General features: G+C 45.5%; 1 protein-coding gene across 2 annotated transcripts; it reads left to right on the top strand.

Annotated features, from left to right (window-relative positions):
* The first annotated feature begins 407 nt into the window (after positions 1-407).
* RALB (RAS like proto-oncogene B) lies at positions 408-43,664 on the top strand. Of its 2 annotated transcripts, none has more exons than XM_027056001.2 (5): positions 408-548; positions 24,566-24,731; positions 31,847-32,055; positions 35,810-35,987; positions 42,061-43,664. In XM_027056001.2, exons 2-5 carry the CDS (start codon positions 24,618-24,620, stop codon positions 42,178-42,180), a joined length of 621 nt encoding a protein of 206 aa, XP_026911802.1. In that variant the 5' UTR covers positions 408-548; positions 24,566-24,617; the 3' UTR covers positions 42,181-43,664. The 2 variants fall into 2 exon arrangements, with proteins under 2 accessions (XP_026911802.1, XP_053070879.1); XM_053214904.1 differs by lacking the exon at positions 408-548 and adding an exon at positions 6,920-7,010.
* The last annotated feature ends 17,284 nt before the right edge of the window (positions 43,665-60,948 follow it).

The raw sequence follows: 60,948 nt of genomic DNA, 5'->3' as shown, positions 1-60,948 counted from the left end.
GTTTTTCTCTATCGGTCCTCCCTACCCTTTTGCTTTCCACTAGTTTGGCCTCACTCTGACCTAAATCCACGACTGGAGCGCCCTCCACCCGCCCACGCCCAGAGTCCCCAGACCAGCTCTACTCCACTGCAGCAGCGGTCACGCGCAGCAAGTCCGGCCGGCCGCCCGCCCGCGGAAAGCAGGAGGAAGTAGAGGTGGGCGGGGCAGGCGTGCCGAGCCCGCCCCTCCCGACTGAGGCGGCCTCTTATTGGCAAACCCTCCTCCCCAGCCTCTGGGCCTCGCTTCGGATTGGCTAATATGCTCTTAGTGGGCGTGGCCTCCATGGGGAGGGCAAGAGCGGAAGGAAAGCGCGCTCTCCCGGGAGGCGGGGTTGCCTAGGCGACGCCGGGGGCGCGCTCGGGGGTGGGGAAGCAAGCCAGAGGCTCAATGACAAATCGGCAGGGGACTGCTGGGGTCCGGCCCCGGGTGGAGGCGAAGGAGAGGGCGGGGCAGGCTTAAGAGCTGCGGGATCCGTGCGGACGGCCGAGGCGGCGCGGGACGGGTCCCAGGTAAGGGTGCCGGTGCCTCGACAGGCCCGCTCCGGGCGGGGTGGGGCGCGGGCTGGGGAAGTGGGGTGCACCGCCCTGCGCTCGGTGACCGCCTGCCCCCGCGCCCTGCGCGTAGTCTGTGGAGGGAGGCGGAGGGCGACACGGGGTTGTCGGCCCCGTTCGGCCACGGCAGGTCCCCTGGAGAGAGCCTCCCGGCTTCCCAGCCGGCCCGGGGCTGAGGAAATGGGGGCGGCGCCCCAGCCTCTCCCTTTTCGCCGCTCCTTCCCTTTTCCCACAAATGGCCTCTGCTTCCACTTCCTGCCCTTTAGGGCCTCCAGCCCGAGTATGGTCCACTTCCTCAGTACCTTAGTTGCCGCTGTGGGCAGGGTAAGAGCTGTAGTAAGTGTTGCAAAAACTTCCTAGTACCTTAGGAACTTGGACTGAATTGGGGCGGTGCTCCAGAAGTTGTTTGGTCTGTTTGTTTTTGGTCCTGTCTTGCAAGTGAGCGTAGAGTTGTTTCTTTGCCCCCCCTCCCCCCATCCCGCTCCAGTTCCTTTCTGATAGTAGGACTGCCACCATCTGTGGCTTTCTAATAGGAAGTACCACGGACTTGAACTGTGTGGCTGGACCAGGCTTCCACTCCTCGTTTCTTGCCCTCTTGCGGGTATATAAGGTTATCCGTGTCGGGGTGGGTTCAGAACTGCTAAGGGCAGAGATAGCTGTGCCCAGGCTGCTTGTTTGAGCAGTGTCCTTTCTGTGCTAATTTACAGATGAATCTTGGAAACATTGGAACTTTGGTATTGTTATCAGGTGAGCCTTCAGGGGAGAAGTTTTTGTACCTGGTGGACTGCTTTAGAATTGCCCATGGGCTCCTGGGTGGCTCAGAGGGTTAAGCATCAGACTTCAGCTCAGGTTATGAACTCATGGTCTCTGAGTTCGAGCCCCACGTGGGGCTCTGTGTTGACAGCTCAGCAGCCTGGAGCCTGCTTCAGATTCTGTGTCTACCTCTCTTTCTGCCCATCCCCCACTCTCTCTCTCTCAAAAATGAATATTAAAAAAAAAAATTTAGAATTGCCCATGGAAGAGTCTTGGCTGATTGTTCATTTGCGTCCCCTGTGACGTCCCTTTGTAGAACAGAGAACTTTCTGCTTTGGCCTAGCTTTCTAACTTTCTTTCTTTTTAAGTTTTGGAGATGGATAGTGGGCACTGATTGTCAGAGAGTATAGCGTATCTTTTAGATGTGCACATGACCTGTGTTCAGCAGAGCAACGAAGATTCTTGGAGGTCAAAGCTCAAAACAGGTGAAGGCAATATTCCCTAAACCTGGAGCAGTGGAATTAGAACGTGGAAGTTCTCAGAAAGGGAGTGACTGGGGAGGTGGTGTCGAATATTGGGAAGAAAAGGAGGGCAAGATGTGAAGACCTAGGTGTGATGCTGGTTTTGAAACTTTATTGGTGGTGGGTCTTGAGCATGACTTTTCACCTCTGTGTGCTGGAGACCCCACGGCAGTAAAAAGGTGGTAAATAGTTATGCCACCTGTTAGGAGTACACGAAATTGGGCATGTTTAAGGTGTTCTTTGTGGTAGTGGGGGTGGAATGGAGGTAGGGGTGGGAATAAAGCCAGAGATACACATTCCTTACGTGTGGTTTTTTAATTTTTTTTTTTAACGTTTACTTATTTTTGAGACAGAGACAGAGCATGAACAGGGGAGGGGCAGAGAGAGAGGAAGACACAGAATCTGAAACAGGCTCCAGGCTCTGAGCTGTCAGCACAGAGCCCGACGCGGGGCTCGAACTCACGGAGTGTGAGATCATGACCTGAGCTGAAGTCAGACGCTTAACCGACCGAGCCACCCAGGCGTCCCTCCTTATGTGTGGTTTTAGTCCTGTCCCATAGACTGCTTTCTTCTGATCGCATCTGGGTCTTAACTTCCTTTTCTATTCATGGGATTTCCCACTGAAAACAGTGGGTATCTGAGATCTTGGCAAGATTTCCCTAGTGGTAGACGCTTTCCCAGGACTTTGTGAATATGGGACCCAGACACATAGGTAGGGAGACAAGAATTAGAATGTCAGATAGGATCTAAATGGGTGTTGGTGAAAGGTGGAAGAAGTAGAAAAGTTCTGAATTCTTAATTCTGCCTTAATTCTTTAAGGTTCTTGCCTTGGCTGGAGATGGCTCGGGACTCTGGAAATTTGTAAACCAGAGTTGAGGTAATCCTTTGTGCCACATCGCCCAATCCCACAATGCCTCTTTGCATTCAGTTACTAAATCCCTCTCCACTCATGAAATTTATGGAAGTTGGAAACCTTTTCTGAAAGCTAGATTTGGAGACAGGATAACACCGAAGAGCTGCAGTTTTTGGAAGAGATCTTGGAGAGCTCTTCTGAGGTTCCCAGTGTAACTTGTCTCAAGATGATAAGGCAAGAGTCCCACTTTTCACTGGATCCAGTTGCTTCTGAGCAAATAACTAACCCCTGCTGTTAGATATGCAAGGCACTTGAAGAAAATTTTTTTTTCAAGAGAATGCATGTTGTTGAGAAGTCCGAATCAAAGAAAACAGAGTACCAGAGAAAATGCAATCTTTCCTAATCGTGGGGGAGGTGGGGAAGGAAAAGGAAGGAAATGAACATTTATAGAGTATCTGCTGTCCACTTGGCACTGACCCACTGATCTAAGCAATACCAGATACGTATCTGACCTTGGAGATTTGACCATGAGCTGGTTCCTTTAACTTCTCAGTTCTCTCGGTTACTTAAGAATACAAATATGGGCGTATATATGTACATATTCTTAGAGGTTTCAAAACGGAGAACCCAGTAGGCAAGAGGGTGTATGAGCTTTTGGACAGGTGAGAGTGGGGAGAAACATGACAAGAATGTGGACGCAGAAAGTCAAAGAGGGAAGGTATTTCAAGTTTATGTTACTCTAAAAAAAAAGGGGGGGGGAATGCTTATAATTTTTGTGAGTGTTCCCTATGGTGGTTGTAGATGACTCTTTGGGGAGTTTGTGCTTTTTGAAAACAATTGAAATCTGAATGCAGAGAGTGGTGCCATTAATTGATAATTGATAATTGATTAATTGACATTGTTGTCATTGTTGCTTTTGCCAGTGCTTTGTGGGCATCTTATATATAGTGTGTCCGTGTATTTTCTTCACGTAATGGCATGACTTGAAGGAAATATAGTGGTTTGGTCCTGTGTGGCTGGCTACCTCTAAAGTTCATCTGTCTTGAATGAATTTTCTACTGCTGTATAATAAATTAGCCCAAATGTAACAGCTTAAATGGACAGACGTTTATTGTCTCAAACAGTTTCTGAAATTCAGGAATCCGGGAGCAGCTTGGTTGGGTGATTCTGGCTCAGGGTCTCTTCGGAGGTTGGAGTCATCTGATGGCTTGACTGGGGATGGAGAATCTGCTTCCAGGGTGGCTCACTCTCCTGGCTGCTGGCTGGAAGCTTGAGTGCCCCACCATGAGGGCCTCTTTGTAGGACTCTTCACAACGTGGTGACTAAGTTTCTCCCCAGAGCAAGTGATCTGAGAGAGGGAGACAGAGAGAAAGAGGGCAGTCAAGATGGAAGGTGTGATACCTTTGTATCTAATCTTGGAGGTGACAGACGTACCCTCACTTCTACTGACACATGGACCAAACCTGGTACAATGTGGGAGGGAATTATACAAGGAGAGCTTGAGGACCCTGGACATTCTTGGAGGCTACCAGATTTCCTTTTGAAGGTTTAGACCAGACATTATTGAGCAAATCTTTGTCTCATATGCTTACCAAAGTATGTATGATGGGAGAATAAAATGCAGCCAGGGTTTTTACCATTTTAGAAACTTTTAATATTTTACTTTTAACTTTATGTTCTTCTGTTTTTTCATTGTCAGATGCTAGAATTAATTAGCCAAATATGCAGTAGCTTTGGAAATTAGAAATTTAAATCTAGCTGATCCTTAAACCAAGTGGAACAGCTGAGTTTTTTTTTTAACCCTAAAACAAATTGGTAAAAAAAAAAAAAATTATTGCCAAAATGATCTCCTTGATGAACAGCTTAAAATTAGTCATTAATCATCTGTGTATTTTTAAAAATAAAATTCACTGGCAAAGGAACTAAAAAAATCTTTAAAAACCTAATCTGTGCCCCTCTCTTCCAATTATTATAAATCTTTGGGCAATATGTATTTGGCCAGCAATTTTTCATTTCTCTTTTTTAAAACCTAATACCTTTAAATTTTTTTTAATGTTTATTTATTATTGAGAGACGGAACATGAGCATGGGAGGGGCAGAGAGAGGGGGAGACAAGGAATGTGAAGCAGGCTCCAGGCTCTGAGCTGTCAGCACAGAGCCCAACGGGGGGCTTGAACTCACAAGCCACGAGATCATGACCTGAGCTGAAGTCGGGTGCTTAACTGACTATACCAGCCAGGTGCCCCAAAACGTAATACCTTTTAATTATCTACCTGGATGGGAGGACTTTATTCTTTTAGCTTCTAGATGAAATCTCCCAAAGTATCTATCGGTGGAGAGAAGAGGCATCCTGAGCCTGAAGCCTGATTCAGTGATTTCTAAGTTCCCTTCCAGCTCGAAAACTTCTCTTCTGTGATTCTAGTATTTTCATATAACAAATATCCTTTGCACAAAGCATATTTGGAATGAGGGGTTTCACAAGTCATGTTAAATTGTAACTTCAGAAAACTAAGTGTGGTGAGAATGGCTTTTGTTCAGTCCGGCCCAGTTGAAGGTTGCTCGAGTGGTCATGAGGCCGCCTGGAAACTCAGCAAAGCTGGCATTTCCTTTCTTCCCGTTTTGGCCCTTTTCCCATCCACTGCCCTAATTTGTGAGCTAGTATCTTTCTTTTCTTTCATCCTACCTCTCCTGGCATCCCCCCCTCCTTCCTTCCACCCCAGTCTGCCAGTAACAACAGGAAAGGACTGGTGGACTGTCTTCCAGTGTGGATTAGCTGATCCTGTTATCAGTAGTGGACGTAGTCATTGTGGGACCTCTACTCATACTTGTGTGTTAAGCCTTTTTAAAAATCTAAAATTACATGTGCTCATTCATTAAGTGCTGCCATTTTTAACTTCTAGAGGGGTTCTGGACCCAATTCCAAGGCTGTACGTGTGTGTGGTTCCCCCCCCCCCCCCCCCCACTGTGCAGTTTTCTGACACCAGCTGGAGACGGCATCAGATTCCACAGATTAAGGGTCTGGCCCCCCAGGACCACGCTCTACTTCAGATGCCAGTCGCAAGCCCAGATCGTTCCCTGTGCTTCTGACCGACTCACCACAAACCAGAGGTGCCCGTGACCCCCTGCCTGGGTTGTTTAATGTGCTAGCGCGGCTCACAGAACTCAGCAAACCCATTTATTCACGAGATCAGGGATTTATTACAGGGGTGTTAAAGGAGACAAATCAAGAGCCAGATGAAGAGCTACGTAGGGTGAGGCATTGAACGAAGGAGCTTCTGGCCTCATGGGGTTGGGGGCCCGCACGTGGCACGTGGTTCCCTGACCTGGAAGCTCTCCATACCTCCTTTTGGGGTTTTGTGGAGGCTTCATTAGAGAGACATGATTGATGAAATCACTGCCCTGCAGCCCCTTCCCTTCCCAGGAGGTCGGGGGGTGGGACTGGAACTTCCAACCCCCTGTTCAAGGTGGGTTCCTCTGGCAACCAGTGCCCATACTTAGGTGGTCTAAAGGTCACCTCATTAGCACAAACCTAGTTGTGGTGGGAAGGTCATGTTATGAATAACACGACACCCATTCCACCTTTTTGGCTCTGAGGCTTTTCAGGAACTGAGGACAAGAGCCTTAAATATTATAACAAAAGATGTCCCTGTTGCTCTTTGCTTTCAGGAAATTCCAAGGGTTTGGGGAGCTGCGAGACAGAAACTGGATGAAGACTAAGTATACATGAGAAATACATTTTGGCCATCTGAAGGAGCAAGTGTGTATTTCTTATAAATCACAGCGTCACAGCCTCCTAAATGGTTCTAAAGTCTAGCCACTTTCCCCGTCTCCACTGTCCTCCTCTTAGGCCCCCATTGTCTCTGGTCTGGCCTGCTGTACCTCCCACATCTGCTCTTGGCCCCTCTGGTTTCCCGTACTTTAACTGGAGTGATCTCTCCAACATGCAGGACTAATTATGTCACCCCTTTGCTGGAAGCACTTCAGTGGCCTTCCATTGCCCTCATTGGAAAGTCTGCAGTCTCTACAGTGCTGGGCCTGCGGGGTCTCAAATGATCTGGCCCTTTCCTTCCCAGTGTAGTATCGGCTCATACCAGACCCTACCTCTTTCTTTCCGCTCCGGGCAGCCACGGGGGTCTTCTTCGGTCACTTGACTGTGTCTTGCTTGCTTCCTGTTGCTTCAGGTCTTCCTAAAAGCAATACAAGAAGGGAGCAGAGCACGTGAAAGGAATCCTAGATAGGAAAGCACTTGGCCTGCTCGTGGAACTGAAAGAAGGCAAAGCTGGCCAGGGAGAGGTTGGTGAATAGTGGCTTTGGATTTTATTCATGGGGCGCCATAAAGGGCTTTATGCCCACTTTTATTTGTGGTTTTGGAAAACTCACAGTAGGGGCTGTGTGAAAAATAGACTGAAGAGGGGCTAAAGTGGCCACGATAAGCCACTTTGAAAGGGGTTTTGGAGAGGGAACCAGTAGAATTGGTCACGAACTGAGTTGGGGGAGAGGCAAAGGGAATCCAAGATGATGACTCTCAGGTTTTGGCTTTAGTAATAGCTTGGGCACAACTACTCACTTGAGTAACTACTACTAATAGTGGAGATGGAAAAGATTTGAAGCAGGGAAAGAAGAATCGAGAGTTCTATTTTGGGAATGTTAAGCTTGAGATTCTCGCAGGACAGCCACGTGGGGAGAGGTGGCAGTTTGGCACAGGGATAGGAGTCTGGAGGTCAGGAGAATTGTCTAGGCTGCATTTTAGAAGTTTGGGAGTGGCGTGGAGGGCTGCAGGAATGGATGAGGTCACTGAAGGGGAGCGTAGGGGCGGGAAGACGGAGCTCTGAGGCGGACTGGCATTTAGGAGCCAGGTAGAGGAGGAAGACCTGGCCTAAGATGCCTGACAGAGAGCTGCCAGAGACACAGCAAGCCCCGGAGGTGGGGGGTGAGGGGGAGTGTGGTGCTCTAGAGGCCAGAAGGGACAGGATCCGGAGGGAGACCCCAAGAGGGGTCTTTGAATTGGCCTGCTACGGGCCTTCCCTTCTCCAGGCAGGGTTGGCTCGCAGTTGCCACATGCTCTTTGGTGAAAGCGGAGGGCATGGGAAAGGAGAAAGAGAACAGTTTTGTTTTTTTAAAGTTTATTTATCTTTGAGAGAGAGAGACAGAATGCAAGCAGGGGAGGGGCAGAGAGAGAGGGAGACCCAGAATCCGAAGCAGGCTCCGAGCTGTCAGCACAGAGCCTGATGCTGAGCTCTAACCCTTGAACCGTGAGATCACGACCTGAGCCGAAGTCGGACGCTCAATGGACCGAGCCACCCAGGCGCCCCAGGAAGAGAACAGTTTTTATTGGAGTTTGCAACGTGGGGTTTAGGGGTGACCCTGACCAGCCCAGTGTCCGGAAGTTATGCTGGGGGAGGGAGCCGCGCTGGAAGGGAATTTGTAAGTGAAGTAGGGAGGAAAGGAAACACAGGGCCTTGTCGTGCAGAGTGGGACCCTTGGGCCAGGACCGATCTGGCAGTTGGTAGGCAGTGCAGACTCTTGGGCTCCCCTCTAGACCTACGGAATCAGAATATAAATTTTAACAAGATTCCCAGGTAATTACAAGTTTGAGAAGCATTGGTATAGATAACCAGGGCTACAGGGAAATTGTGTCACTAGCTGGGGGGGACAGATGGCGATCACAGGGGTGTGTGTGTTTAAGATGAAGATTCAGTCGACCGCGTCTGTATGCTGTTGGGGATGATCCCCTACGGAGGTAAAGACTGATTAATGAGGCAGGAAAAAGGGGACAGCGACAGGAATGCTGTTCTTGGGTAGGTGGGTAGGGACGCATGGAGCAAAGCCTATGTGGAGTGCTTGGCTTTGCTACGAGCAGGAGTGTGCTCTTCGTGCAGCGGGAGACAGGGAGGAGGTGGGTAAGGATGCTGGTAGGTTTGTAGATTTGGCGCAGGGGCAATGAGGGAGTTTGTGCCTGATGGCTTGTGTTTGGGAAAAGTGAGGTAAGGTCATCTGTAGAGCGTGAGCTTAGGGAGGGCATAGGGGAGAATCAGTAAAATTTCTAGGCAGCGAATGCCCCCGTTCCTGGTTTGGGGTCGTAAGTGCATTTAACATGAAGTTTCGTAAGGCTGGCTGCAAGGGTCTCTTTCCCTCTCCAGCAGCGTTGACGTTGATGCGTGCCGGGTGCTGGGGCTGGAAAGGAGTGAAAAGGCCAGGGCTGGAAGGTACCAGCGAGAGGGCTTTCATAATGTGAGATCTAAGCTCCTGAAGGAGGGAGGTGGGGCCCGGGGAGGTAAGGCACAGAAAGAAAGTGCTAGGCCAGTGCTTGCAAGTAACCATCAGGCGGGGAACCGCGGTGGTAGTAGCAGCAGCTACTGGGGTAGTGGGTATTTACGCGAGCCCGAGCCCCAGCCAGAAGGAAGGAGGCCGAGGCTGGAGACATGTTGGAGGCAGCCGCCTCTGAGGCTGACGTGCCGGGCATGAGCACAGCAGTGTTAGGTAGGAGGAAGGAAAGGGTTTTTGGAGAAGAGGAGGACACAGACTTGGGAGAGGCCGAGCTCTGTGGCAAGTTGTCCAAATGGGCACAGGAGTCACTAAGGGGGATAACAGGAGAAAGGGGTCGAAGGGAAGTCTATGAACCAGAAGCAGATACCACCAATAGATGAGGGCAGTGAGGACGTCCATAGATGACCTGAGGGCAGCAGGGTTGGGGGGAAGCTGATGGCCAGAGCCTCGAAGATAAGGGGCTTTTGCAAGAGGAAGGAGGGGAGTATTGGAGGAAGGATGTCCTCTACTGGAAGTGACAAGTGGGAGGGAGGAAGGACACTTATTTCTTCCTGGCCCTGAGGCACATGGCAGGAGAGGAAGATAGTGTCTACTTAAGATATGGTGTCCCCAGGGCACAGCAAAGTCTCAGGGAAAGCTAAAAGCTAGCGGAAACTTCTTGGATGAGGTGGGGGGGTCTTGAAGAGTTGGTTGGTGTTCTCCTGGTTGTGGAGGGTGGGGGAAAGGAGTCCTTTCAGAGGAAGGCGGAAGTCCCGTTTTTCCTCTCTAGTTACCCCAAGATAGGCGGGGCAGGTGTTCAGGCCGGGTGGTAGAGAGAATCACCCAGTCATATTGTGCTCTGGTCCTCTTCCCTCCCAGTGTGGTGTCCTGGCAGGTGTCACCTCCGCTGGCAGAGGACTGAGTCTCTGCAAAGAAGGCTCCCCTATTCTCGTCCTTCTTTAAGGACCAACAGCTTATCCCGCCTTCGAATAGGTTTGGCTGGTAGGCCAGTGTCTTTCTCAGGACTTTCTAGACTGTCAGAATGATGTTCAAAAGTCAGTTAAGTGCCTACTCAGAGCCGGATATTTTCTCACATAATCTTAACAACCCCACGGATACAGACCCCTTGTGTGTTTTACGGATGAGGATGAGGCCGAGGAAAGCAACTTAACTAAGGGCATTAGCTTCCCACAGACAGACTCCAAACTTCAAGTTGACTGTTTTTTCTCACACTGTAGTTGGTATATAACTACTTTAAAAAATTGTGGTAGGGGCGCTTGGGTGGCTCAGTTGGTTAAGCATCTGACTTTGGCTCAGGTCACGATCTCGCCCTCTGTGTGTTTGAGCCCCGCGTCGGGCTCTGTGCTGACAGCTTGGAGCCTGGAGCCTGCTTTGGATTCTGTGTCTCCCTCTCTCTCTGCTCCTCCCCTGCTTGTGCTCTATCTCTCTCTTAAAGATAAATGAACATTTAAAAAATTAAGGAATTGTGGTAAAATATACATAAGATCTGTCATTTTAGCAATTATTTTAAAAGGAAGCTCTATACCCAAGGTGGGGCTCAAACTCACAACCATAAGATCAAGAGCCACATGCCCTACTGACTGAGCCAGCCAGGCACCTCTCCATCATTTTAGTGATTAAAAAAAAATTTTTTTTTAATGTTTATTTATTTTTGAGAGAGACAGAGACAGAGGTCACATCATGACCTGAGCCAAAGTCAGATGCTTAACCAACAGAGCCACCCAGGTGCCCTTCCAAAACATTTTTAATTATCCCATTCTGCAACTCTGTGCTCATAAAATACTAACTCCCATCTTCTCCTTCCCTGGCTCCTGGCAACCACTATTCCTCTTTCCATCTCTATGAATTGACTCTTCTAGGTACCTCACGTAAGTGGAATCATATAGTATTTGCCCTTTCGTGTCTGGCATATTCGACTTAGCCTGATGTCTTCAAGGTTTATCTGCATTGTAGCTTCTGCCAGGATTAAATTCCCTTTTAAGACTGAATAGTATTCTGTTGTACGGATGTACCACATTTTGTTTTCCATTCATTCATCAGTGGACACTTGGACTGCTTTCACTTTTGGCTGTTGTGAATAGTGCTGCGGTGACCATGGGCGTACAAATCTGTGCAAGTCCCTGCTTTCAGTTTCTGGGGGTATGTTCGGGGGGGTATGTAGTAAGTGCTTTCTGTCGTGTATTTCCTCCTCGAACTTGTGCTGTAGTTAGTTGCCTGTGCCTCTCTCTCCTTAATGAGCTTTCTGATCCATAGTTCTGTGTCAGTGATAAAAATTCCAGTATTTCACACCGTGTTTGAAGGTCTTCCCCACCCTACCCTAGTCTGCTGATGGAGCAGCCTAGTGTCACGGCTCCAAGAGTAGGCTCTACACCCAGACTGCTGGGCTTACCGTTCCAGCCCCGCCACAGACTAGTGACATGACCCAGCAAATTCTACACCCTCTGAGTGCGTGCGATACACTAGTAGATGCCATACAAGTGGAAATAGTAGTAGAACGTCTCTAAGCAGGATTGGTTTGGGGAGAGTAGTTCAGAACAGGGACATGTATGCTAGTTCCAAATTTGACCTTCTGCGACTGAGACATGCAGTGGTTCTAATGTCTCCGAGGCTGCCTTTGCGGGTGGAAGGAGCTGGAGTCTGGATAAATTGGTAGACCTCTCCAAGGCCAGAGCAATCCCCAGGTTCCATTGGGGATGAGTGTATAGTGGGAGAAGACTTTGTTTCAGAAATAACTGTATACTTTAAGAAAAAAAAAATCAGAGCTTGCAAATTACCTGTCACTGTTCCATTGCTTTGTAGTTCAGGAAAGTCATCATATAAATGAATTAACCTTTCAAAGTTCACCAGTTACCACTTATCCTCTTGAGACCAGACCTCTCAGCCCCAATGGAGAACTTGTTTTTCTTTTATCTGCCGACTCCTGAGCGTCTCCTAAGTGCCAGGCACACTGGGCACACAAAGGTGAATGGGCAGCTCTCAATGTGGTGGGAGAGACAAACATCATCTAAGAATAAATTACTGGTTTATTTCAGTGCAACAGTAGGTGTATTGACAGGCAGGGGAACCTACTCAGGGAGGGTCAGCTCTGCTGGGGGAGACCAAAGAAGGTGGTAGAGGAAATATTGAGGCTGAGTGTTAAATTATAGGCGATCCTCCATCAGGAAGAAGGGCAATCCTGGCAGAAAGAATAACATGTACATAAGGGTACAGCCTGGAAACAGAATATTTATGATGAGTGACTTCAGAGCTTTCTGGTTTTTGTTTAAGTGACTTTCGCTTGTTTTGTTAATTTAGTTATGGGGTTTGTTTTGTCTTGTTTTGTTTTGTTGGCGGGAGAACGCATAAAGAGATATTCATCAGGGAGCAGACATACCTAAAACAAATTTCCTTAGGCACTCAGGAGCAGTACCTTAAGTTGTTTTGCAGATTTAGTTTCAGGGAAAAAAAAAACAAACCAGCAAAGACTGGAAAGGAACTTAGATCATTTAATTCAACTTCCTTGCTTTTTTGGACCTGGAAACTGAGTCATACATGAATGACAGCACAAAAATATTCTCTCCCCCAGTGCTAATGACAATAGCAGTTGTTCAAGGGAAGGGAAAAAGGAGTTTCCTTCTTTAAGTTAGTATGTGCAGGTGAGGCTGAGGGCGCAGAAAGACTGTCCTCTGAGAACCGTGGGGACTTCAGTTGTTTCTTGCCAGGACTGTCGCTCCTGGAATGCCGTGTTCAGTGAAGAGCAATAAGAAAATCCAAACTTGCCAAACAGAGAAGTTAAGACTGAGTATGTTCCTTTCATAGAAAGATGTAGCAGAAGTTGAACAGCAGCTCAAGTGACTTGGTGTCTGGAGAGATTGTTAGCTGACCCATACAGATCCTTCGCTAGGTGGCCTGCCGTACCTGGAGCTGAGGTGCTCCGAGCCACGTCCAGGTTATTCGGGTCGCTTAGCCATTCACGTTCCGCCCGGCCCGGCAAGGGCCTGTGGCTCTTTCTGACAGTGCAAAGTCATAGGAGAGATGGTCCGTCCGAAAAATCACTGCCAATTGAATAACAATCAAATGATCATAAATCCTCTCAGGATTCCTTATTTAAATCAGCGGGTGAAATGATGAGACTCTTAGGAGTACTAGGTTGTTCTAATTTGGAAAGGGTGTCTCTGGTGTAAGTGTAGGGAGTTTGGCTTTTGTATTGAAACACCAGACCCTAAAGCTACAGGTTTTTATTTACTCTGAAACATGTTTGCTTAATGACCTGGCAATCTCTGTTTTAAGGGCCTGGGCCATAACCAATAATGACAACCCCATAGTAAGTTCAAATAAACACTTAAATGCCAACCTTAAGAGAGTCAAAGTCTTTAGTGACAAATTCGCAAAGCCTAAAAAGTAGAAATTAATGTTACCTATTTGCCAAATTTTGCTTTTGACGTTAGGAAATAATGGCTTAAATTTTTTAGGCTTTTGACAGTAAGTAATAGAAGTAAGATATAGATGAATCCAACTGTTTCAACATTTTTTTTATTAGTTTTCTTTATATCTGAGAGGCAGAGAGAGACAGAGTGCATGTGGGGGAGGAGCAGAGAGAGAGGGAGACACAGAATCCAAAGCAGGCTCCAGGCTCTGAGCTGTCAGCACGGAGCCTGACGTGGGGCTCGAACTCACAAGCTGTGAGATCATGACCTGAGCTGAAGTCAGACACTCAACCGACTGAGCCACCCAGGTGCCCCAGATGAATCCAACTGTTAAGTTTACCCTGTATTCTAGATTTTATGATGACCATAGTTTGGGTAAACGTTATGTTCTTCAGGTTGATGAGAACGGAAATATTCCTGTCATACAAGGGTATAAGAGGGAAAAGGGCAGGCCTGGCTCCTGGCCTCATGGAGCCTTAAGAGTAGCGGAAGAAATAAGCAAAAAGCATGGAAGGAGAAAAAGAAAGGAATTACAAGTTGTGATCAGTGCAGTGAAGGGAGCCAAGAGGCTGACATGGAGACTGAGAGAGGGTCTACTTGAAGTGTGGAGGTCCTTCACTCTCTGAAGAAGTGACCTTTAAATGGAAAGTTCTAGAAGGAATTGGGTTTGTGAATGATGAGTGTGGAAAGGCTCAGGGTTGGGAGGGTACAGAGGCGGTAGTAGTAGGCCGTGAGGTTGGAGAGGTGGAGCCTAGGGATGGCGGGGGGCTGTGGGGAGAAAGTGGGTTCTGGAGACATCATCTGAGCCCCTGAAGCAAGCTTTGTTCCTGGACACGCCATTAGGTGAGCCGATAAATAATTGTTTTGCTTAAACTATTTTCAGTTGGAGTTTCCTTCACTGTGGGCAAGAGTCCTAATCATATAAGGGACAGAATATTTGAATTCCCTGGAAACACCTTCAGCTGGAGTTGCTATATGTAGTGCTCATGCCTTATTCATTCAGAATGAAGTATTTTTGTGTCATTATATTTTCCCCCTGGCCCTGCCTGGATCTGATTCCTTGGACTTGAATTGTATGTGTACTTTCAAAGCCATTATGTACAGTCAGTTGGGACTCACTTGGTTGGAAGTGATAGAAATGTAAGGTACACGAGCTCATACCACGAAGGGGGATTTATTGGGTGGACACCAGTGTGTGTCACTGACTCAGCGGACAAATGGAAAACCAAGCCAAGGAAGGGGCCGAGGATGCGGCTGGGACTCAGGAGCAGCGGGAACCAACCCCCTGAATGCTGGTAGGACTGTCCCAGTGTTTCCTCTCCGTGTTCAGGCTCTGTCTCTCTTGGTGCTTTCACTACTTGGCAAAAAACATAGCTGCCAATTTGCAAAAGTGAGTGGCCTGCAGACATGCTTTGTCTGCTCACAGTGCTTTTCAAAAGTGATTTAATTGTTAACATTGAAAAAGGGAGTTTCACATAAAATTCCAAATGTCCGACATCTCTTAAAGAAGCAGAAGTCTGACATCCCTAAATTCCAGCAACCGGCAGGCACTTCTCTTTGAAGGGCAACACACTGTCTAAAGGACCACAGGGCTGCTACTCTTCTTACTTCTGCCCCGGGTGCTCCCTGCCCCAGCTATAGCCATCCTGGACCCAGCTGCTTGGTTTTGTACCCAGACCCTGGCCTGGGTCAGGTGCCCTCCTTGGGATCAGTCAGTTTCTCCCAGGGGGTAGGGCCACATACTGAGCTGACATGCCTTATCTCCCTCACCCCTTGTCCTGTAATAACCATGCAGATGGCAGAGGGGAGCAGTTTCTAGAAAAAGGGTGCTAGTCTGACAGTAACTGAAGTGAGATATTTGGAAAAAGTTGTATGTTATTTAGTGAATTTTTTTTAAAGTCCTTTTTACCAATGTCCTTTTGTCCAAAGGGCCTGTTATTCTTAACACACTTAACACTTTAAGTGGTCCTCTGCTTTTTTATTTTGGAGGAGTGCTGGAGGACTTCATAGAGGCTCTCGTGATAATTCAGTCCTGTGAATGTGCCCGTCAAAGCTAAGCATCTCACTTGGAATTTATGATGTAACATGGCTAATCTGTTTGTTTTCAATGGATGATTCAAGCTAGGATTGCAAAGGGTTGCTGCAAACGTACTCCCAATCTTACAAACCTGATTTAGTAAAAATTAAAATTTAGGTATTGATAGAATCTGGTAAAGTATATACAAAAAAACTTATCCTGGTTTCTAAAGTTTCTGTTCTATTATGAACCGTGAAAATCCAAGAATGCATTTTCAAATCAAAATCGCTTTTTTTGTTTCTTTCCATGTGTTTCGTTATTTGAAGTTAGCACGTCATTTTAAATCTTTATTATTTTGTCCTGTCTGGTAAAATTCTATGAATTCCCAAGACAGACAGTCTTTTAAGAACTTTGTTTCTCATTTACTTAGGGCACCCCTATTTCTGAAGACTTTATTTATTTATTTATTTATTTATTTATTTAATGTTTGTTTATTTTTGAGACAGAGAGAGACAGAGCATGAACAGGGGAGGGGCAGAGAGAGAGGGAGACACCAAGCCACCCAGGCGCCCCCTGAAGACTTTAAAAGTGCAGGGTGGGGGCGCCTGGGTGGCGCAGTCGGTTAAGCGTCCGACTTCAGCCAGGTCACGATCTCACGGTCCGTGGGTTCGAGCCCCGCGTCGGGCTCTGGGCTGACGGCTCAGAGCCTGGAGCCTGTTTCCGATTCTGTGTCTCCCTCTCTCTCTGCCCCTCCCCCGTTCATGCTCCGTCTCTCTCTGTCCCCCCAAAAATAAATAAAAAACGTTGAAAAAAAAATTAAAAAAAAAAAGTGCAGGGTGAATATATGGAAATTATTGTGCTTGAATTTGAAGAATGACAGATCAGTAGAAGACACTAGTATGATCTGGGGACTCAGGGCAGGAAGGGAGGTGCTGTCAACACACACTGGCATACTCGTGTGTACAGCCCCTCATTTTATTGGGTACAGCTATTTACTAATTTGGCGTTAGATGCTAAGAAATAAGAAGATTCCATGTCGATTTCAGCACCAATGGAAATGGCATCTACTGGGTAGACCGTGTCATGGCGTTTTCCTTTTTCATGATTCAGCATTCACAATCCCTGCGGTCCATCTGTTTCCTGTGTTACTTCATATTTGAAAGCACTGTCTTTTGGGGGAGAGTTCTTCATGACCCTAATTTAGATCAGATTGTTTCTAATCTGGATTGTAACAGGAAGTGGTATGGATTTGCCTTGACACGTAATAGGGCTCTGCTTGTTAACATGCAGATTCTGATTCATAAGTAATGTACGGAGGCACTGTAAGACCATGCAAATACCGTGTTCCTCATCCAGATCTCCCCTGTAGATTTAGCATCTATTAATGATTCTTGCCTGAACCAATCTTTACTATGATAGTTGATTTTCCATATGAATTGTTTGAATGTATATGAACTTTCATATGAAGTTGTTTCCATATAAATGTTGATTTTCCAACTCAGGTGCACCCTCTATAATGTGTCAGTCTGCCTTTGGCGTTCTCCTGGAAGCAAGAGTCCTCCCTCTTCCGTTGTTTATTTAACATTTATTATAGGTATGGATTCACGAATTCCTAATTTTTCAGTGGTCTGTTTTCATTAGTGCCCTTAATTATTTTGGTGCTTAAATTGTCCCAGATTTAGGATTGTCCTCCTTTTTTGATTGTTATAGAGAGGATTAAAAACATGGATAATATTTTGGGAGACTCAGGTATTATGATTATGCCCTATTAGTAGTATCTAGGTTACCTTAAAGTTATACTAAAAAAGTGCTAAGTGCAATTCTTTGCATGTGGATAGTATTTGAGAGTTTCCCATGTGCTTTTGTGGACGTGTGCTACCTAGGACACTTGAATTTTATGAGGAGGACTGAGTAAGTGTTGCTCTGCATTTTCAAATTGTCATTTGATTTTTTTTGACATTCCCGTGATACAGACAAGGTGGCATTTTACTCTGTCTACCAACTTATTTTCTCCTAGCCTCAGTTCAATAAAAGACTAATGATTATATTAGCCCAGAATATTAGTCTAGAAACTGCTCTTTACCTCCTAACACACATTTGCGTGATTTATATATTGTGATCTGCTTTAAAAACTTCACTTCTCAAGTGAATGTGCTCTGGTCTTGAATTAATGCTGAGTGGTAGAGGGCCCTATCTCAAATTAATGTATCATAGAATATGACATAGAAAAAGCACTCCCTAACCCTTGCCTGCCTGCCAAACCATATGAATGATGCTTTTTTTAGTTTGGCATGTCTTGTTTTTCTGTATGGGAATGGGTGTGTGTGTGTTTAATTTTTTTTTTTATGTTTATTTGTTTTTGAGAGGGAGAGAGAGAGCACAAGTTGGGGAGGGGCAAAGAGAAAGGGAGACACAGAATCCGAAGCAGGTTCCAGGCTCTCAGCAGTCAGCACAGAGCCCAATGTGGGGCTCGAACTTACGAACCCGTGAGATCGTGACCTGAGCCAAAGTCGGATGCTTAACCGACTGAGCCACCCAAGGCGCCCCAGGGAATGTGTGTTTATTCTTACAGATTCAGTGCCTTACATGCTAACTTGGGCTGGAGGCCACACCCCACAATAGTTTCCCATTTTCTCCAGGGTATGTTTCTTAAGATAGCATCTTAGGTCCATTTGTAGGTGAACATGGGTGTCTTTGGAGACTCCTCACCCTGTCACTTCCCCACTGCATACCTTATGCTTCAATATTATGTGGTACCTGGTACTAACTGTGATGTGTGATGCCTTTGTTCCTTTGCTTGTGCTCTGAGTTATGCTTGGAAAGCGCCCCTCAATCACCCCATCTGTTGAGTGAACTCTTACTCAGTTTTGAAGCCTTTCCTGATTCTTTTTTTTTCCAGAGTTCATTGTGCTTTCCATTATACTTTGCACCATCTTCATCACCGCATGTGGGAAATTATATTAACATACTTTAGTTGTATGTCTTTCCTTAGAGATTAAGTTTCCTAAGGGCAGAGGCCCACAGCTTGGCACAAAGTAGCACTTAAAAGTTTTTTTTGCACAAAAATGGATCTACTAACCGCAGAACTTTTCTGTTACTAGGTAGAGACGTAGTGAAGGGTGTTCATTGCTGTGTTTCTCAAGTGCCCTGTAAGAGACTTCTGGCCCAAAGGGAGAGACATGCCAGGACGTGGTGTTATGGACCCAAATTCCCCTCTTGGAAGATCAATGTTGTAGCTTCATGTGTTGGCTATGAACCCATGAGTTCATTGAAGTGATTTAGGAGGATTGCAAACCGCTTGGAGAGAGTTCTGAAATTATCAGTGAAGGCAGCAGTGGGGCGAGCGGTGGGGGTGGATATGATTGCTTTGTAAAAAAATGGGTGTCTACACTGAAGTCAGGGATGAAGTGTCCTGATGTCTACAGCTTACATGGAAATGCAAGGAATAAGACGGATTGACGGGTAGGGAGAGAGACGCCAGTTGACGGGGTTTGTGGTAAAGCACGTGGGGCAAAACGCAAACTGGAGAATCTGGGTGGTGGGTACGTGGACGCACCCTGCAGTTCCTTTAACTTTCCTGAAAGTTTGAAACTTTTCACAACAAACTGTTGGGAAAAAGGATACTTGTATTATTTTTTAGAACACATTTATTGGCTGCGCGTATCAATCACAAACATTAAATCTTCAACACACGCTTTCTAAGCCGTGCTGATTTGTTTTCTTCCTGGCATCTCTCTTCCTCTCTTTGTCTAGTTGGTGTCTTTAAATCCCAGGTCTTGGGGCGCCTGGGTGGCGCAGTCGGTTGAGCGTCCGACTTCAGCCAGGTCACGATCTCGCGGTCCATGAGTTCGAGCCCCGCGTCAGGCTCTGGGCTGATGGCTCAGAGCCTGGAGCCTGTTTCCGATTCTGTGTCTCCCTCTCTCTCTGCCCCTCCCCCGTTCATGCTCTGTCTCTCTCTGTCCCAAATAAATAAATAAACGTTGAAAAAAAAATTAAAAAAATCAATCAATCAATCAATCAATCAATCCCAGGTCTTGTGTTGCTCCCTTTGGGAGAATTTCCCCGACTTTCCAGGGTGATTTAGATGTCTCTCCTCAGTGTTCCCAGAGCACCCCTCGCATCTCACGTCTGCCGTGGGATTTGTTTTACCTGCGCTGTGATCTGTCTGAGCCACTAGACTTGGAGTTTCTTGAGTCAATGACTCTGTTTCTGGAACACTTTTGGTAGAAGTGAAAACAAAAACAACAACAATTAGTAGACTAACAGTGGCTTAAACAAATATTATTTATTCCCAATGTCGAGAGCCCCGAGGTCAGGAGTTTGCAGTTTCCAGGATCAGTTTGCTGCTGGGCACTTGGTTGGCCCTTCTGCCTGTATCCTGTCTTTCCCTTCATCGGGTGAAGTTGACCAACGCAGTCGTGTGGATTGGAAATAGCCACCATGGTTATTTCAGTTTTTGAGCTTTGAGCACAGATCCTCTGGCAAATATCTTTGGACCTATTGAATAGTTTTCAGCTCACTTATTATGGTTTCTTCTAGAGAGATTGACTTTGTGTTTTGAAAATAGCAGCTCAGAATTAGATAGATGTCTACGTGGGTTTGAAAGCCTCCCCTACTCCAACCTGGAAAACTCTTTCTCCATTTTCTTACAACTGTAATAATTCACAGAAGCAACGTTGCTTCGGAGCGATTGTGAGACACATGGATGGTCCGGAGGTCCCAGCCTCATGCTCCAGGATTTGCTTTCTGTGGAACACTGGTGGACCAGAAATTAGGCCAAAAGCGGTTTCACTTTGCTAAACTGAAGCCTTTAGGGGAGGCCCACGCCTTACCCCATTTATTCTATTTTAGTCACAATTCAAATGTGCTTAATTATCCAGTTAATTGCTTAGAACACTTATTAAAAGGCACATAATTAGAAAAGGAGTGGTGGAAAGAAGGCCTGGCATAGGCAATAAACTAACGGTCCGGGGGGGAAGGGGGCAGCAGAGGCAGACATGCGATCCTACTCGCAGCAGCCTTGATGGTCCTTAAATCATCAAGGAAGGATTTCATTATGTTCAGTCTGCTCTAAGAAGACAGATGGAGATAATACGTGAGCGGTAACATGCCAAACTACATGACTATGATCTTAAATAGGTTTTAAATATAGGATTATATAGATTAGAATACTGGCAGGAAATCTACTGCTAATAAGCAAATATCTCTGGGTGGTGGAATCATAAGTGATTTTTTTTTTTCTCTTTGAAAGATGGTTTAGATATTTCCTAAGTTTTCTACTGAGCATTGAAGGGGTTTGGAGTGTGCCACCCCCAAATATGCCACTTTGACACAGGATTATTTCGAGCTGAAGACAGTTGAAAACAGACCAAAATAAAATTCTCTGCCTCTCCGCCGCACCCCTACCAGGAAGGGCAGGGCTATTCTGAATCACCTGAGACAGCTCTAGGCTCCTACCAGCCCCGAGAGGGCACCAGAGGAACCTGCTTAGCACACCTTACTCACTAGCCCTCATCTCATCTATCAACTTCCCTTAGATAGTGTTTGTCTTCCCACGCTTTGTTGCCCCTAGAAGTGCAAAGTCTTGTTTTTTGTTTGTTTCTTTATTTGTTTTCTTTTGTTTTGTTCGTCTTGTCACTTCTCCGAAATTTATTATTATTTTGTTAAGATGCGATGTAAGCTGAAGTTCTGACCACCCCCTTGAGTTACTCATCACTGAATTGTGTGTGTTAGTGAGATGTACACAGTGATACGCTTCCATTTGTTTTTCTCTTGTTACTCTGTTTTTTGTCAGATCTGCAGGGCTCCAACCAATAAGCCAAAAATAGGTGGAGAAAAAATCAATAGTTTTCTTTCCTCCTTCCCTATGGTTTTATTATTCTTTGTTTTAAATACTTAAAATATGTTAGCCATGCAAAGGGTTCTTGTTCAACTCCTGGTCTTTTGATAATGTTGTTTTTCTAGCATTTTGATTTTGCCTTTGTTAAAAATGCTCAAATTATACTTTTTATAATAGCTGTCTGAAAAGCCCTACTTGTTATGGATGTGAACTACCACGTATGGTGGTTTTCTTAGGTGTTTTGTAGGTTGGAGCTGTGGGCTCCTATCTGTGGATTTTAGCTGTGAGTACCCTGATCTGTCTTACTGCATGTTGTGTCCCCAGAGAGGTTTTGTTTGTCACTCTGCCTTGTGTTCCAGCACTGCGACCAGACTCGGACTGCTTTTTATGTTAACTTCTTGGCTTTGGAGAAGTGCCATGGTCACAGATTTTCTGGGTACACTTCCATGCAGCTGGGGCTCAGTCAGATGAGCTTCTCTGTCATTGTCCCCTGTTGGTCAACAAATGTTTTTCTAGCACATTCTTTACCTGAAGGTGTGTTCCTCCAAGCGTCTTGGCTTCTCTGTTCTCAGTTGAGAAAAGGTGTCAGTTCTGACTCCCACCTGGCCTGGGCAGTTGGTCCCTCAGCCCTGTGTGTTTGCTAAATCCTAAGTTACTGCGAACAGCAGCTATTGAAGACTGCAGGAACAGCAGCTCTCAGAGCCCTGACGTTTTTCACCCTACCTTGGGGATTTCTTCCTTTCTTTTGAGCTTAGCTGTACATGTAAGAGAAGTTCTCAACGTTGGGTGTCCACTATAATCACCTGGGAAGCTTTTAGAAGTCCCCATGCCAGGCTACATGCCAGGCCAATTCCATCAGACTCTCTGGGGTGGGACCCATGCATCAGGATGTTTTGTTTTGTTTTTTTAATTTTTTTGATGTTTATTTATTTTTGAGAAAGAAAGAAAACAAGTGGGGGAGGGACAGAAAGACGGGGAGGGACAGAGAGAGAGGGAGACGCAGAATCCGAAGCAGGCTCCAGGCTCCGAGCTGTCAGCACAGAGCCCGACACGGGGCTCGAACCCACAAACTGCAAGATCATGACCCCGAGCCAAAGTCGGACGCTCAACCGACTGAGCCCCCAGGCGCCGCATCAGAATGGTTTCAAGGCTCCCCAGGGGATTCTGTTGTGCAGCCAAGGATGGAAGCCACTGATTTAAACCAATGTTTTATTTATAAATCAACCAATGGATGATTTATGTGTGTACTGTGTGTGTTAATTTATTGTTCTAGTGGGGATGTTGTCAAGTTCCTTTGTCAGCAGTAATGGAAATAGGAGCCTGCCATATTGGAATTGGAAAAAAAAAGTTTTTTTAACGTTTATTTATTTTTGAGACAGAGAGAGACAGAGCATGAACAGGGAAGGGGCAGAGAGAGAGGGAGACACAGAATCGGAAGCAGGCTCCAGGCTCTGAGCCATCAGCCCAGAGCCCGAGGTGGGGCTCGAACTCACGGACCGCGAGATCGTGACTTGAGCTGAAGTCAGACGCTTAACCGACTGAGCCACCCAGGCGCCCCTGGAAAAAATTTTTAAATGTTAGGATGTTAATGGGGCGCCCGGGTGGCTCAGTCGGTTGGGCGTCCGACTTCGGCTCAGGTTGGGATCTCACGGTTCGTGAGTTTGAGCCCCGCGTGGGCTGACAGCTCAGAGCCCGGAACCTGCTTCAGATTCTGTGTCTCCCCCTCTCTCTCTGCTCCTCCCCCACTCATGCTCTGTCTTTCTCTCCTTCAAAAATAAATAAAAACATTAAAAAAGATTTTTTTTAACTGTTAGGATATTCAAGTCTGCTGGAAAGGAAACCAACCTTTATTAAGTTCCTAGGGGGTGCCTGGCACTGTGCTTAGGTCTTTCATCCTCAGGAGAATCCTGCAAGGCAGGTGGTGGTTGGGTTTTGTGGCTCGGAGAACTCAAATAGTTCTAAGTCTCGCAGCTCACAAATGGCAGACCCCGGCTCAGGCCCAGGAGATGCCCCAGCCTGCGTCCTTTCTTTACTCTGTGGCATATATGAACTAGGCTTTCTCATACGAATTGGTTAAAGTAAAAATTTGTACTGGAGTTAAAGTAAATTCCATTTACTATTAAATTTACATATTTGGAATACTTTATCTTCCCACAGTGCCTGGGATTCCCTCCTCTTTTTATCTCACATCTGAGGAGGTTAAACTGATTTTGATCAATGGTCATTATAGGGGAACTTAACTCATTTTATTAAAAAAATTTATTTTTATTTTTTTATTAAAAAAAATTTTTTTAACGTTTATTTATTGAGAGACAGAGAGAGACAGAGCACGAGCAGGGGAGGGACAGAGAGAGAGAGAGAGAGAGGAGACACAGAATCCGAAGCAGGCTGCAGGCTCTGAGCTGTCAGCACAGAGCCTGATGTGGGGCTCGAACTCACAAACTGCAAGATCGTGACCTGAGCCGAAGTCGGCCGCTTAACCAACTGAGCCACCCAGGCGCCCCAAAACATTTTTTTTAAAGTGTATTTATTTTGAAAGAGAGAGTATGTGTGCGTGTGCGTGTGTGAGTGGGGGAGGGGCAGAGAGAGAGGGAGAGAGAATCCCAAGCAGGGCTCCACACTGTCAGCACAGAGCCTGATGCAGGGCTTGAACCCATGAACCATGAGATCATGACCTGAGCTGAAATCAAGAGCCGGATGCAACCAGCTGAGCCACCCAGGGGCCCCCAGTTTAACTCATTTTGGTTCACCACTTTAAATACACTTGAAGAAAATAATTTCGTTCTCTTTCTTTTAGCTCCATCGTGTGCCACAAAAACTGCATTTACTGATCTCCTTCCAGAGTACCTCTGTGGCCCGCGTTGGGGGCTGTGGGAGTGTGTGTATCGGGAGGCAGAGGCACAAGGGGAAGTGAGCGGTGAGAATAAAGCAGGCGAAATTGAGGTCCCTGAGTGCTGTCTGTGGCACCAGATGACTTGGGGGGAGATCTGAAGGGTGGGACTCAGAGCTCTCTGGTCTCTCCACTTCAGAGAAGCGCCTTTGAGGATTTTTAGTGTCCGGTTGTCCTCCCCACACTCCCCAGTGATCCAGGCACTGGGTGCCATTTTTTCCCTCTCTGTCTTACTTTCTCTCTGGCTCTGCTATGGTAAATGACCTCTGGGGTTGTTGGAGGGATCGTTTCATCTCTGCCCGGCACCTAGAAGCTTTGCTTCTCTGTTGGAATGTCTGGGTTAGGCTTTCCTGGTGCACACGGACTTCATTTTCTTTCAGTTGGGTAGACATCAAACTGCCTCTGAGTCTTTGTCTTGTTCCTTGGCAGCTCTTCAACCGGGTCCTCTGGTCGTGTGTCGCGACCTTAGACAACCAGCGGGATGGCCGCAAACAAGAGTAAGAGCCAGAGCTCCCTGGCCCTTCACAAGGTGATCATGGTCGGCAGTGGAGGGGTTGGCAAGTCGGCCCTGACGCTTCAGTTCATGTACGATGAGGTAAGACATGCCGGGCGCAGACGCCTTTCTTCATGGAGTCTGCTGTCATAGTGTCCCTCCTCCAGCTGTGTTCATGTGTTCAGTGCCCCACGTGCACAGAGGATCGTGGGGCAAATCTGTGTTAACATGGTTTCCGAGTAGCTTTATAGGTGGTCTAACGAGCATGAGATCTGGGCTGCTGATTTTTGGTAAGTAATTTCAACTCTGGCGGGGATGTGAGGGGTCCCTGCTTTGCATGACTTCCGGTGTTATCCTTTGAGCTTGCTTTCTGACAGGAGCAAGGGAAGAGGAGGGGCCTCTTATACTCTTACAGCGTTCTGAAGAACAGGTCAGATTTAGCTTTGTGACAGTCACTTTCAGAAGGTAGTGAAAGGGAGAGCTAAGCTGTCATAAGACAATCTTTTCTCAAGTGATGGGCATCAGGTTCTCTCTAGTTCTGCCATGCAGCAAAGTAAAGCTCACACCATCCTTGCCCCACATTTATGTCACTTAATGTGTGGATAATGGAACTGGTGCTGAGTCCAATGTGACAACACCGTTTTGATTCCTGTGGCAACAAATGTCCCGGGCCGTCAGTTGGTACCATGGGCAGAGTGTTCTGACCGGCGCTCATGTCACGTTCCCATGGGTGTGTGCTTTACAGGATTTCCAAAAGGAAGATACCTGTCACCATAGTCGGTGAAGATCATTATCTGATCTTCACTAGACTTGCCTTCTGTCCAACTTTTGTTGGGTGGTGTTGGAATGGCAATGGCCATTTTTGGGATCTAGCTGAGGGAAGTTGGGTTAAGGATATATTTAGCTGGGAATTAGTGGTATCTATTTATGTGGTTTGGAGTCACTTGGGCATGTGGTTAAGTTATTACTAGCCATTTTCGCTGTAGGGATGGCTTCCCGGAATATTCCCACCACCCACTCTGCTGACTCACCTGGCACTGTGATGTGAGGTGCAGGGCCAGGAGGTCATCGTGGTGTGAGTGTGGTCCTGTGGTACCTGGTTCTGGAAGTGTGTGGGCTGTGGAGTTCTCGAGAAACAAGGGTCGAGACATGGAGCTAGAAACTGGTTAGGAAAGTTCTTCCAGATCTTACAGTCTCTTCCAGGGAAGTTTAAGAGAGTTTTCTTAAATTTGACAATAGTCCTAAAACTTCTATTACTAGTAGTGTCACGTCATTGTGAAGCTGAAGAAAATCCTTCTAAACTTTCAATAAAAGAGAAACTTGGACCAATTATGCTAGAGGATAAGACTAAATTGTTTTTCATCCTCTATAGGAAATATTACACAATCGTTGGCCTGTATGACGAGATAATCAAAGAGGATGCAGTGAACAAACAAACAGTTAAGAAGGTATTCTAGAGTTATGGCAGGCAGTTAATTAATAAAAAAATATGTTATTTTGCTGGATTTTGTGATATAAGTGGTATTTGTATTGGTTTTCTATTGCCATGTAACAAATTACTAGAAATTTAGCAGCTTGAAACAACACATGTTTGTTATCTACAGTTTCCAGGGCTTGGGAGTCTGGCGTGGCTTAGCTGGCTGCTCTGCCCGGGGTCCCACAAGGCTGCAGTCAGAGTTGGCTGGGGCCGTGAGCCTGGCTGACGCTCAGGTCCTCTTCCAAGCTCTGGGTGCTGGCAGAGTTGGGTTTCATGCAGACGTAGGGTGGAGGCCCACAGGTCCTTGCCACCAGGCCCTTTCCATAGGTGGTTCATTCCGTGGCACCTTGCTTCTTCAAGGCCAGTAGGAGCATCTCTGGTTAGCTAAGACAGATTCTTATATAAGGAAACGTAATCATGGGGTGATCTCACGATCTTTCCCACATTCTGTTGGTTAGAAGCCAATCACAGAGTCCTCTGTATTTAAAAGGAGAGTATCATACCAGGGGCATGACTCACTGAGGGTCACCTGAGGGTATATTTGCCACAGTATTGGTCTTTTTATTTTTATTTTTTAAATGTTTATTTATTTATTTTTGAGAGAGAGAGACAGAGACAGAGACAGAGAGAGACAGAGCATGAGCGGGGGAGGGGCAGAGAGAGGGAGACACAGAATCCGAAGCAGGCTCCAGGCTCTGAGCTGTCAGCACAGAGCCCGACGCAGGGCTCGAACTCACGGACCGTGAGATCGTGACCTGAGCCGAAGCCGGCCGCTGAACCAACTGAGCCACCCAGGCGCCCCAATGTCTGGAGATACTTTTGAGTGTCACAACTGGAGGGCAGTTACTACTAGCACATAGTGGGTAGGGGCCAGCGATGGTGCTAAACACCCTACGGCGCACAGGAGAGACCTCACAACCAAGAATTATCCATCCCAAATAGTCTTGTCAATAGCACAGCTGCTGACGCTGTGGGAGACTAGCTAGTAGGAGAGTCGAACCTCGATTTTCATTTTTATTATGTAGGTTTGTATGTGTGCGTATGGTTAAGTGGGGGCAGGGGGTGGGGAAGATGCACACAGAAGAGTTTTGTCCCTTCTTCCTCGTATCTTCAGAGAAACAAGGGAAAACTAGGCTTGATCTTAGTCTATTTTTTCATGGGCAAACATAGTTGAGGACTGGAGAGCAGCAGTTGTTGAAGAAATGGTAAAATGAGAGCAAGGAAAGAATAGAGATGGATTAATGTACGTCTGGAGAAGTCTTTAATTGATTTCTAAAGCAATGCTGTCCAGTAGGACCTTCTGCCACGACGAAAACGTTCTGTATCTGTACTGTCTGCACATGTGACTAGAGTTCCAGCAAATGTGGCTAGTGGCTACTATATTGGACAGGAGAGTTCCAGAATCATAGTCTTGGAGCTTGAAGAGATCTTAGAGATCTCAGCAGCGATTCCCAAACTTAGCCGATCACCTTCTGAATAACATTTCTAGAGTTGAAAATGGGGACTCTCATTTTATGCGCCGCTCTCCCGGCAGTCTGATGTATGGCCAAGTGTGGTGATTCCTGCCTGAGAGATCACCTGGTCAAGCCTGATTTCACAGAAAAGGGGACAGTCCTGTGCTCCGGGATGCCAGTTACCTAAAGTCTACCCACATCCCGCATTCTTTATTCTTGGTCCAGGGCTTTACCTCAAGTTAAAAAAAAAAAAAAAAAAGAGCTTATATGGTGAAATTGCTATGAGGGGCAATGAAATTGCAAGGGGCAGTGGTCCCAGAAGTTTTTATTTTTGGCTAAGGTCTGACTTTGAGAAAAATTGGAGGGAGATCTTAATCTTTTTATCCTTGACCTCACATACTTGAAGACTTCTAAAGCTACGGACCATGTGAGGTTGGTGACCGGGGACTTGGACAGCAACCACGGCAGACTGTCAGTGGCTGGCTAAGGCAGTTTAGACACAGATCCCTGGGGAATCTGTGTGTCTTAGGCATCTGAAACTGACTCACACACCGCCCCCCAAGGCCAGGAGTGTGGATCGTCTTAACAGATAGCAAGACTCCAGGACTTTCTGTTTCTAATGGAAAAGTGGAAAATCAAGATTGTAGTCTATGTTCTAATAATCTGTACACTTTTCACTGACACAGAGGTATGCAGTCGCTATGAGGACATTCAGACATCCCGTGTCCAGCGAGTCTGTGGACCTTTTTAACCTTGAAAGCTCAGAAATACGCACTTGAGATGCTTCATGGTGGTATTTAGAGATTTGCACTGGGTGCTTGGGTTTTGGGGGCATGGATTTGTCTCTTTGGAAAGGAGTTCATAGGACACTGTTGTAAAACAGGTCAATTTCCACGTTTTGTCTAGTTTAAGATAACTGCTAGTACAAATGTAAGAACCTAATACTAAAAATCTTGTCGTTTTTTTTATTTTGGGGCTTAAAATCAGTACAAGGCTTTTTTTAAGGGTGTTCTTCAAAGGGCCCACTAAGTTCACACTGATAATCTCAATTCTTTTTAAATGTTCTATTTATTTTTGAGAGAGAAAGAGAAAGAGAATGAGCAGGGAAGGGGCAGAGAGAGAGGGAGACAGAGGATCCGAAGCTGGCTCACTGCTGACAGCAGAGAGCCCGATGTGGGGCTCGAACCCATGAACTGTGAGATTGTTACCTGAGCCAAAGTTGGACACTTAACCGACTGAGCCACCCAGGCGCCCCTCAATTCAATTTTTAAATTTTTAAAAATTTAAATTAGTTTCTTAAGATATAATTCATACACCATGGTATTCATCCTTTTGAAGTGTACAATTCAATGATTTTTTTTAGCATATTCACACAGGCATGCAACCATCACTATTATATAATGTTAGAACAATTTTCTCCCTCCACAAAAGAGAAGAAAACACCCTAATATCAGCAGTCTTTCCTCATTTCTGCCTCCCCTGCTTCCACTTCGGGTTCTTGGCAACCATTTTGTTTTTATGGATTTACCTGTTCTGGACATTTCAAATAAATGGAATCGTACATCATGTGATCGTTCTATCAGGCTCCTTTCACGTCGTTTCAGACTTTCTTTCAATGTCTTGAAAGCTCATCCATGTTGTAACCTGCATCAGGTTTTTTCACGGAATAATATTCCATTGTCTGGATATGCTGTGTTTTGTTTATCCGTTCATCAAGTGATGGACTTTTGGATTGTTTCTACTTTTTTGCTATTTTGAATAATGTTGCTGTGAACACATGCGCATAAATTTTTGTGTAGACTTATGTCTTAAATTCCCTTGCGTAAATATACCGAGGCATGAAACTTGCCAGGTCATATGGTAACTCTACGTATAACTTTTTGAGAAGTGCAAAACTTTTTTCCATAGCAGCTGTACCATCTTATAACCCCACAAGCAATGTGTGAGGGTTCCGATTTCTCTGTATCCTTGCCAATGCTTGTTATTGTCTCTTTTTGATTATACATCCTAGTGAGTATGAAGCAGTATCTCACTGTGGTTCTGATTGGCAGTTCCCTAGTGACTGATGATGTTGCGCCTTGTTTCACATGCCTGTTGGCCACCTGTGTATCTTCTTTGGAGAAATGTTCATTCAGGTCTTTTATCTATTTTTTTTTAATTTTTTCAAAATGTTTATTATTTGAGAGAGAAAGAGAGAGACAGAGAGCAAGCAGGGACAGAGAGAGAGGGAGACACAGAATCCAGAGCAGGCTCCAGGCTCCGAGCTGCCAGCACAGAGCCTGACGTGGGGCTCGAACCCACAGACGGCGAGATCATGACTTGAGCTGGAGTCGGCCTCTTAACCGACTGAGCCACGCAGGTGCCCCTCTTTTGTCTATTTTTAAATTGGGTTATTTATCTTTTTATTGTTGAACTTTAAGAGTGTTTTGTGTATTCTGAATATAAGTCTCCTATTAGATACATGATTTACAAATATTTTCTCTCATTTTATGGGTTATCTTTTCACTTTCTTGATGATGTCCTTTGAAGCATGAAAGTTTTACATTTTGATGAAGTTCAGTTTATCTACTTTTTCTTTTGTTGCCTGTGCTTTTGATGTCCTATCTAAGAATGCATTGCCACATCCAAGGTCATAAAGATTCACACCTGTTTACTTCTTAGAGTTTATAGTTTTAGTTTTTACAATTTGGTCTTGATCCATTTTGAGTTAATTTTTGTACGTGATATGAAGTAGGGGTCCCACTTCCTTCTTTCTCATCTAGATATCTGCTTAAACCAGCACCAATTCTTTTTTTTTTAATTTTTAAAAAATGTTTTATTACTTATTTTTGAAAGTGAGAGAGACAGAGCACAAGCAGGGGAGGGGCAGAAAGAGAGGAAGGCACAGAATCTGAAGCAGGCTCCAGGCTCCGAGCTGTCAGCACAGAGCCTGACACAGGGCTTGAGCCGTGAGATGGTAACCTGAGCCGAAGTTGGCTGCTTAACCAACTGAGCCACCCAGGCCACCCGCACCAATTCTATTTTAATGGTACCTCTTTTTTATAGGTGCGTAGTATTCCGTTGATGGTTGCCTGTCGTTGGGCGTTTGGGTGGTTATTGACCGTTTGCTTTTACACACAGTGCCACAGTGATCACCTTGTGTGTTGCTGTAGATTAGATTCCTAGAAGCAGGGTGGCTGGGAGATGAATGCTTCTCCACTGCTGTTAGATGTTGCCGTGTTCATCCCCGTAAAGGCTGTGCTGTTCTCTACTCCCACCAGCCATGTGCAAGAGGGCCTTTTCCCCAGAGTATGTTGTCCGACGTTGGGTTTTTTGCCAGTCTGGTAGGTGAAAAACGGTATCTCTGTGTTGTCAATAATTTCCATTCTCTATATTAGTGAGGATGAACATCTTTTTGTATGATTAGCATCATAGGTATGTATTTTTCTGTCAATTGTTTATGTCTGTTGCCACTTTTCCCCGTTGGATTATTGATGTTTTTTTCTCCCTGTTTTTAGGAACTGTTTAAATATAGCTCTTTGTGATATGGGTTCAAATACTTTTTCCCTGTTTGTCATTTGTCTTTTTTTAAATAGTGTGTTGTGCCATATGGAAGTTTAATAAGTTTTTTTATGTAGTCTAATTTATCAATTTTTTCTTACATGGCTTCTGGATTTTGAGTCATAGTTAAAAAGGCCTTCCCTTCTTCAAGGTAATACAAGGATTTCACCCATGTTTTCTTCTGATACTTGATGGGCTTATTTTTTATATTTAATTTTTGACCCATTTGAAGTTTATCATGTTGGCTGTTTAATCCCCTTAGTCCCTCTTGTCAAATCACTTTTCGATGAGTTTTATACTTCTGTTGATTGTGTGTAAGAGCTTCTGTTTCTCACTCTTGCCAGTGTTTATATTATAATTTTATACTGTGAATAATATCACCAAGTGTTCTTTCTGCCCTATGCTTGGTCTCCTCATCTACAAAATGGGAATATTGGCTCTTGTCTACCCCCAAAACCAAGAGCACACTGTACATAGTGTATGTGAGCCAATTTGACAATACATTATATTAAAACCATGAAAACAAAAATAAAAACAAAAAGCAGTAGAACCGAGAGCAATAAAGAAGTGTTAAAGAAGGAGTTATTTTTTTGTAGTGCCTTAAACATAGTGTGATAATTATGAATACTCAATAAATATTCAGTTGATTATAGGCCAGTTGCCCATATATTGAAATTTATTTCTTTGGCAAATTTTCTTTCCCTTAATATGTTGTTAATTACTGATAATGTTGTTTATTCCCACAGTTTGTAGAAGACTATGAACCTACCAAAGCTGACAGTTACAGAAAGAAAGTGGTTCTTGATGGAGAAGAAGTCCAGATAGATATTCTGGACACGGCTGGACAAGAGGACTATGCAGCCATTCGAGACAACTACTTTCGCAGTGGGGAAGGTTTTCTCCTCGTGTTCTCGATCACAGAACATGAATCATTTACAGCAACTGCCGAATTCAGGTATGTGTGAAACGAAAGAGCCTCCAGCCTCCAGGAGACTTTCTGCCTGTCTTTCTCATGTGGTCAGCTTGGCAGGAATCTGGGGCTGAGCATAATAACAGAGGGTTGGGCTTGTTATTAAGAAGAATTCTGCTAACGGATGTTCTGGGGCTTTTTGAATCTTGGCACATGAGAGCCCCCCATTTGTTATCATCTCTTTGGGCTTCCCCATTTTTATAATTTTTGAATATAAATTACCTTAAGAATCTTCAGAGGTGGCTCAGTTGATTAAGCGTCGGACTCTTGATGTCAGCTCAGGTCATGATCTCGTGGTTTGTGAGATGCCCCGCGTCGGGCTCTGCATTGACAGCGTGGAGCCTGCTTGGGATTCTCTCTCTCCCTTTCTCTCTTCCCCTCCCCCACTCATGTGTGCACATGCGTGCTCTCTCTCAAAATAAATAAACATTGAAGAAAAAAAAGGAATCTTAAGAGGACGAAGCCATTCCATACACTCAAGAACTTCTAATTTTGTTTTCATACAAATCCTAAGAGACAGTGATCGATGGGTTAACTATCTTTATCCTTTTTATAATTTTGCTGGAAAAGTCATCATTTTGATCTGTTTTGAGGTTGATGAAACATTGTCAGGAGAGTGAAAGATGTCAGTTAGAGTGACCGTTTGCGGCACCTGTAGGACTTGTAACATAGGTGAGTGAAAAGAGCCCAGCTTTAGAATCAGGCAGACCTGGGTTTGAATCCTTGCCCTGCCACCTAGCAGTTTGGGGACCCTGAGCAGGTTTACTTGGCATTGGAGATTCTGTTTCTCTGTCTGAAAGTGTACTTGTTACTTGATGAGATGAAATGAAATGATGCTTTGGGCTGTACATGTGTAAGGGCGGAAGCCACGGCCATCCTGTACCGCGCTGTGTCCCCAGGCCCTGTCACAGTGTGGGCACATGGTGCTTACACAGTGAGTAGAATATGAACCGCTGTTATTCATTTTAAGTGCAGTGGTTAAAGATACCTGAAGTTCATTGTTACCAAGAAATTGTGAGCTGTTAGGCATAATTCTTAGAGGAATTCTGATGGGGATGGCGTCTTTCTCTTTACCCTACACGCTTGTTTTCTTTCTCTTATCTACTCCCCTTATAAACATATCTGTCCAGATGACTTTTGATTTTAAGAAGCAAATCTAGAGTCTAACAGGGAACTAAAAAGGGAAGAAAATCCATAATTTTTTTTTTCCATTCTTTAGCAAGTTCTGGTCAGAAGTTAAGGGGTCAGCCAAAGGTGAAAATGAGGAAACTAAATTTCCCCCCACAAGATTTGGAAGGAAGCATCAGTGAGCCAGGGGGCCCTCAAGGGGTGAACCCAGGTAAACACAGTGGTCGTCACTTGCTCGGCTTCATAGTGTCAAGTCTTCAAAGGTGGCACATCTAAATTCTCTGGTACTATAGTACGTGCATGGTGGCGATCAGTTACATGACCAGGACTCTTAGGAGAAGTCCTGTGAGTTTTCAGACTTTCCCGACATGCCTAGGGTTTTCTCTATGTGGGTACAGTGGATGTATTCATAATTGTGAGTGCATCCTTGAGGATAAAACAGGACGGATGCACACACTTCCTTATTATCTTGAATGTCCGAGCCTTTTGATTTCCCATTACCCCATGACTCGCCAAGAAAGGACGTGGAGGGCAGTGGGAGAGTCACGTCCAGAGAAGACACAGTGCCAGCCTCGTCCTGTCGCCCCGCGCCACGCACACAAAGCCATGTGTTCTCAGGGATTTGGAGCAGTCTCATCTCGTCTTGGGAGGTGGGTTTCGGTCATTATGTGAGAACAGACGTCCTTAGGAGAAAAAGGACAGATGACTATCTAAAAGAAAAAGGGAGGGCAGGTTAGCTCTTCTGACTTGAGCTCCGGACATTCAGAGAAAAGTCACGAGGCTGTCCAGGTTTCTCACGGCATCAGAAACGGAAAATGGAAGTAGGGCATCTGAGTCTTTGTGGTTAAACTCCTTTATGCCTGTTAACAGATTTCAAACATAGCATCTCTGTATTTATGGAAAGGTCCCAACATAAAACAAAATGTTAACATGCTCCATCTTCCTTGAAATTTGCCCTGGACAATATTCAATAAGCTCAAAAGCTAGGCTTTTTTTTATAAGAGACCAGAATCGGTACTTCTATTTTTGCATGAATATGTTTATTAATGAGGTCATTTTACAAACCTCTGCATGACTAATGAGCCGGAGAGCTATCAGTTTTTCTAGTCATAATTTGTGCTGATCACGTAACTTCTAAATGTAGCATGTTCTTTGACCCCTGTTGAAATGTAGGCTATAGCAAAGCTACTTAGAGGCAATTTATAAGCATCTCCTTATCTTCTTTTTCGTTTTTCTTAGAATATTTGATATCTGATACTTAAATTGACTCTAATGGAAAAATTGTTTAAAATTTTCATTATTCTGAAACGTTACCCTATATCATAGAGAAATCAATACAGATCCCCACAAAATACACTTTTGAGGTGGTCTATTTTGGGAATATATTGGAATGTGAAAGTAGAAATGTCTTCACTGGACCAAAATACTGGAAATGAAATATTTATTTTTTTAATATTTGGTATTGATTAGTAATTTAGGTAGCTGATAGCTTTAGGAGAAGTAAAATTTAAGGTGTTACAGTTAATTTTTTTTAAGGAGATGTTTTTGAAGTACTTTTCCATAGATATTGGATTCTTTCCTTTTTTTTTTACTTTGTAGTAGAAAAATGACACACAATAAAACATGATTAGTGCCTAACTTAACTGACCTCATTCCATTGCTTGTAACATTTACTATATCTAAATGGAAACTGTGGTGGGGAGAGGTGCAGGGAGTCGGGGGGGGGGGCAGGTGCATATACGCATACAGATGTAATCGAAACAGAAGTTTCACAAAACATACTTCATGTCATACTTGAGATCCCCTCTGATGTTTCTGCCCTGGTCTATGGTGTTCTGTTTCATTGAGGGAAAAAAACGTTGCTGGTTGTGACCCATTAAACTGATTTCACCATCCACTAATAGACTGCCACCTTCCGTATGAAAAACACTGATTTCACAGCTATTAGTGTCACAAAGAAATCATACCATGTTTTCAGGAGAATTATTACGCATTTTATGTATGAAGATACTTCTTTTAATATTTATTTAATTAATTAGAGAGACAGAGAGAGAGCAAGGGAGGGCCAGAGAGAGAGGGGGAGAGAAAGAATCCCAAGCAGGCTCCATGCTGGCAGCTCAGAGCCTGATGCGGGGCTCGAACTCATGAACTGTGAGATCTTGACCTGAGACGGAATCAAGGGTTGGGTGCTTAACCGACCAAGCCACCCAGGCGGCCCCTGAAGATACTTCTTTTAGCTTGTTTTTATCCCAGAGTTCCTAAGTTGTTCTTTTTGTTAAGAAGTTTTGGTGCCTAAGCATCAGTTGGGGACCCTGTTGAAACGCAGAATCCTGGGCTCCTATTCAGACATTCCTTCTGTGGGCCTCCTGTTGGGCCCAGAAACCCGTGTTTGTGACGAGCACCCCAGGTCCTCCTGATGTAGGCAAGCTGAGAATGAGGCTTTGAAAACACTTGTCTTATTTGTGACAGGATCTAGGGAATGCTGCCTTGGGACACGTCCGAGCATAACAATTTTTTCTGCCGTAGGAAAGCCGTTCATTTTAGATGCATCGGTGAAATTGAGTTCTCATTCTAGCTTTCTTAGCTGCTTTATTTTGATGCGATGCCTTAGGGAACAGATCCTCCGCGTTAAGGCCGAAGAAGATAAAATCCCATTGCTGGTCGTGGGAAACAAGTCTGACCTAGAGGAGCGGAGGCAGGTGCCCGTCGAGGAGGCCAGGACGAAAGCAGAGGAGTGGGGTGTGCAGTACGTGGAGACGTCGGCTAAAACGCGGGCCAACGTGGACAAGGTAGGTGTGCGCTCTTTGTGTGTTTCTTGGGAAACTGCAGCACGTAGATGTCTCATCTGTTTGGTTTTGAGGGAACCATTTGTGGAAAGTAGGGGAGAACTGACTTTTCCCGATGTCTCAGCCAGGACAGTGAGAAGCCCTGGGAGGGTTTGACCGTGGATTTAAAACAACCCAGAGCAGAGTCCCCTCACTTTGTCTTGAGTCTTTGTTAGAGCATGCTTAAGGTTGGCCCCTGGAAGTATGGCCCCGGGGTCAGTGAAGGCAGTGCTGGAAGGACGGCCACAGTGGCACCTCTGTGCTCTCATCTGCTGCGGCCTGTTGTTCTCCAGGAGCCAAGTCCATCAGCGGGTTCTTAGGGGCTTCCCCAGGGAAACATGTTGTTGTACCTTGATTTCGTTGTCAGTGACTTACCGGTTAGATTTATTCTTTTCCCCTTACTGTCCACCGGCAGAGCCAATGTGTTCTGTGTTTGTTACTTAGTCTCCAAATACTATTTGCTCTCAGGAATCAACTCTCCCATCCCCTCCCCTTCCCTTTCCCCTTCCCCTTCCCCTTCCCCTTCCCCTTCCCTTCTCTTCTGTCTCTTAGCGATGCCCAGTGTACTTTCTCATTCAAATCTGACGCTGGTGAAAGGGGGACCTTGACAATGCTGAAAATCTTTTATTTTTTTTAATAATTTTTTTAAGTTTGTTTACTTATTTTGAGAGAGACAGAGACAGCGCAAGTGGGGGAAGAGCAGAGAAAGAGGGCAAGAGAAACCCAAGCAGGCTCCGTGCTGTCAGCTTAGGGCCTGATGTGGGGCCCGAACTCACGAAACGTGAGATCATGACCTGAGCTGAAACCGAGAGTCAGATGCTAATCAACTGAGCCACCCAGGGGCCCCGACAATGCTGAACATCTGACAGTTGGAAGATCCACCTACTAGTGATCGCTATTGTTAGGTTTTGGGGTTTTTTCTAAAGAACTAAGGTTCAGAGCGGTTGCCACACAGTTAAAGTGAACAGCCTTATAGATGAGGATTTCCCTTCTGCCTTCACCTTGTTTGTTAGCTCTTACTTCATGATCTGTGCTCTTGTAACATCTAAACCCACCTCATTTTGGCAGCCGAGCAGTGGATATGTCTGCTTTGTATTATGCGGCGTCAGCATCTGAAGCCCCCAGATTGCATCTCATGTTGCTCCTTCTTATGGGGAAATAATTCTCCTCTACTTCTTACCTGAGAGGGACAGATTTGTGATCAAGCTTTACTTTAGCTTGAAATGAGTCTAGAAGAACATTGGTGTTTAGGATGTTGGTATTAAAAGGGGCTCCCTTTATTTTTTAAACAATTTTTATTTATTGTTCAAGTGTAATCGACATACAATGTTACATTCACTTCAGGCGCACAACAAATTGATTTAACAATTGTGTATATTACTCAGTGCTCACTATGGTAGATGTAATCACGGTCTGTCACTGTACAATGTTATTACAGTGTTACTGACTATATTCCCTAGGCTGTACTTTTCATCCCTGTGACTTATTTATTTTATAACTGGAAGTTTGTATCTCAAGCCCCCTTTATCTTTTACACCCATCCTCCCACCTTCCTCCCCTTGGGCAATCACCAGTTTGTTCTCTGTATTTGAGTCTGTTTTTGTTTGTTTTGTTTTTTTAGATTCCACATGTAAGTGAAATAATATGGCATCTGTCTTTCTCTGTCTTATTAGGGGAGCCAAATACCCCCTAGGTCCATCCATGTTGTTGCAAATGGCAAGCTTTCCTTCTTTTTACATGCCTGAGTGATATCATTCCACTGTATATATGTTCCACATCTTCTTTATCCATTCATCTATCGATGGATTGCTTCCACAATTTGGCTGTTGTAAATCATGCTGCTATATACATCAGGGTGTGTATATCTTTTCAAATTAGTGTTTTCATCTTCTTTTGGTAAATACCCAGTAGTGCAATTACTGGATCATATGGTTTTCCTGTTTTTCATTTTTTGAGGAACCTCCATACTGTTTTCCACAGTGACTGCACCAGTTTGCATTCCCACCAGCAGGGCAGGGAGCGGTCCCTTTTCTCCACATCATTGTCAACACTTTTCTTTTCTTTTTGACAAAATACTAGCCTGACTGGTGTGAGAGGTGATTATCTCATTACGGTTTTGATTTGCATTTCCCTGAGGATTACTGATGTGTCTTTTCATGTGCCTGCTGGCCGTCCTTGTGTCTCCCTGGCTAAAATGTCTATTCAGGTCCTCTGTGTATTTTTAAATCAGATTATTTGGTTTTTAGGTGTTGAGTTGTAGAAGTTCTTTATATCCTGGATATTAACCCCTTATCGGATATATGATTTGCAAGTATCTTCTCCCATTTGGTGAGTTGTCTTTTTCTTTTGTTGATGGTTTCCTTCCCTGTGCAAAGGCTTTTTATTTCAGTATAGTCCCAGTAGTTTATTTTTGCTTTTGTCTCCCTTGCCTGAAGAGACAGATCCATAAATATGTTGCTCAGGCTGATGTCCAAAAAATGACTGCCTGTGTTTTCTTTTTATTTTCCCTCAAGTTTTTATTTAAATTCCAGTTAGTTAACATACAGTATAATAATAGTTTCAGATGTACAATATAGTGATTCATTGTTTCCATGCAACACCCAATGCTCATGCCTCTGTTTCTTTTATGAGTTTTATGGTTTTAGGTCTCACATCTAGGCCTTTAATCTATTTTGAGTTTATTTTTGTGTGTGGTGTAAGAAAGTGGTCCAGCTCCATTCTTTTGCATGTGGCTGTCTAGTTTTCCCAGCACCATTTATTGAAAAGACTCACCCCCCCGCCCCATGCATGTTCTTGCCTCCTTTGTCTTAGATTAGTTGACCATATAATCATGGGTCTGTTTCTCTGCCCTCTCTCCTATTCTGTTGATCCTTGTGTCTGTTTTTGAGCCAGTACCAAACTGTTTGGATTACTAAGGCTTTGGAGACGTATATGTTGAAATCTGGGATTATGATACCTCCTTCTTTCTTAAGACTGATTGGCTTTTCAAAGTCTTTTGTGGTTCCATACAAATTTTATGATTATTTGTTCTAGTTTTGTGAAAAATACCATTGGTATTTTGATAGGGATTGCACTGAATCTCTAGATTGCTCTGAGGAGGATGGACACTTTAGCAATATTAATTCTTCCAGTCTGTGAACATGAAATATCTTTCTATTTGTTTGTGTCATCTTTAATTTCTTTTATCAGTGTCTTACAGTTTTCAGAGTTGAGGTCTTTCACGCCTTGGTAGAGTTTATTCCCACCAAGGTGTTTTATTCTTTTTGGTGCAATTGTAAATGGAATTGTTTTCTTCATTCTTCTTTCTGCTACTTCAGTTTTGGTATATAGAAACACAACAGAGTTTTGTATATTAATTTTGTATCCTGCAACTTTATTGAATTTATTTATCTCTTCTAATAGTCTTTGTGTGTGTGTGGTATCTTTAGGGTTTTCTATATATAGTATCATGTCATCTGCAAATAGTGACAGTTTTACTTCTTCCCTTTTAATTTGTATGCCTTTTATTTCTTTTTCTTGTCTTATTGCTGTGGCCAGGACTTCAGTACTATTTTGAATAAACGTGGTGAGAGTGGACATCTTTTCTTGTTCTTGATCATAGAAGAAACACTCTCAGTTTTTCACCATTGAGTATGATGTTAGCTGTGGGTGTTTCATATATGGCCTTTATTATATTGAGGTATATTCCCTCTAAATCCACTTTGTTGGGAGTTTTTATCATGAGTGGATGTTGTATTTTGTCACATGCTTTTTCTGTGTCTATCGAGATGATCATATGGTTTTTATCCTTTCTTTTTTTTAATGTGATATATCACATTGATTTGCAAATATCGAATCACTCCTGTATCTCTGGAATAAATCCCACCTGATTGTAGTGAATGATACTTCTAATTATTGTGAATTTAGCTTGCTGATATTCTGTTGAGGATTTTTGCATCTGTGTTCATCAGAGATATTGGCCTGTAGCTTTCTTTTCTTGTGGTGTCTTTCTCTGGTTTCGGTATTAGGGTAATGCTGGTCTCCTAGAATGAATTTGGAAGTTTTCCTTCCTATTCTTTTTTTTTGGAATAGTTTGAGAAGAATAGGTATTAGTTCTTCTTTAATGTTTGGTGCAATTTACCCTTGAAGCCATCTGGTCATTGACTTTTATTTGTTGGGAGGGTTTTATTTTTTTATTTTTATTTTTTTTTATTACCAATTCAATTTTGTTACTAGTAACCGGTCTGTTCAAATTTTCTATTTCTTCCTAATTTCGTTTGGGAAGATTGTATGTTTCTAGGACTTTATCCATTTCTTCCAGCTTGTCCAGTTTGTTGGCATATAATTTTTTAATATTCTCTTAAAATTCTTTTTATTTCTGTGGTGTCAGTCATTATTTCTCCTCAGAAAGGGTTGGCTTTATTTTACTTATTTTTTAAATGTTTATTTATTTTGAGAGAGAGAAAGAGAGAGAACATGAGTGAGTGTGAGTGGGGGAGGGGCAGAGAGAGACCGGGAGAGAGAATCCCAGCAGCATTCTGACAGCGCAGAGTCTGACGTGGGGCTCGAACTCATAAACTGTGAGATCATGACCTGAGCCGAAATCCAGAGTCAGATGCTTCACTGACTGAGCCACCCAGGCAGCCCAGAAAGGGTTCACTTTAGAAGCATTTTGGTAGCGTCTGCAATATAAATCTGTCTGTAATGTGAAGTATGTTCACTCGCTATTTTTTCCCTCTATTATTTCTCAGCCCTTATGCTGATTGCTGTGCCGTTCCAAATCTCTTTCTTTGTATCAAATTGTTTCCTAGTTGTAGAAAACACACAGAAAATCCAGACATGTATTTCATTTAAAAAACACCGGGAAGGCTTTCTTGGCCTGGAACCCGGGATGTGTAGTTTTTGACAGGCTGGTGGGGGTTGGGGCTGTTGCAGGCTAGCTTGTATCTCCTTCCTCCGCTGGACCAGCTTGACCTGCCAAACAGGACCCAGCAGAAACTTATGACTGGCAGCATTGTATTCGCCTGTACACAGTTTACACGAAAGGTTGATAAGATCAGCCCGTGAACAACTTTGTCATCATTTTAAATTGGACACATTCCATCCTCCTCCTGCCTTTGCTGTTAGAACAAAACGAAAAAGCCGTAACATTTGAAGTTGTTCACTGCTGCTCTTGTGGGTGGGGTGCTTAGGTCATTTTGTGGGGAGGGGGGTGCCTTTTTGTGCCTGGAGCTGGTGGTAAATGCATGTGGAGTCCCCCACTCAGAAAGCTCCATCTTCCTTTTCACCAAGAAGACGGTATGTCTATGGAAATAAAAGGAGGTTGTCGTTTTGTGTGAACATCTGAAGATTAAAGCCTGCACTCAGCCTCTTGCTTCCAGTCTCTATTACTCCCTCTGAGAAATCTGAAATGTTTCTTTGTCTCAGGCTTATTTTGTCTGCTTGGGTGTCATGGGCACTTTGGCATGATTGCTGGAGGCAGAGGGCAAAACCCAAACTATCTGACAGATGATAATTTGTATCTGAATAGTACATTGCATTCAGAGGACAAGTCATATCAGTTCTTGATAAAGTGCCTTTCAGCTAACGTCTCAAGGCACAGTGGCTGCTCCTGGGAATGAGGGTAGGGGCTGCTTGTGGAGGGGTGGTGGGACAGCACATCTCTCCTCTCCTGTCCCAGTTTCCTAGTGCAGGAGCCTCAGTTTGTTTATGGTTTATTTCCTCTTCTCTCAACCCCACCATGTTCCAAGTCGCTAGTCTTGCTGGAGAAGCCGTCAGGCATAATGATGTTCCTACCTGTACAGGGTCGTGATTAGGATTACATAAGGTGTGGTGGTATATAAGAAAGCACCCAGTAGCAGGTACGCATGTTCTTAACCTTTCCTGGTGGTTGCAAATGCTAGAAAGTCTAATGCAAAATTTGGCTCAGGGTTTATAAAAACAAGTTTGCTTTATGCTTTAAAATGTGACTACATATCCTGCTTAGTGGAATTGCTTCATGAAATCATTAAATGGCTTTTTCCTCCCTATTCTTTTCGTTCCTTCCTCCGCACCCCAGGTGTTCTTTGACCTAATGAGAGAAATCAGAGCCAAAAAGATGTCAGAGAACAAAGACAAGAACGGCAAGAAAAGCAGCAAGAACAAGAAAAGTTTTAAAGAAAGATGTTGCTTACTGTGAATGCCAAGATGGCGGATGAAGCAATCACCGCTAAGGACATAGGGTGGGCTCATTAAGGGAAGCGTATAGTCGACTTCTTGGTGTATTCCCTGCTCTCCCAACCTCATTCACGCATACTTCTTTAAATGGGGAAAATATTTGTGAACCAGTGGCTGGCAGAAGAAATAAGCCCTTGTCTATGCATCAGAATGGCTACTTTGTCAGGAGGTTTTGGAGTTTCCTTCTCTCTCCCTCTCTCCCTCCCAAAAGTTTAATCACGTGTGTAGTGCTATAGGTAGGAAATAGTCAAGTGTTAATTAAAGAGAAATACAGTGTCGCAGCATCTTCTTCCCCACCCCCCTAGTTTTATAACGTTACCATCTTTTATTTTGGAATAAAAAATGTCCTATTTTATTAGGTTTGGGGAGAGGTGGGTAGGATAAGACTCTCCCCAACTCTTATCAGCTTAACAGAAGTATTCAAAAAAATCCACTAAGTTCTAAGGACACTGAAAAATTCAGAGATTTTTTTGTGTGTGATAAGTTTCTTGGCAATACCCTGCAGATCTGAAGCACCGTGAAAAAATAAAATAAATATGAATCGGGCCAGATGGGTCAGTAACAAGCTCATAAATCCTTCTTAGATACGAAAAATGAAAATCAAATTCTTCATGTGTAAAAGTTAGCCAATTACAGCCTGTGTTGGCTATTTCTCCCCTATAGGATCCTGAATTTTGTGTAGAAGCTTCTTTTTAGCAGATTAAGTGAAGACTCCAGAGTAGTATGCTTTATACATGGCATACTTTCCTTATCAGAGCAAAAAATCTATCTTTGGTTGTATCCTTCCCTAACTGCCAGCCAAGGTGAGACCCCTCCTTCTCCACTGGTAACCGATGTCTGTCCTTCTGGTCGACCTCTCTGCGTGCAGAGGTTGAGAAAGCCTCTTCCTTTGTTTCTTTTAAGTATAATGAGTGCTTCTGAAGAATGTGATGAGTTCAAATTGTATCCTCAAATCATGAAGCCAGCGCCAGTGTCAGACATTCTGCTACCTCTCATAGAATTGCTCTGTAATTCTAAATTTAAAATTAGAAGATGTGGGAAAGGATAGGTTAAGCCATTGCTTTTTACCTCTGAGAATTGGCTGCTGTTTCTAATATAATTTTATTCTGAGACAGCCATAGAGTTGGTTCGAAAAAGGCTCTTATTGATGAGATATGGTAAGCTTTTTTGTATATCGATATTCTAAATTTAGCAACCAGAAAAATTTTTCCTCAGGAAAGGAGTACTGTGATGAAAACCCAGTATTCAGCACATGTCCCCCCATTTTTTGGAAGTGACATTTCACATATAGGTGCCAAAAGGGAACTGGGGTGGGGAGAGTGGGAACCTTTCACATTTATGGTTATTACGGAAATTGTGGAAATTATGATCTGACTGGGAAGCAATCTTGTATCACCTCCCAAAGAATCATGGGTCTTTTTTAAATAAAAAAAGCAGACAAATACACTTTTTCAGGGCTTCAAGCTTTTTATTTTACCCTTTTGTCATACATGTACAATGCAAGTATTAAAGAAACTGACAGTAACTCGTTCATTATTGATTATGTTAGGTTTTCTGTGATATCAGACAAACTTTATTTCTATTAATCCTTTGAACTGGACTGTGGGAAATAAAATTTAAATATAAATAGTATTTTAACTCCATCTTTCCTTTGGGAGAGAGGACTACTCTTCTTAAAATTTCCTTCTAATGTGTATTTATTTATTTTGAGAGAGAAAGAGCGAGTGAGTGGGAGAGGGGGAGAAGGAGAGAGAGAATCTCAAGCAGGCTCCATGCTGTGAGCACAGAGCCTGACGCGGGGCTCGATCCCATGTGCCGTGAGATCATGACCTGAGCTGAAATCAAGAATCGAATGCTTGACCGACTGAGCCACCCAGGCCCCCCTCATAAAATTTGAAAACTTGAAGGTAATCACACACTTGAGGTTTTTCAAACAACCTTTTTTCTTTTCATCCTGGTTTGCTACCCGTTTGATATCAGTTCTGGTCAGTAGTAGGTAGATTTGGAGTATGTACAAATATATTAAAGACGGTATGAATTATTTCATGCTATAGAAATTATTCCTGGTAGGTGCTATCGGTATATTTCTAAAATTATATTTAACTGGATAGCAATCAGAAATGCATCTTCTTAAAGAATTTATACATATGAAAATCTTTTGCATAGAAAAATAAGGGGGTGGTGCTATTTAGAAATTGGAAACATAGTTACTTGCTAAATGATTCTATATTGTGTCCAGGGCCTACCATTATCTTCCTAAAGTATTCGTTCTAGAACTATTTAAGCACCTACTTGATGTCAGTCTGCATTCTAGGTGCTGGGGTACAGTATTGAACCAGGTAGGCAAGAGCTCTGCTCTCCTGGAGCTTATATTCCAGTGAGGAAAGAGACAAATAAGTGAGACCATCAGGGTAAGTATTTTGATGAAAATAAAACTGGGTAATATGACAGGAAGTTTCTGGGCTGTAGAGCGGATTTTGATTGCGTGGTCAACAAGCTTCTCCAGGGAAGTGACATTTAAGCTGAGACTGCAGATGTGACGGAGCAACCATGTGCCAAGCCACTTGGGTGGGTGCAGGGAGCTTCCCAGGCTAGGTAGGGAACCGCAGGTCCAAAGGCCCTAAGGTGTTCGGGAAAAGACCCCAAGGACCATATGGCTGGAGTATAAAGACGGTGGGTAGAGTAGTAGAAAAAGATGTAGCAGTTTACGATGACATGAAGTGATGTGGGGGGAAAAATACCTAGACACATAATTTGCTGCAAGTATCCGATTTTGTCAAATCCAAGGCACCATTAATTGTAAGAAGTCACCGTAATTTATACAGCACAAAGGAAAAACCCTGCTAATTAAGTGAACCCATCCTGATTCCAGTGACATAAAAGTGTGGGGAAAACTGCATGTTTTGGATGCGGCCAAGTACAATATGTACGTTTAAGTGACAGCTGAAATGCAGAATTCACCTCTGTTGGTCTAGAAGCTACATTATAATGAAATACAATAGAAGCTTGAACAGTAGGTAAGTATTAACCCTGGGAGAGTATACATAGGTAGATACAGTTAATGTTATAGTAGTAAACTTAACTTGGATGTTTTTGTTTTAAACATTTGTTAAAACGAATCAAAATTGTAACCACATGTGTTTTAAAACTCCTACGGTCTAGAAGTGTCTGGGATGGAAGGTCTCTGGTCCTGCTCTTCCTACTCCTGCCCTGCTCCCTGAAAGTCATAGTCAACCATTTCTGTTCTGAGATCATTCGGTAGGTGCTCCTGAGTTTCTCAATACTGTTCTTACGCCATGATTTCTTGATTTTTCCACCTCAGACGTCCCCGGTGACAGCTTGCTGTGGTAGATGAGAGTGTAGCTCACTGTGTTCCTTACCCCTACCCCATTTTTGACCATAACAGGATGGTTTTAATTCCTCTCTTGGTGACTGTTAACACCATTTATTTATTTACTTATTTATTTATTAAACTTTTTATTTTGTTATTTTTTTATATTTATTCATTTTTGAGAGAGAGAGAGAGAGAGGGAGACATAGAGCGCAAGTGGGGGAGGGGCAGAGAGAGAGGGAGACACAGGATCCAAAGCAGGTTCCAGGCTTGGAGCCGTCAGCACAGAGCCCGATGCGGGGCTTGAACTCACGAACGGTGAGATCATGGCCCCGGGCCAAAGTTGGACACTTAACTGCCTGAGCCACCCAGGTGCCCCTAAACTTTTTGTTTAATGTTTTTTATTTTTGAGAGAGAGAGAGAGAACAAGAACGAGCAGGGGAGGGGAAGAAAAAGAGGGGATCAGAGGGTCTGAAGTGGGCTCTGTGCTGACTGCAGAAAGCCCCATACAAGGCTCGAACTCACAAACCATGAGATCATGACCTGAGCCGAAGCTGGACGCTTAACCGACTGAGCCACCCAGGCACCCCTTAAAACTATGTGTAAACTTCTTGTTTGTTATTCATGCAACTCTTGGCTCCCCACTCTGAAAGGTGAGGACATTAACATTCCTGCCCTTTGTCTCTTGACTCCCTCCTTTCTCTGTGACACCTTTCACCTGTATATTATCAAGGTCGATGACATGAACATTCCATTCTGTGACTGTCACTCAAGCCTCCCTGCTTTATCCGCAGATTAATTTTAAAGGTGGAGTACCACTCAACGACAATTAGATTTTGAGGCCAACATAACTTTGACTCACTGCCGAGCTGAGTACCGTGTGCTAATGGTGTCTCCTTCAGGCGTCGCCGTTCTGGCCACACCCCACCAAGGAGAGCGGCCAGAGCATCCAGTCACGTGGGCTCTTCCATCAATGGCCTGAGTCACTCCCACTTCAGCTCGCTTCCACTGGAGACCGTCTCCTGGGCAGGGTCCCCTCCTTCCTCCCATTTTTCCTGAAGTTTGATTGCTTTTTTGTTGTTGAGAAGATAATGATGTGTCTTCTTTTCCCAAGGCCACTTTCTTTCTGTCGCTTGGGATCTGCTTCCATTCTTTGGAAAACGTCAGAGCTCAACGATCGCCTGATCGTTGGACTCCTGACTTCCTAGGTCTTCTGTGCAACTGCCGTACTGAGATTTGTTTCATTGGGCCCTCGGGTCAGTTCTAGCTTCCTCGGTCTCCCATATCTTCCTTTACTGGTTTTCAGCCTTGTCTTGCTGGATTACGTTTTCGGAAAGGGTGCACTGGAGGTAAGCTTTCAGAGTCTCTCGGTCCGTATGAAATACTGTTACCTTTGCCTGCCTTCAGCTGCTGGCTTGGCTTGGCATGGAATTCTACGTTCAAAATAACTTTCCCTTAGAACTTAGAGGCTTTGCCTCATTGTCTTCAAGCACCTGCCGCTGCCGCTAAAGCTGGTGTTACTCTGCTTGCAACCCCTTGTTACGGGTGCCCGGCTTCCCCTCCGCCCATGGACTCGTAGAGAATCTTCTCTTCATCTGCACTGTCCAGATGACACAGTGGCTGATCTAAATGCGGGTCTTCCCTATTCCTCCGGCCCGGCACTCGGTGGTGCCTTTCAGTGAACAATGACACCTCTTCAGCTCTAGAATAATGCGTTTCTGAAGTTGGGGGTGGGGGTGACAATTCCTCTCTTCCGTTTTCTGTGCTTTCTTTCCAAAACCTCTGCTCTCTGCTTTTGGAGCTCTTAGATTCGTATCTGCGTCGTCTCTTCCTGTATGTTCCAGGTTTATTTTTTCTCGGAACCACCCTCTCCCTCCCTCCCTCCCTCCCTCCCTCCCTCCCTCCCTCCCTCCCTCCCTCTCTCTCTCTCTCGCTCTCTCTCGCTCTCTTTTTCTGTCTCCCCATCTCCTTTCATCACCTGTGATTTGCCAAACACTGTTGGAGGTCCTCAAGATCCAGCAGTGACCAAACATGAAATTCTTTGCTCTCCTGGAGCTTATACTAGCGGAATCAGCTTTTATTGTCTAACTCATTATTTACGTCTGTGTGTGTGTGAACCACAGCTTTCTTTGTCTCTAATTGTTCCTTTCTCATAGCAACTGTTGTTGGCCTCCTGGATGCAATAGCATGGCTTTCTGAGCATATTAGATCTTTGGAAAGTTCTATATCCAGAGTTACCTTTGTTTAATTTTTATGCAGTTTTTCTCTTCATTCTGTTCTTTATTTTCTTTAAGCTGCAATTTTCCTCAAACATCCGGTGACCTGGTTGTCCAGCCAGCCCTTTACTTATGAGGGGCTGCAGAGACGGGCCAGGAGCTCCGTGTACACGGGCGGGGCCTGTGATGCAGCAGGCTTGACTTGGGGTGAATGTGGGGCACACCAGTCATGGTGCCCCAGGCCCCTAACATCCACAGCAGGGAAGGTGTACTCTGGGGTGGGGGGCAGCTGCCGGGCTGGCCTCCTTGGTTCTCCCCACGTACTCTTTTTCTCTCAAAAGCAGAGCCCCGGGGACAGATGCAGTGTTGGCTGCAGGAGCAGGGTGCACTGTTTCCCAGCAGACCTCTGACCTCGCTATTTCCAGCCCCACTCCATACCCCGGCTGCTCGGTCTGCAGATTTGGGGTTCCTTCTGGGCAGCCCACTCCTCCCCTCCACAGCCCCTTCTTCTTTTTTGTCTCCCAGTGCCCTTCTGGAGGGCAGCCTTGTCAAACTCCTGCATCGACTGGTGGCTGTCTCGTTCTCTTGGCTGTTGGACTTCTGCTTGACTAGGACTTGAACAGAGGCATCAGGAAACAGGAGGGACTGACATTTGAGCTTACTCTTCCATTTTGACCTGCTCCCATTTTCATAAGTACTTACTATGTCCTTTTGTTGCAGACCAGTGTTGAATAGAAGGTAGAGTGAAACCATTGATCTGACCTTCTGCAGAGGTCCTCTTGAACTCAGGGGCCTGTGGCAATCCCTGTTCTATAGTAGTGTGGACTTCATCATTTGGGGTCGGACCTGGGTCTGGCCAGTTGTCTTCTGCCATCAACTTTATTTTGTTTTTATTTAAAAATTGTTTAACATTTCTGAGAGAGAGGGAGAGACAGAGCATGATGGGGGGAGGGGCACAGAGAGAAGGGGATAGAGTATTCGAAGCAGGCTCCAGGCTCCGAGCTGTCAGCACAGAGCCCGATGTGGGGCTGGAACTCGTGAACCGCGACATCATGACCTGAGCCGAAGTCGGACGCTTCACCGACTGAGCCACCCACACGCCCGGGGGATGTAAAAATGTTAAAACTATTCTGGGCCCTTGGGTTTATGGCTCTCACTATGAAGAAAGATACTTCCTCTAATACCGCTCCCCTCCTCCTGTCTTTGTCTAATTTAAATGCTAGAGCGTGTCCGGACATAGTATAGCTAACTATTAATTTCTACTCATTCAGATGCGTGCCACCAAGCTAGATGCTCTGTTATACTGATAGAATTGTCAGAAGTATCGCTAGAAGGACTCACACATGCGTTCCTCATGGTAGAACACAGCTTTTGATTGTGTCTGAGAAACTCCGTAATATGGCCGAGCTGGGGGGTATTATCTCCCCGCCCAGGCCGTGAAGAGAGCTTGTGTGCTCAGCCCTGAGGGGAATGAAGGCCCAGCTGCCACGAGGGCAAAGTTGCTTTTCTGTAGCATCTCATCTCCATGCTCTGACTGAAACATCTTCATTTTTTTTTTTAATGTTTATTTTTGAGAGAGAGAGAGAGAGAGAGAGAGAGAGAGAGACACGGAGTGTGAGCGGGGGAGGGGCAGAGAGAGAGGGAGACACAGAATCGGAAGCAGGCTCCGGGCTCTGAGCCGTCAGCCCAGAGCCCAACGCGGGGCTCGAACTCACGGACCGCGAGATCGTGACCTGGCTGAAGTCAGACGCCCAACCGACTGAGCCACCCAGGCGCCCCTATCAACTTTATATTTTATCAACAAGCTTAATTATTTCTAGTAGTTAAACCAAATGCATCTCAAGGTGAGTGTACCACAGGAATCAAAAGGGTACCTCGGTCGCCTTCTTAAGGGTTGTCACCAAATAGCCCCTGTGTATTTTCAGTCGTTACGACTGGAAAAGCTTTCCTACCATCTGATTTACCTGGTGAAAACAAACGTATGCTATCATTCTTTTCAATCTGTCGTAACATATGTAAATGTGGACTGGGACTTACGTTCGTGAGTCCCACACTGGCTTTGGCGAGAAGGCGCAGGCAAGATGGTTTCTCGGCCCGCGAAGCTTCCTCACCTCATCACCGCCAGGCACCTAGCTCCGGCCGTGGTTCTCAGCTGGTGGGCCAGGGCGGGCGGCTAGTGGAGTGTGTGACGTGCAGGGGACGGTGTCCTGGCTGTGGAGACCCCGGGCTGTAGCTTCCTAAAGGGCTCTGGTCACCGGCAGCACTTCCCAAGGCAGTCGGCCATCGCTCAGGTCATGCTGTGCGGATCGTGTCGTCTGTTGGGAATAAATTGCATTTGGGCTGTGTACAGGTGTTGTTGTTGTTGCTACAGAGATGCTTGAACTGTGTAGGTGTAGGAACATAGTACCTAGGAAATTTTTTTTCCTTTTTGTCTTTAATGGTGAAGCCAATTATTATTTACCTCATGCCCGGGAGAGGGAGCCTTGTGTCCCAGGAACATGAACCCGATGCCTGTCGTGAACTCCATTTCCACCAGCCTGTTTGGGGCAAAGATGCCAGGGACAACCTATGAAAAATAGGAATTTCTCGGGGCGCCTGGGTGGCTCAGTTGGTCGAGCGTCCGACTTCGGCTCAGGTCAGGATCTCACAGTTTGTGAGATCTCACAGCTCGGGGCCTGGAGCCTGTTTCGGATTCTGTGTCTCCCTCTCTCTGCCCCTTCCCCGTTCATGCTCTGTCTCTCTCTGTCTCTCAAAAATGAATAAACTTTAAAAAAACTTTTTTTAAAAAGAAAGAAAAATAGGAATTTCTGATTTCCTGAAAAATCTGAGGTCTTTTTCAATTTTCGCTCCTGTTTTCCTGTCTTTGTTTTTCTCCTCGTTCTCCTTGTACCTCTGACTGTTCTGGGTCCTGTGCCGTTACTGGCTTTACACTTGCCCACTCTATTTTTTTTAAATGATCTTTTGAAAAAAGTATTTATTTATTTTTTAAAGTTATTTATTTTGAGAGGGAGAGAGAGAGAGAGAGAGAGAGAGAGAGAGAGAGAGAGAGAGAGACCAGTGGGGGAGGGGCAGAGAGAGAGAGGGGATAGAGGATCCAAAGCAAGCTCTGTGCTGACAGCAGAGAGCCTGATTCAGGGCTCAAACTCCCGAACCGTGAGATCATGTCCTGAGCCAAAGTCAGATGTTTAACCAAATGGCCAGCGTTTGTTTGTTTGTTTGTTTGTTTCTTTCTTTCTTTCTTTCTTTCTCTCTCTCTCTTTCCTTCCTTCCTTCTTCCTTCCTTCCTTTCCTTCTTTCCTTTTTCTTTCTCTTTCTTTCTCTTTCTTTCTCTTTCTTTCTCTCTCTCTTTCTTTCTTTCTTTCTTTTTCCTTCCTTCCTTTCTTTCTTTTTCTTTTCTTTCTTTCTTTCTCTCTCTTTCTTTCTTTCTTTCCTCCTTTCTTTCTTTCTTTTCTTTCTTTCTTTCTTTCTTTCTTCTTTCTTTCTTTCTTTCTTTCTTTCTTTCTTTCTCTTTCTTTCTTTCTTTCTTTCTTTCTCTTTCTTCCTTTCTTTCTCTTTCTTTCTTTCTTTCTTTCTTTCTTTCTTTCTTTCTTTCTTTCTCCTTCCTTCCTTCCTTCCTTCCTCCTTTCTTTCTTTCTTTCCTCCTTTCTTTCTTTCTTTCTTTCTTTCTTTCTTTCTTTCTTTTCTTTCTTCTTTCTTTCTTTCTTTCTTTCTTTCTTTCTTTCTTTCTTTCTTCAGTTTATTTAATTTGAGAGGGTGGGAGGAGGGGAGAGAGAGAGAGAGAGAGAGAGAGGGAGACAGAATCCTAAGCAGGCTCTGTGTTGCCAGCAGAGCCTGACGGGCTTGAGCTCAGGAACCACAAAATCATGACCTGAGCCAAAATCAAGAGCTCCACCGAGGGAGCCATCCAAATGCCCCACATTGTCTTTCTAAAGCTCAGATCTGACCATCCCTTCACCCTGACTGTTCTATGGCCTGGACCTAGCACACTGGCTGCCCGCGGCCTTCCCGTCACTCGCTGCCCTCCCTCCCTCCATGCCGCCTGACTGCCACCTCGTCCCAGAACATGCCAAGGGCTTTCCAGTCACATCCACTTGTTACGGCTCTCCTGGTCATTCCTTAGCACCCCCTCATACAGGTGCTTGCTGCTTCTCTGTGTGCTCTTTGTCCCTGTTGTCACAGAGGGCCCAGTGAGCCCCGTGAGCACATGCCCCGTGGGCTCTTCAACTCTGTCTCGGCCTCAAACTGTATTTGGCTCATTGCCACATCTTAACTGTTGGCTAAATGGAACAAAATAGCTCAAATATAAAGTCTTATATGCAGTCTTGATGACATACTTAAGTTTCTTTATAAGGCAGTGGCTGTCTGAAGGACCGCTACCAAGAGGCAAAGCAAGTCAGAGCTAACACTGTTGCCTTGGAAAGTCTGGAAGACGGGTTTCTCCAAGCCCGGATCTGAAGGCTGATTTGTGTCTCCGCCCGCATGGGGGATCAACCTGCCACACGGGCTGGCGGCCCGAGTGTTCCCCACCTTAGCTGCTGGGCTGAGCCAGACCGCCCGTCCTTTTCTGCCCTGTCCTTCCTAGGAACGTTGGCTGGCTCTCCTTCCTTCTCCACGGCAGCCTCCAAAGCATGCAAGTGTTCGTCTGTGTGACTCTTCTCTTGTCCTCCCCTCCCGTTTCTTACCCTGGACTGCATGTACTTTGGGGATGACCAGGCATCGGTGGTCTGGTGGCCATGGTGGCCTTCCCACTCCGGCCTCTCCACATCGCAGCCCACAGTGTGCACCCTGCCTTAGCAGCTGGGCTAAAAGCACCCCTGTAAGGTGCCGCTGCCCGCCGTCCAGGGAAGTACAAATGATTTGGCACACTCCAGGCCATCGATGGGACTGCCTCAGATAAGCACTCGAGCCAAGTTCCAGTCGTGGCGCACCAGGGCTGTGGAGACGTGGCCCTGGGACAGGCCCGCCTGCAGCGCCCCAGCTATGAGACCAAACCTCTTCTCTGGAGGGATTCTGGAGCTGCTCCCGGCAAAGCCCCAGGGATCTCACCCTTGCTTGCCCTCTGATGCCGGCTCGCCCGGTGTCCTGGGAGCCCGGCGCTCTCTCTTTCGCGGAGCAGGCCCCATGCTCAGCATGAGGGACATTGCCCTGGCCCTGCAGCCGGACAGACCTCCGTTTGAATTCTGGCTCTGCCCCACGTTAGCTATGTGACCGGGGCGCATCCGTAAAATGGCCTGGTAAGAGGACCACAAAGGTCACTGCTTTGCGAGTGCTTTCCCCCATCTCGCTATGAACCCATCCTGCCTGGAATCTTCTCTGCCCCCACTCCTCCTAAAGTCCTACCCATCCTTGCAGGGCCACCGCCCCAGAAAGGTGGTCCTCGGGTGGCAGTGGACACTGTACCACAGGGAGCATGGAAGCCCTGACCCCTTCACAGCCACCCGAGTACCCACCTTCTCAGAAACCTTTCTTGAGGGACAGAAACAGAGTGTGCACGCATGAGCGGGGGAGGGGCAGAGAGAGAGTCCCAAGTGGGCTCCTCACTGTCCCCGCAGAGCCCGACATGGGGCTTGAACCCATGAACCGTGAGATCACGACCTGAGTCGAAATCAAGTGCTGGACGCTCAGGGGAGCCTGGGTGGCTCAGTCAGTTAAGCGACCAACTTTTGATTTAGGCTCAGGTCATGATCTCACAGTAGTGAGATCGAGCTCTGTGTCAGACCGAGTACTGGTCATGGAGCCTGCTTTGTCTCTTTCTCCCCATTCCCTCTCCCCTGATCGATCACTCTCTCTCTCTCTCAAGAAAAAAAAAAAAAAGCTGGACATTCCACTGACTGAGCCACTCAGGTGCCCCTCAGAAGGCTTCTCGCATTTACCTGCTCTATCATGTGTCTTTCCTTAGAATCCTGTCAGATCTTCCTTGCCATCTGCCTTCACTGTCTGTGCTCCTCTTTCCCCCCCACCCCCCCCCACCCTCTGGGGCAGGGTTAGGGTCTCCCCCTGCTTCCTGTGCTTCCTGTGGCACCTGACTCAGTGCCTCCATGGAGAAGCCCCGCTGGTCCTTTGTCTTTGGAAGGGGACACCAATGTCACAGCTTCTTTCATAGGACATTGGTTAAAACCGTGGCAGAGAGCCATGGCTTCCCTAACCTGGCTGCTTTTCGTAAAAGATTTCTAGAGATCTTTCCATGTTATGGGATGAAGAAGCTTACGTAGCAAAGAGGGAAGAGACTACTCAATTGTGATTCAAAAGCAGTTTTAAAAACTGAAATTTCCAGGGCGTCTGGGTGGTTCTGTCTGTTGAGTATCCCATTCTTGATTTCCATTCAAGTCATGATCCCAGGGTCGTGGGATCAGGCCCCGTATCAGACTCCATGCTGAGTGTGGAGCCTGCTTGGGATTCTCTCTCTCTCATTGTCTCTCTCTCTCATTGTCTCTCTCTCTCATTGTCTCTCTCTCTCATTGTCTCTCTCTCTCCCTCTGCCCCTTTCCCCTGCCCATGCATGCTCTCTCCTTCTAAAAAAAAAAGATAGAAATTTCCTTCAAGTCCTTTCTTGAACTGTGTATGTAATGTACACGTAAGAGTAAACCAGCCCAGAGCCTGCAAGAAAGACCTGCTGACTATGTGAAACTCATACCTTGTGTCAGCCTGAAACTTACAATCGTTATTCTTGGAGCATGGCATGCTTTATTGCTTTTCATGTTGGCGGTGTAGACTTCGTGGGTGTCCAATCCAGAGGGAGGTAGGGTTTGCTCTGCAGTTCCTTGATTGCAGAAGGCTAAGAGCACTTTCCCTAAGGTTTTACGTTTGGCAGGTCCAAGATCTCATCACAGCCGGGTATGCAGTGGAACAGCTAGGTCAGGGTGGCACCAAGCATGTTAGCACCTGAACGTGAGTCTCTAGGTCATGGTCAAGGGAATATTTCAGCATATTTCAGAGGCCCTGGGTTTATAAGCATACAGTTCAGCAAACACCCAAAGGAAACTGTAGGTTTCCTGCAAGGTTACATGTTCCTGTAACCACGCACGATTGTTTTGAACTTTGTGAGCTGAATCAGGGAGAAGATTCTGGTAGACTTCCTGTTTAACAAAAGGAACTAAGGTGTTTCTTCCCCCCTACTCTATGTGTTCATCAGAGAGAGAAGTACCACCCAAGGAAACAAAGACAATCAAATCAGAAAACGAGCATAGTAAGACTGGGTTCATCCATTCTGAACTTCTGCTGTAACAAATCGCCATAGGGGAAATGACACAATGGAGTAAGTTAAAATTTTATATTTAGAGAGGACATATGTCGGTATGTACAGACCCCCCGGGTGGTTTTTGTAGAACTGGAGCCCCGGTTTGAATAGCTATTTCTTTCAAATCCTCGGATTGCAAAATGATAGTAATTCCCGAGGAGGACTTTTTTTTTTTTTTTTTTTTTTTTTTTTAAGAATTAGAGCCCTTTAAAAACTTGCCTTTTGAGAAATAATACACTGTGATGTACCCGTTGCCTGTATACGATGTTTAGAATATTCATCAGGGCTTCTCAAAGCAGTTTTTAAATTGAAAATTTCATAGACTTTAAAAACATGGATAAAATACGTTTTAGTCACTCTGCTTCGATGGGTAGTTTAACACTAATAAAAAGGTATGTTTAAAATTTACCGTGCAGTTCTGTGGCCGTTTATTCTGTTGTGATCGCCAGAATCCTCACATGCTCTTGTAAACGGTCGAGTCCTTCAATGTCTGCCTCTTCCCCCACTGGACACGTTCCTCTATGGCCCCAGTGCTTTGCACATTAACAAAGCCATCGAAGACCTCTAGGGGTCATTCTTCTGCCTCCGTCTGGTGCACTGTAAATGCTCCCAGACATGCTTGTTTGTATCCAGAGGCTTCTAAATGGCCACCAGGAGGCACAACCCAACAATGTTGGGGGGGGGGGGGCGGATATGAACTAGCCTGTCAGGGACGATTGAGGACTCTCCTCCCTGGAAGGAGGGCTTGAGCCCAGCAAGCTCATGGGTAGGCTAAGGAGAGTCAGTTATGCGATAGATGCTTGTCCAGTAGCTGTATTTGTGAAAACCCCTGTGCCAGGTGGGTGCTGAAGTGGATGATGGTAGGGCTCCAATGGTAAATAAAGCGAACTTTGCCTTTAATCAGCATACAAACCCCTGGGGCTGTGGTGCTGACAGCTGCTGCATTTCGTGGGCAGAAGGCTTCATTTCATCCCACTGCGTCCCAAGCTCTGGGCTAAGCACTTGGGGGTACAGAACGGAACAGAACACGGCCCTGCCCTCAAGCGGCGCCCAGGTTGTTGGGGAGGACAGGTACACTTTCAACAGTCAGGTCATAAGCTGCTGTGCCACAACGGCCACACAAGATCACGCAATCAACCATCTGACCGCACACGGTAGCAGTGTGTTTCTGGTGTTCTGCAGAATGGCGGAGGAATAAATAGCCCGATCTGGAAGGGGAAGGAAAGCTTCTCAGAGAAGGTGATAACGAGATGAGTTTTGAAGGATGCAAAAGGAGAGAACCAGGCAAAGAAAAGAGACACTTGAAGACAAAGGGAGAACAGGAACAGAGTCAGGAGGATCAGGGAAACCGCCAGTTGCTTGTGGGGAACTCCAAAAAGCTCCACCTTCCAGATGGGAAAAAGGGGAGGCCAGGTGGTGGTGAGTCTCTGGAGCAGGGACTCTTCAGGGAGGAATCTGTCGGATAGGTTGGGAGAGCCTATGGCGTACTGGGGGCCATGGCAATGCTGGGGCGGGAAAGGATGTCCAGGAAACATCAGGCCAAATCCGTTCTTCATCTCCTCTGTCTTCGGGACCCCTTCCTTGACGCGGTTTGCAGCCAGGGGACAGCTTGTGGAAAGAACGTGGGTTTTGAATAGAGCATTCTGGTCTTGGCTTAGCAATGAAGCTCTGTGCCCACTGATGTGTTCCTCGATCTCTCCGAGCATCATTTTCTCATCTCTAAAGTGGGGATAATGACACTCGTCTTGTTAGGGTCTTTTGCAAAAGACCCTAAGACACACACTTAATGAGTGTGTGTGTGTGTGTGTGTGTGTGTGTGTGTGTACAAATCTGTGTGCTGTGCTTGGGTGACGGTAGATGCAGAGTAAAATGGTACATGATGACCCTCGTCTCCATTAGCGGTATTTTACAAGAGGTAAAATGGAGAAAGTCTGATGGGTTAGCTTCTTGCCGTTGACTAGTTGAGATATTTGAAGAGGAGGGTTTGAACTGGGGAGCGACTGAGGAGAAACAGGGAAGGGTTTGGAGTGAAGATGTTTTTCAGAGGTAGAATCAGAATGACTTTGTGATGGGTCAGGGATAGAGGCCGAATCCACAAGGACTTCCGGCTTTCCGCTGGCGGGGGGACCAGAAGGCTGACATCGTACCTTCTGAGACACAAACCATAGTTGTGGGAAAGACAGGAGAACGTAGTAGGGAGAGCCAGCCCTGTGCAGAACTGGCGTCCTCACTCTGGCAAGCAGGCTGTCATGACCGACACCCGGGGCTCCCGTCCCTGCCCGCAGCCCCTCTCCATGACTCAGCCCCTCTGTGCCCATGTTTGCTGTATCTGCTCTGTCGCTGCTGGCACTGACTTTGTGCAGCCCAGCTTCAGCCTTTAATGCCAGACACCCTTCATGGGTGGGTATGCAAGGTATCTATCGCTGTGCAAACAGTGGCTTGAAAAACGTACGTTTGTTATCTCGGAAATCCTGTGAGTGGGGTACAGGTGCAGCTCGGCCGGGGCCTCTGTTCGGGTCCGGATGCCAGCTGGCTGTGTTTTCATCTGGAGGCTTGACAGAAGAAGACTCCACTTCCCAGCTTCTTCAGGTTGTTGGCACAATTCGTTTCCCTGGAGCTGTAGAAGTGAGAGTTTTGTTTCTTCGCTGGCTGTTGACGGAAGGCTCCCCTCAGTTCCTAGGGCCTCCAGTGGCCCCCCCCATAGGCATTCACAACGTGACAGCCAGGTTCTTCAAGGCCAGCAAAGCATAAGGCAGTATAAATCACAACGTAATGTCATCACAGGAGTGACATCCCATCACACTGGCCGTATTCTGTTGGCTAGAAGAAAGTCACAGCACCTGTCCACACTTGAGGGGAGGGGACTACAGGTGGGGACAGCACGAGGTGGGGATCATGGGGGCCACCTCAGGCTTCGCAACCACAGTGGGCTGGTCACCCTCAGGTCAGAGCAGACCTCGCAGGCCAGGAAGGCTTCCCTGGGTCAGTTCTTGACCACACTGCCGTGGCCAGAAGTGGGCACGTTTTACTTAGCTTAGAGCACAGTGGCCTCTATACGCTGACCGCCTCTGGGCACATGCTCCACAGACTCAGTGACATTGCAGGCTTAAGGCATCATAATTGAAACCTGAGACTCAGAGCAGCAAAAATCATAGCAGTGGAGTCCGTAAGCTACTCATTAAGATTCACTTCCTCTAGTTCAGGAAGTACTTTGGATAATTTTTTAATGCTTTCATTGACATTCTTTGGATGCCTCTTTCAACTCTTCTCATGTTCCATCTCCTCGGAATGGAAAACAGAACATTTACTGACTTTTCTATACTGGTTTTAATACTTAGAGTAAATCCACTTTTCAGTAGCTCGCGCTTAAGTACCCAGCTCTTTGTTTTCTGAGGCTACAAAAAGTTTTGACATATATAATTCGCCATAGCTTGGTGAAAGTAGTGAACCTGTTGCATTTGAGAACATTGTCTCTCTAATTTAAAAGGCAAGTGTTCTTTATTTTTGATTCGTCCATTTCCTCATCTGGAAACCAGGGCAGGCAGCAAGCCTGTGTGTAAGGCTCTGAGCCTGAGAGCTTCCCACCCCTCAGCCTTGTGGTCAGGATCAAAGGACCAAAGCCCATGAAGGCGCCGGCTGCCCACACAAACGAGGGCTGAAGTAACACCACAGAGAGTTCCATTGTGTTGCTGTAGCTGTTTTAAATTTCTCCTCTAGCATTCTAGACTTATTTGTGTATAATGCTTCAGTTTGTACGACTCTTCGGAAGCTTGGTGCATAAAGTGAGATTCAAACGATTTACAAAAGTCTAGCTAGACCGTTCAAAATGTTTTATCAGGAATTTTGCGTCTCTGCATTGCTGACTGTGCACCTTTGATTGAACGTCTGCATCCCTCTTTTCTCCTCCAGCATGTCTTTGACTTGTTGCTACTGTTTTGACCAAACTCTATTGGGTATTTTGACTCGAGCACCAGGAGGGAAGTTGGTACCAACCTGACTTCCGGTCAGCACCGGCCCGAATGTGCCGTTCGTTTGGGTTGGTGTTCCTCGAGAAATCCTGCACAAAATACTAGTTCTCAGAGGGGCTGATTGGCTTTTAGTAAAGAAAGGTTCTGTGAGCAAATAGGTTCACAAAATACTGTGTATCAGCTTCCACCTTTTAGGGGTTCAAAGTCCTTATTAGAACACTTCATTCCTTTTTTTTTGTCTTAAAAGTTTATTCATGTTTTTTGAGAGGGAACACGTACATGTGTGAGTGTGGAGGGGAAGAGAGAGAGGGAGAGAGAGAGAGAATCCCAAGCAGGCTTCACGCAGAAGCTCTCAGTGCAGAGCCCAATGCAGGGCTCGATCTCACGAACCATGCACGAGACCATGACCCGAGCTGAAATCAACAGTGGGATGCTTAACTGAGCCACCCAGGCACCCCTTGTTTCTAATCCAATACTTTCTGGATGTATTTAGACAGGGGGCACTATTTTTTTTTAATTATTAACAAAATTAAAACAAAAGACTTTTTGCTATCCAAGAGACCAGAACCATAGTTTTGCAAATGCTATCTAATGTGCCCAGAAACTCTCTCTTGCTGGCTCACGTAAGCTCTGGAAGACCTTGGAGCTAAATGCTCCTGCCCAGATCCAGTGATCTGATTCCTTTAGAATTCTACTGCTTTTAAAAACTATGTATGTCGCTTTAATCAACTTCTCATTGCTCATACTTTATGGTTTGTGCAGAACTTAACAACCAGCTTTCCTCTTTCAGTGGATGATTGATTTGCCACGAACTGAGCCGGGGATTCCTAAGTTGGACACTGTTTTGAGGTGAGCTAGCCTTTCTGTGGACCGCCGGCAGACAGAAGCCCCACAGCCATGCCACCTCGGCCCCCTTGCCTGGGTCTCGGGGCACAGGGTTTTCTCAGCGCTGCTCACCTCCTGGACTGGATCACCACACACTGATGCCCCTCGCCATGATTCATTTTTTTTAAAGGTTACCTAAGAAATGAATTTGATCAAAGAGAAGGCATATTTTTTTTTATTTTTATTTTTATTTATTTATTTTTTTTAAAGAGAAGGCATATTAAGCATCAGATAGCCGTTTGCAAAATGGCCTGTCTCGCACAGCCAATGCCTTATGCCCCCCTCTCCGGCTTATCAGTCTGGTTTCTGATAATAAATAACAAAATAATAGTATATGTTTGAGGAATGTTTTATCTTTTCACAGCGCTGTCACTTTCGTTGGGTTGTTGGGTTCTCCCAGCTGCCCCATCCGTGGGGCTAGGCCGTTGTCAGTACAGTTTCTTCCTACTTGGGAACGTGGGCACGGTGACCGGGCAGAGCCAGGGCTGGGACACGGCGGGCGAGACTCCCAGAGGGCTTGGGTTAGGAGAAGGCTGGCCGGGTGCGGGGGGAGGTGGGGCGGGCCAGCAGGCAGGTGAGGGTCCCCAGGGCCTCCTCCACACCCCCTCCTTCCTGGCTCCTCAAAGTGAGGCGTGGAGTCCTCTCCGACCACATCTGGGGGGCATCCTCCGGGATAAAACTTGCAGATGCGTCTCCTAATATGGTCCTCTCCGTCCCGTTTACATTTAGGTGCACAGAGGGACGCTTGCCCAAGTCCAGAGCAGCGCCGAGGCCTGAACCGACCCGCTTTGGTAAACAGCGCCACCTGGTGGCCACGGAAATGTCCATTTCCCCAAGAAGACACCGCGGGGCTGGTCTTTGCCCACTTGTCCGTGGAGGGTAGCGTCTGATAACGCCCCGTACGTAAACCGATTCTGTGCGGAGAGCGCTTGCCTGAATCACTCCCTTGAAAAAGGTCCAAGTGCAGTTGTTTGGTTTAATGACCTGCATTATTATAGGCTTTGGAGCTTGCGTGTGTGCCAAGTAAAAGGGTGAACAATACCCAAACTCTTCAGGGCAATGTTCCTCCGGAGAGCTGAACAGACAACATAAG

Source organism: Acinonyx jubatus, chromosome C1, assembly GCF_027475565.1.
Source record: "Acinonyx jubatus isolate Ajub_Pintada_27869175 chromosome C1, VMU_Ajub_asm_v1.0, whole genome shotgun sequence".
In the NCBI taxonomy this organism is placed as follows: domain Eukaryota; kingdom Metazoa; phylum Chordata; class Mammalia; order Carnivora; family Felidae; genus Acinonyx; species Acinonyx jubatus.
Note: the sequence above shows the minus strand (reverse complement) of the source record. Positions and strands in the feature narration are given on the sequence as shown.

Bases quoted from the DNA above. Each gene is read 5' to 3' on its own strand.
- RALB (XM_027056001.2), top strand. From the start codon at position 24,618: ATGGCCGCAAACAAGAGTAAGAGCCAGAGCTCCCTGGCCCTTCACAAG. The intron at 32,056-35,809 runs GTATGTGTGAAA...GCGATGCCTTAG, and splicing joins ACAGCAACTGCCGAATTCAG to GGAACAGATCCTCCGCGTTA. The intron at 35,988-42,060 runs GTAGGTGTGCGC...TCCGCACCCCAG, and splicing joins CGCGGGCCAACGTGGACAAG to GTGTTCTTTGACCTAATGAG.